General features: G+C 37.3%; 1 pseudogene; it reads right to left on the bottom strand.

Annotated features, from left to right (window-relative positions):
- Positions 1–20320: 20320 nt before the first annotated feature.
- On the bottom strand, positions 20321–22250 carry LOC116474195 (adenosine deaminase-like protein; annotated as a pseudogene).
- Positions 22251–72089: the final 49839 nt, after the last annotated feature.

Genomic DNA, 72089 nt, shown 5'->3' with positions numbered 1-72089 from the left:
AAACCCAAACAAACCCACTTTATTTCTTTGTGGAAAATTAATTGCCCTCCCTAAAAGGCCAACTCTTGGTTCTGACATGAATGTGAAGAAATGTAAGAAAACATTCAGCAAATATTTCTGGAGTACATGCCAGCAATCTTACAGTTCTCAGGGCTGTATTGGAAAAAAGAAGGTAGGAAGAAAGAAGAAAGGAGGGAAAGAAAGGACAAAAAATGAAAAGAAAAGAAAAGAAAGGAAAGAAAGAAGAAAGGAAGGAAAGAGGGAAGGAAAGGAAAGAAAGATGGAGAGAGGGAAGGAAGGAAGAGGGAGGAAAGAAAGAAAGGAAGGAAGGAAGGAAGGAAGGAAGGAAGGAAGGGAGGAAGGAAGGAAGAAGAAAGAAAGAAAAGAAAGAGAAAGAAAGGAAGGAAGAAAGAAAGAAAGAGAGAAAGAAAAGGAAAAATATAGAAATAATGGGCTCTTCGCAATTAGTATGAGGTATCCAAAATACTCAAATGTGCAGAAGCAGAAAATAGAATGGTAGTTGCCAGCTGACAAGAGCAGAGGAAATGAGGAGTGGTTGTTCAATGTAACTTTATGTTAAAGTTATACAAGATGAAGAAGTTCTGGGGATCTGCTGTACAAAATAGTGCCTATAATTGACAATATGGTGTTGTGCACTCAAGAATTTGTTGAGGATAGATCTCATATTACGTGCTTTCACCTCTCCTCCCATCCCATCCCCACACACAAGGAAACTTTTGGTGGTGATGGATATGTTTATTACCTTGGTTGTGTTGATATGATCATATGTATTTGCATATATTCAAACTCATCAAATTACATACATTAAAAACATGCAGTTTTTTGTATGTCAATTATACCTTAATAAAGATGTAAAACATAAAGAATGAGCTGGGTCTGGTGGCTCACCCTGTAATCCCAGCACTTTGGGAGGCCGAGGCAGGTGGATCATGAGGTCAGGAGTTCAAGACCAGTCTGGCCAACATAGTGAAACCCCGTCTCTACTAAAAATACAAAAAATTATATGGGCATGGTGGTGCGTGCCTATAATCCCAGTTACTCGGGAGGCTGAGGCAGGAGAATCACTTGAACCTGCGAGGCAGAAGTTACAGTGAGCCGAGATTGGGCCATTGCACTCCAGCCCAGGAGTCAGTGCGAGACTCCGTCTCAAAAATAAATAAATAAATAAAATAAAATAAATAAATCAAAAGAATAATGGGCTCTTGGACAGTAACTATGAGTTTTGGGAAAACAAATGAGCATAATATCTATTTGGCAGTGACTTAAGTAAATAATATAGATAAGACCATCATAAACTTGATGTGGAATCAAGGAAATTAGATCCATGAAACTGTTTAGAAAAATTTGCTGGTCACTGCCAAAATCATTACTTGAGCAAGTTCTAAACTTCAAAGTTTAAAATAATACTGTAGTTAAATTGTTACAAAGTTATGTCCAAGAAATGTATGCCTCTTAATAGGAATGCTTATACTAATATTTCTGAAGTCACAAATTTGGGGATTCCAAAGGTCTGTACCCCTTATGAATGTTAAGTGTCTACTCTAATTATATATAATTATCACTGTGCTTTCATTAATTTATTATTTAGGTCTACCGCACTGCTCTCATTTCTCCCTCACCTTTATTTATGTTGCTTTTTAATCAGGGTTCAAAGTATTTCGTAAGGTCATGTTGATTAAAACCTAATAAAAAAAGTCTAGGATAAAAGAAACACTATGTAGTCCCTGTTGTCAATAATATGTATATTTTAAATCAGCAAATTACTCTGAAGTCTGCTGCTTCTGGTAACTTTTAAAGAATCTGGAAACCTCGGTAAGGGGAAAGACTTTTGTTCTTCCAGGAAAAACATCGGTGCTATCTTCAGGCCTTTTCTCTTTAATCCACAAGCCCCTAATGCTCCATTCCATTCTCTGCCCCACTGTTTAGGATGAGTACTGTGGAGTTGGCAAAAATAATAATATCTTATATTTTCAGTGAGATATTAACTTTTCGAAGTGCTTTTGTATCTCTTTGAGCTTCTAGGCACCCAAGAAGGGGCTTATTATCGTTATTTTCTTTATGAAGTAATGGAATCCCAGAGAGATCTAAGATTTGCCAGAGAGGTCATATATGTAGCAAGGGGCTGGTAGTTCCCAAGGCCTGCTGCTCCCATCATTTCTTGGATAAGCATTTTCAAGTATCTCAATGAGTTATGGTCAGCCATATTGAAGTTCCATGGCGAGCCTGGATCATCTGTGGTTTTAAGCATTGGCTAAGTGCTCCATGGTGAGGAGGTAATGGGTGAAAGGGGGGCTGTCTTAAGATAACTGACCAAAAGGAAACACTGTGTGGGTATGCATTCATGCATGTACTCATTCCTTTATGCAGTAAACATTTACTGAGCACACACCATGTGTCAGCTCCTTTCTAGGTATCTCAAAAACACACTACCACAATCTTCAGCCTCTTTATGATTTGTAAAAAATAATCTTAGCCTATAATCTGAGTATACAATAGTCAGATGTATGTAGTTTACTTTTAAACTCATAAAGTCCATAAATCTTACAGGGCATATACATCTGGAGATTAACAGTGTGTGTGCCTAGTATAGTGTGGAAACACATTGCTGATCATACCTTGGTTTGTTTCTCATTCATACTCAAATCCAAGAGCAGTAGTGATTGTCCATAATACCATATTTGCTTTCGGAAATGATATTTGCCAGAAGGATGTTGAAGGAAGGAAACAAATTTGGTGATATGTATCAAAGACCTTAATAACATACAAACATTTTCACTTTTTTTAACTTCTGAGAAATAATTCCCAGAATATAATGCTAAACAGAAAATCTTTTTGTATATGATGCTAAATTCTTTATTATTTATTATAGTGAAAAATTTCTTATAACCTAGCTATTAAACAATAGGGAATGGTCATATCATTGTTTTCCAAAGTGTGCTGTGGTGAACACTGTGTTGTATAATGCTCATGGTAAAAATGGTTCCACGTCTAATTACATTTGAGAAAAGAATACACTAAGAAAGCTTCTCTCCTGGAGCTTCACAGTACATAATAGTATAGAGGAGTTGTTATAAAGTAACATCATTAACTTTTTCCAGGTAGGTGTATTCCAACCTTTTGGACTCCAGTTTTGGAAGTAATGTATATTAATATTTTTTGGATTTAGTGCCCGATTACATAAATTATAATCCACTCAGTAATAATATGCAGTCATTGAATTTTATTTTTGAAACATATAATAACATAAGAATGATCCAAATATGTTATGGAGAATGGGTAAAACAGAAAATTTGTATATGTATATATATATATATATTTGAATAATTGCAGTTATGTAAAAATGCGAGGTAAAAAGAGAAGGAACAAAAAGGTGAAAGGCCAACATCAACAGTTGTATGGTCATCATGGGTTATGTTATAAATACATTTTGTTCTCACTTTCTCTATTTTCCAAATTTTTAGTAACATAATTTTATTTTTTATTTTTCTGTCTCAGGAGTAAAAGAAAAAAAATAAAGCTATAATAAATACTTTGGGGCTGGGCACAGTGGCTCATGCTTGTAATCACAGTGCTTTGGGAGGCCAAGGCAGGAGGATCACTTGAGACCAGGAGTTTGAGACCACCATAGGCAACATAGCAAGAGTTTGTCTCTACCAGAAAATAAATAAATAAATAAAATAAAATAAATTATCAGGGTGTGATGTCACACACCTGTTGTTCTAGCTACTCTGGAGACGAGGCAGGAAGATCGCTTTAGCTTGGGAGTTTGAGGCTGCAGTGAATTATGACTGAGCCACTGCACTCCAACCTTAGCTATAGAGCAGACCCTGTCTCTAATACAATTTTGTGATGTCAATACATTTCAATATGTGTGGATAATAAACAAATCAGTAGACTAAAAACTTAAATATCCATATAGGTAGGATACATTGATTTTGCTTATTCCTGATTGAAGATTAGCTGATTTCAACATACGAAATTTAGGAATTATGTATACATAAAGCATAGTTGACAGGCTATAAATTGACCTGAGTAGTGTTTTATTCACTCCCATCTAAGGGGCTATGCTCTTCAGTGTTTACTTAATTTTCTTTTCTTTTTACTCTGCCTCCTTCTCATCTTTATCCATCTCTTCTTCCCACTTCTTTCCAAATCAACAAGCATGTGGTACCAAATGCCCACACTGTGGTATTCGATTAGGATCCACTTGACTGTACTTATCCAGTTCCTTGGAAATGTGCAGCCTTTGTTTTAACTTTCCACATGCTTAGTACTTATAATAGAAAGAGACAGGAACCAAGATGTTTGCTTTTTCTAGTGAGAGAAAATAAAACAAGTAGACAATCCAAAGGAAGCCATAGTGAGATCATCAGTAGATAAACATTTCACAAGAGAAATGATAACCACTATTATGAGAAGCAAATGCAGCTTTTTTTTTCTTGGCCATAGAACTTTAAAACAGTCTCTGAAAACATCCCGTTATCCCTCAGCTAGCAGACACACATCTTCCAATATTTGACAAATACCATCTTGAATCTTTCTTAGTGCAGGTGGTGCTAACTATGTCATGCTGTTACTCTCTTCTCAGTTAAAGTCACATTTCTTTTTCAAATTCCTTCTGCACAGGAGAAGAAAACCTTAGCAGATGGATTAGGGTAAAGGAAATGGTACATAATGAATCACATTTGAAACCCCAGCATGCAGATCTATATGTAAGTATATATAGTCCTCCTCCTTGTCGTCTGCGTTCAGTGAATTTGAGTGTTTCAGAGACTCAAGAGGCCAGACTCTTGCTTTGTGCTGAGAAAGCTTCTCTCTGCAGCTGTGCCTCTCTTCAGAATGACTTCTTTTCCCTGCTGCCATTATGCCAGGAATGCACACGAACCTCCCAGCTCAAGTCTTCTGAGCGCTTATAGATATCAAGGCCAGAATTCTCATCTTCTGGAACCCTAGGGAAAATTTCCAGTGAAGCATTATTCCCCCCTTTTCATAGATATGACAGTGGATGAGTTAAAGTGACTTGGCCAAAGTCACAGAACATGTCAGCCGTTGAAAGCTAAACTCCAAAATAGAAATTGCTCATTCAACTAAATTGAATTACACCAAAGCATATTGCTAAGTTTGTTTTCTCTTAAAGGTTTACAGCACACAATCACTGCTTTTCTCCCCCCAGCAACCTCAAGTAAACAAGCTATAAACGTTCCTTTATAAAATAGCATGGAAGGTCAAATCTTCAGGCATCTCGGCCCCTATGTTCCTAGCTTCCTGTTATCTGGCTAGAATTTTGGAATCCTGGATTTAACACTAGACAAGATTGTCACTACCAAACCTATGTGAGGTCTAACCTCACATTTTAGCGTTCATAGGACAAAGGTGGGAACAGCTGCTTAATAAGTCAATTTGTAGAATCCCACAGCTTTTAAAGTCAGTTAGTGGACTAGAATTTTCATCACCTACTGTTTGCACAATACTTTATTCTTAGTCCAGCTGAGGAGGAAATGTATACATGTACAAGGAAAAACCCATGCTGTAGTGCATTTTTAGTAAGAGAGAATAAAAACAAAGTATCAACAATTGACAAAATTTGTGATTAGCTGTCTTCAGTTCTTTTGTTTTTAGGTTTTACAGTTAAATGAATTCTGTTACCCTCTGTACTTGCTTTTGCTTTTGCATAACAATTTTAACTGCTTGAAGAGTTTTGCTACCTTTCTTTTGTTTTGCATGTTGCAACAAAGCTTCTTGGAAAGTCAGAGAATGATTTGTATCTAACTGCAACACACCAAACAATTTCCATTGTAAGTTTAGATCTAAGGGCCTTTCTCAAGTCAGGTGTGAGGCAGAAACTTGTCAGTTTCATTCCATCAAAAGCTACCAAACAGGCAACAATGTTGATGGCAGTACACACGTGGAAAGTATTTGCTGTGACTTAAAGTTTTGAAGAAACAATCTTCATGACCTTGTAGATAGTCTCGAGAGTAGTACAGTGACTTCCAGGGTCAGCAGTAAAGCTGAAGGTAATTCTTGCTGTGTATGGTACCAATGTTGAACAGAAAGACCGAAATGTGTCAGGAGTTCAGAATTCTGGATCACCATTTAAAGAGCTTTGCATATGGGGCTGGGAATAAAATATTCCATTAGAGAGGTTCCACTCATAGACCATGTGTGCTTTTTATTCTCTCACCTGAACAAAATTTAAATATCAGACAAAGCTGGTAAGATAAACACACATAAACACACACACACACACACACACACACACACACACACACACACAGCAACTTAGTACTTCTTTTGTGAGTATCCTCACAAAGAATGCTATGGAAATCTGAAACAGAAGTGGGTAGGCCCAATATAATTTTATTAGACTTGCAGTCTCTGTCTCTCAGCAACCATGCCACTCATTTCCTTCATCCTATATCAGCAATGCAGTATTTCATTGAAAAATTACCCCAGTTTCCCATAGACGGGTTGTTTTCTCCATGGAAAGCAAATCAGAATGGCATGCAAAGAAGACAGGCTCAGGTAGTCCAATACCTCATTCTTTCAAAGCCCCTTAAGCTTGTGCACTCGGGCTGGTGCATTTTTGCATGTCTGTGTAACTGCCTCCTTTTCACATTTCTGATTCCGTAGCCTTCATGTTGCTTACATGTTGAAACCAAATGGGAACATTTTGAGAAATGCCAGAAAGCAAAGTTAGGGGTAGTGATGCCGAGTCTGAAAGAGTGGTTGAAGAAAAGCAATGAGAAGTTTAATAACTTGTAAATTCTAGTAATCGGATTTTTTAATGAACAGAAATATATTTCCAGAAAGTACTTTTCAGTATGTTCTGGGGGTGGATTTGTTTCAATCGAGGCTTGAACTCTGGATAATGAAATGTTGGTAAATGTATAACTGGTTCTTTGAAAAAAAAATGCATATGCAATTTAAACATACTTGTTATAGCTTACCCAAGACATACAATGAATACACCAACCAAACAGCAGTAAATGCCACTAAGAGTTTTTATGAGTGTATATAGTACATTGGCAGGAAAACCCCACTAAAGGGAGGTATAGAACAGAAGACTTAAGATAATGGATTTGCAAAGTCAGAAAACCCTGCAGTGGAATCCTAGGGCCAAAATCATTTACTGAACTTTTCTGAGACTTAGTGTTCTAGTAGGTAAAATTAAATAGTACTTCCCTTACACACAAGGCAGAGGCAATGCAAGAAATGAAGTCTTGGTTTGTAGCATTTGTTATTTCCATGATACAAATACTCCCATTGTGGCTGATTTCAGTCTACCAACATAACAACACTGAATGCAGAGTTGCGAAATTCCATAATATTTCCCGCATCCAGATACAATAGACACGAATAACCAAGGGTGTAAAAAATTGCATGATGGGGTAGAATATTTAGGAAGTGATGAGTTTTGAGTATTTATCATCTTTTTAAAAATATACTTATTTAATTAAAAGTTTATATATTTTGATTTTAAATAATGGTGGTGTTTAAGAACCAGCTCATAGAATCCCTGAAAAATTGACACTGGATTCCATGGGCCTGGAACAGGATCTGCATTGGTTCTGGTTGAATGCAAGTCTGCTTTTTGCCAAGGAATCTGGTGTCCGTAGGAGCATCGTTGCTGGCTGCTCAGAAATTAGGCTTGTTAGGCCTGGTTCACATATGTTAATGCTTATACAATTAGCTTCTTCAGTTTAAAAACAACAATCCCTGTAATTCTCTCAGGCTGACTTAAAATTCAAGGTCTGCCAAACCCTGCCCAGATGCCAACAGCCAATAATTTATGATGGGATTAGGAATGAGAGAGAAGAAAAGTTACTTGTTAATTATGATTGTGAAGACCACACACACTATGAAAAGAAACACTCTGTACAAATGAAAGGATTCCCGGTTAGCCCCACTTGGTGATACACAAGTCAGTGGGCCTTTCCTCTGCTCTCTGCAGCTCCACCTAGGGGTTTCCTACTTTCCTGTTTCTAACCGAAAGCCCATCAGTGAAATGTCTTATCAAAACCCCCAGCAAACTGCAGAATTCCTGGGAAAACTAGCAGTTGACAAAGGCATTACAGTACCGTGTCATGCAGGCTGTTAAAGAAATCCAGCCCTGGTGATAATGTGTATATTCATTCTGTGTAAATGATTAAGTTCAAAAAACCATACAGTGAATCATGGTAGCAAGGCCAGACTTGCTTTGATTAACTACACTGGTGTAATGAAACCCAACAGAGCAATCACTGAAACATTTAGCTCCAAATGTAAATCTTCCTGAACTCTGAAAAAAAAATCATGTTCGGCAATGAGAGGGAGTGTATAATACAGCCATATTTCACATTAATGAAAGTGGTGGCAGTTGTAAAGAAAAGGGAATGTTAAAAAGTTGTTATGCTGTGTTTGGCAAGAATGAGTCATTTTAAAAGTGTCAATCATGATAATTCAACATATTTTTAATCTAAAGGTCAATAGAAGCAGTTTCTAAGGTGGCACAACAGTGATGCCAAATATGAAAGCAAGCAGTTGTAAGATGATTTCAAGTGTTAATACTGTATCATAATGTGTCTCAGTTCTAAATTGAAGAGCATGGATTGATCGAGGTGAAAGAATTTTTATTAAAAATGTACCGAAATGGCGAGCAACGTGGTAATCCCAATCAAACTGCTCTGTGGAGTTCTTCTATTCAGACGTGGTTTGGTGAAGACAGTGTGGTGTCTCATACAGTACAAGACTACAGGACGGTGCGGTGCTTCTACGGTACAGTAGTTATTTTGGGGAAGACGGTTGGGGAGGGCTTAGGTCTTCATCTGCTAGTGGCAACATCTACAGAATAGAAACTCTTTCCTTACAATAACCTACAAGTCATTTTCTCAAAAGCAAGAGAAACATATGCCAATGAGACATAAAGTCAGTGTTCTGTGATGGAATGGCCAGCCCTTCATGAATACACAGAACTGTTTGCATTTCCTGAATATTTTCACATTTGTCCTTGGACAGCTTTTGAATATACCTCAGATATGCTTGGGTCATGTTGTACAATTAAGTATTGGAAATATTCCGTGAGAGAAAAATAAAATTATGCTCTGCCTTTAAAGTTTATGGGAACATGTGGTCTTCCTTATAGGGAAAGCAATTGCTACCTCGGCAGTATTGGACTTTCATCTCATGGGTTTCATGCATACAGGTTAAATATATGAGAAGTTTTATAAGGCTATAGAAATTGTGTCAGAGAAAACAATCTATAAGAGGTCTGAGCAATATAAAAACCACTGGACGCATTCAGTTTCATGACAAAGCTCTCTCCAAAGTTATTAGATTGCATAATTCAATCTGTGTTATTATGGGGGAACTTGCGTCCAACCACTGCTGTAGATTATAGTAATAATTCTACATAGACACATTCGCATTACACAAAAACTCTCCTAGAACTGGATGCAGATTAGCACGAGCATTTTGTCTTCTGTTAATCCTCATAAACCTAACCAATAGTTTGTTTCTGTTATTTTATCACACACATTAAAACCACTTTTATATTTAAAAATACCTAGCACAAGCATATGATTTATCTATATGTGACTCTTTCTGGTAATGTCTCAAGAGCATATTCTATTTAATTTAAATATATATGGATCTTTAAGTGTGTTTCCAGAAGGCTTTTGGTGATATAGTCAAAGAAAACAGAAGAAATCAAAGATGAAGAAACCACTCTATCACATTCTTTCCTTTCCCATGAAGAGAAAGTGATTGCACAGAGGTTCTTATAAATGCCTTAGGAGACAGACATTTGGACTTTCTGATATTTCTTGCTACTCCTCTTTTCCCTTCACTTCTTTCCTCTCTAAATTCTTAAAACATGCCATGTATCTTCAAAGCGTGGCCCTCACAACCATTATTCCAAGCATCTAAACATGTCTATGGTATAGTTTACCTACCAGTGCATTGTACAGTAATGGTGTGGACACACAATTTATTTTGTTGCATTCTGTTGTTTTTTATTTTTAATTTTTTCTCAATACAAAAGTAACACATGCTCATATTAGAAACACCAGAAAAATCAGACACATAAAGAAGAAAATTAAAATGCTACATAAGTTCACCTCACAGAGAAAACTACTGTTGAAATTTTGCTGTATATTTTTCTGGTGTTTTAAATATATAACATATATACACATGTTAAAAATTACATTTGGGGTCATATTGTGCGGGGTGCCCAGAAAGTCCGTAAACATAGGTGAAAATGATATTATCTATATTAATAATATTATAAGAATTGCTGACATTAGCAAGGATATATTAATATTATTTCATATTATTTATTCATCTTACAGATTGGAGATGTCCTTGATGGCAGTATATGTAATTCACCTATGTTTCCAGACTTCCTGAACACATTGTAGGTAAGCGATATATATATATATATCTATACACACACACACACACACACACATATATATATATATATATATTTTTTTCAGACACGGTATGGCTCTGTCACCCAGGCTGAAGTGCAGTGGTGTGATCTTGGATCACTGTAACCTCCACCTCCTGGGGTCAAGTGATCCTTCCACTTCAGCTTGCTGAGTAGCTGGGACCACAAGTGTGTCCTATTATGTTGGCTTTTTTCTATTTTTTTTTGTAGAGACAGGGTTTCGCCATGTTATCCAGGCTGGTCTTGACCTCCTGGGCTCAAGCAATCTGCCTGCCTCAGCCTCCCAAAGGGTTAGGATTAAGGTGTGAGCCACTGCACCTGGCCGGTGTAAATATATTTCTTGACCTTTTCTTTTTTTGCACCATAGCAGGTTCCAATCCTGACATGACCATTCATTTAAGGTCTTCAAATGGGCAATGGTCACAGATGTAGAAATATTCCCACTTGCTGTGCCAGAAAAGAAACATTTTACAAATATCCTAGCTTGTTTTTCCAAAAGGTCAATTTATAAGCTCTCTGCAGATTTATCAGTTTCAAGCTCAATGACCACAACACTTGGCAAAAGTCCAACAACTGGAGACATTTAAAAGTAGCATATTTTCTGAAATCCCTTACCTTTCCCAAACACACTCCTTGTAGAAAAATTAGAAAGGGTGGAGGGTAAGAAGGTAGGGAAAAAAGTGCTAGCCTCGGCCTTAGCTGTTACGTAGTCCAAATATGGACATGGAGAGACCAATTCTTAGACAGGGCTTCAGTTATATTGACCTTTACAAAACATGTCTCCCCTGTCATGCCAATGAAGTTATTGAAATTGAAATTTATTCTAGGCCTTTATGAAACAGCTGCAGGACAAGGCCAGTCTCCATCATCTTCTGGGGAAAGCCTTCACTTTCATGGAGCTAAACTCCACTGATCAGCCCAATTACAGACTTAGAGGATAAATGCTTCAGAGCCACATCTTTTCTAAAGGTTTTCCTTTCCAGAAACTTCTTTTTTTAAAAAAAGTTATTAATTTCCAAGTGGCTGTGGTTATAGTCATGATCTTTTGTGCAATGTTGCCATTTGACCTGACTCATAAGCGTTACAAATTGGATATTGAGAGAAAGCCTTAGCATCGAATGGATTCAAATGTTTGGTGCTATTCTAATTGTCAGGTGTGCATTTTATATGGCAATTTCATCACTGCTGAAGAGACATACATGTTTCGTTAGAATATGAGCCTGTTCCTGAGAGGTGAAGCCAGCTGGACTTCCTGGGTCGAGTGGGAACCTGGAGAACTCTTCTGTCTTACAAGAGGTTTGTAAAATGCACCAATCAGTGCTGTGTAAAAACGCGGCAATCAGCGCTCTGTAGCTAGCTAGAGGTTTGTAAAATGGACGAATCAGCACCCTGTAAAATGGACCAATCAGCAGGACATGGGTGGGGACAAATAAGGGAATAAACTCTGGACACCTCAGCCAGCAGCAGGAACCGCTCAGGTCCCCTTCCACGTTGTGGGAGCTGTGTTCTTTCGCTCTTCACAATAAATCTTGCTGCTGCTCACTCTTTGGGTCCTTGCCATCTTTAAGAGCTGTAACACTCACCCTGAAGGTCCATGGCTCCATTCTTGAAGTCGGCAAGACCACAAACCCACGGGAAGGAATCAACTCCGGACACATTCCCGTCTTTTGTTCTGGAGCCAAAATCTTAAAACAATGAAAATCGAAGTATCCTGACTATAGGCTGATTATTTGAAATGTGAACAAAATGTAAACATGACCTTGGCCCTTGCAATACTGAAAAAGGAATTTTTAAAAGTGTTTCGAAGTCACACATATAAGAACTCTCTTTTATTTGCATGGTTTTGAAATATATATAATATATTTGAACAATCTCTCAATTTATATCCTTTGATGGGTAAGTCAGTTTTCTCCCACCACATTTTATGAACACATATATTTTTGTGAAAACAGGGAGTATGGATGTCCTTTTGTAAAGGAAAAAAAAATGTGAGCACCTCAGGCAAGACCTTTTCCCAGCCTAGTGATTTGAGAAAGAGCAACAGGAAACTGAGGCAGTAGAGGGCTAGGGTCACATCTGTTTGCTGCCTCTCTATCTTCAGAGCTTTATTGGACAGATTGACAAGTTTGGTTTGTCCTTTAAGAGAAAGGGGAGGCTGGATTAAAATCAAAAGTCCTCTGGTAGAGGAAAGTTACCCTGCATCAGAGGCCAGTAAAAGAGAGAATGAAGAAAAGGAAGCACATTCAGTAAGACTGACCAACAACCTTAAGGTGCTTGAGTCAAATCTAAAGAAATATTGGATTGCACAGGAGTAGTCTCCCCTTGCTACTCATGATAGCCATAGCAACTTTAGGAAGTAAAGGATTTGCATTTTCTCTTCACATCTGTTTGGTGTGAATACACTCAAAACTTCAGTATACTCTCTTTCAGTGAAGCAGGGGAGAATTTTTCCACTTCCTCCAGAAAGTTTGTCTTCCTTTGCCCTTCTTATTCTCAGTACCTAAAATGTCATCCTCTCTTCCTTCATTTATTGTCCAGCCTTTTTTCCTTTTATCAATATTAGTTTCTTTTTTGAACATCCTCCAGCCCACACACTCCTGTCATTATTTTGAGCATGCAGAATTCCCTCATTTGGATTCTCTTTAAAGTTATTTTATATTATTATTATTTTTAAATTTTACTCTAAGTTCTGGGATACATGTGCAGAATGTGTGGGTTTTTTACATACGTATACATGTGCCATCCATGGTGGTTTGCTGCACCTATCAACCTGTCATCTAGGCTTTCAGCCCTGCATGCATTAGGTATTTGTCCTAATGTTCTCCCTCCCCTTATCCCCCCACCCCCCGAAAGGCCCCGGTGTGTGATGATTCCCTCCTCGTGTCCATGTATTCTCATTGTTCAACTCCTATCTAGCATGCAATTTATCAGTTAGCATTGAGATATTCTTCTAGAGATGTTCTCCCCAGGCTACTGAGTGATGCCCTGACAATAGGAACCTGAGAGACTTCTTCCCATCAGCAGAGGGCCGAGAGGAAAGCAGATTCTCAATAAACCCACACACAAACCAATGGTGAAAGGATGGCTCTTAGAGAAGTTATCCATAGTCTGCTTCTGATAGTTTATATTTATTGGTGCAAATGTCCTTCTTCGTCTCTCACAACCTGATAGCTAAGAAAACATAGCTTAATCAATAGCTTTCAAGCCGAAGAATATGGGAACAATCCGACAGAACAGGACCTGCATTGTTTCTTCTGACTCTGAACACGTGTCCTGTGTTCAAAGGAATGGAGAGGGTGTTATAGAGCCCAGTAAATAAAAATCTCTGATACGCTTTAATAATCACAAAGCTTTATTTTAGCCACTTAAGTCCCTTATCAATTTTTAAAAAAATGCATCTTAGCCTTCCTGTTGATTTGATCAATGAGAAAAGAAGGAGGAGAAAAGGAATAAATAGTAACTTAATATGATTCAGGAGGATTATATATACATTATCATATTTAAGCCTCAGGACAATCTGACAAGTAAGTCTCATTATCTCCTATCACAGAGAAATAAACAGGATCATAGAAGTTAAGTAACTCAAAATCACACAGAGAATGAAAGAAGGAATTGGCAGTAGAACACAGGTCTCCTAATGTCTGGGCCAATTTTCCTTCCACTGGACAGTGTTTCCTAAGATTAGAAGATTTGTAATTGTGACTTGGTTATATAACCTTCAAATATAAAAGCTTTGTATCCTCTTCTGACAGATACCTGAAGAAACTGCCTCTGTAGGTTGCAAAGCCACTGAAGTACATCAAACAAAAATGAGTTGGTAGCGAGCACTCTTTGCTTTCAAGAACACATCTATACACCTTCCTTCTTGCTCTGGTGACAGTTTTCATCTCCAGCACATTTCACAGATTTGATCACTTACTTGAATCTGTTGCATAAGAGATCACGCACACAAAAAAGCTCCCTATTATTCCCAAAGACCATAAATTTGTTCTGGTGAAAGCCTGCATAGCAAAGCAGATGGCCTCTCAGCAGACAATGAGGTGAGTGTTAGCTTCAGTTTCCCTGGAGAAGGGAGGTTGCACATAGGGTTATATTTTATGTAGTGGGAGGTAAAGGGGAGAGTAACCCTCTCTCCGTCAGGAGAATGAGTGAGCCCTTGAATCTCACTGGGTGATCTAAATAGAAACTAGGCTCTGAAGTTGACAGTATAAACTGAAACACAAGTATGGTACAACTAGTGCCAGATTTTCTTTTTATAGTTTTAAAATTTTGGACAAAAATATAGATGTAGCAAACAGGCTACACTGAGCCCCAAAGGGCTGGCATCCTCCCAAGGGGGCATGAACATTTCACTGTAGTGAGTCTAAGAGAGACATCTACTGGCTGAGCCCTGGACTTCCAGTGCAGGCTCTGTTGGCCTTGTGATTGACCGACGCTCCCCATCTCTGACAAGCTTGTAAATAAATGAAAATAATAATAATAATAATAATTACATTTGTTCATACAGAATGACTAATTGCACACTTAGCATGTGTGCAAATAAGCAAATATTCACAGAGGTCCGGGTAGATAGGGTGGGTAAAGATCATCCATTCACATGTTTATTTTTAAAAATGTCTTTACTACATCTGACCAAGGAATGGTAAAGGCATTTTAGTTCTCCTATCTAAAGGAAGTCAGGAGTTCAAATTCAACCAAAGAACATCATGAATTACCATTTTTTTGACCACCAGATTAAAAGAATTGTGATATAGATAAAACGTATTAATTCCAGCATGATAAATCCTGTGATAAACTCAGAAGTGCCCCACTGGTAGAATATTTTCATATAAAGCACCAATTTATGGGGCAAATTTAAGGCACTGATGGATCTGTATTGGGGAAGGAACAGTTCCCATGAGCAGAACCCACCAGATAATACTGTCTCCTGGCATCTGTGCTATGTGTCTGCTCCTTTGCTGCCTCCGTCGGGATTAGGTAACTATCTGTAACATTAGGACTGGGCCCCTATTAATCAGCATGAACAAACTTCCTGCTCTTAACTGTGAGGAATCATGAATTGGAGGACTAAATATAGGCAAACAAATCCAATAACGAAACCCTCATAGCCTAGACATAAGCAAATATAAATCCCTCTTGTGTTATTATAATGCCTACCAACCTAATTGAGAACACATTCATTTTAAGCTAAATAAATTACCGCTACAATTATATAACCTTGAGGTCACCTCCTTTAGGAGACGGCCAACACTTGTATTAACTATTCCACGCTTTACTGTAAGTGGCCTCAGCCAATCAATGCCAGATAAATGCTGTTAAAATATGCATTTAATTAACCCAGTCCTTCATTTATTTGCTATTTTAGCCTAGGGATGAAGAAGAAAGTGAAGTTAAATTGTGTGCATTCTCAAACAAGACTTCAGAATGGAGAGCTTTTTCTTTCCAGTCAAGGCACTCTCTTCCTTATTAATCTAGCAAAGAGAGAGCATTCCTCAACTTTAACAGAATAGTACATCCATCTGAAGAATGGGGCTTTGCCTCTGATATTTATAGCCCCACACTCAAGGAACCAACTCCTTCCCTTTTCCTTAGAGAGATGGATTTCCTTAGAGAAATGTCTTTTGCACTGATGGTTCGATCCCTCTCTGGCTGTGAACAATTATTGCAGTACCTTTACAGTCACATGGATCCAGTGGCAATTATATTAGTAACTGATGGATTCATGAATTACTTTATTGTTTCAAGGTACAGAGCTGATTTTGGTTGTGTGTTGAAATATTCTCTTTTCTTTCTTCCAGTGTTATGCAAACAATCCTAGCAGTACCTACCTAGTAGGTTATATGTCTTTCACCAATACTTTTCTTTTGGTTTTGATCCTGCTGTTGTAGGCACATTATTATTCACTGAATATCCATCTGCTCGCTCACATATCCCAGCTGTGTTCGTTGAAACCAGGTGGCACTGGGCTGAGAACAGAAGTGATGTGTGCTACTTCAGGCTGAAGCATTCAAGAGCTGATGCACCTTTTACCTCTCTTTGTTCCACGGTGATCCTGAAAGTTGAAATGGCCAAGGTATAAAATGAAAGCAGCACAGCTTGTGGAGTCCCCGTATAGAGGAGAGCTGCTTTGAGGGGGCATTCTGTCTTACACTGCTTTTTACATGAGCAAGAAAGCTTTGTTTTATTAAACCACTGAGATTTCAAGGTTTATCATAACATAATCTAGCCTGTGTTGACAAATGTAATTGGCTTCCATGGTAATAAACAAATCTATATTCTATAGTACTAAGTAACCACCTAAACTGTAGTAATTTGGATCTAATTTGCACGAATATTAATTCTTTTAAATAAGAAAGGAAAATTATGATATTCCCACAGCCTCCATACCTTCAGAACAAGCCATTTGTTCATTAATTTTTAATGAGAAACATTCATTATTATGAATTCTTCGACAAGACTTTGATTTTCTTTTTGGTAAGTGATGACCATAATTAAGCTCCTCATAATGAACACAGCAATTTTTAAACAGTACAATTTATATAATGTTTCTCCTCTGGGAGACTTAGTTTTCTCAATAAAAAGCAACAGTAGATATATGACTAAGTTTTCACAGTGCATGAGGATTTGTAGTTATTATTACATTCACCTCTGTTTTCATTGATTCATTCATCCATTGACACTTATCTTTTCTGCACTTCTTGCAGAACTGAGTTTTACTCTGTCAAAGAGTGAATTTTAAAAAAGGAAACTAAATATTGTACATTACAGGATGTTGGGTTACTGGCAATATAACATTTCCTCCCCAAAGGGCTTTCCTGTTATTACTGGCTTAATGGCTTCATTTATCTACGTAGTTCAAAATCTTTTAAAGTCTATCATTCTCTTCTATAACACATACATGTAGTCACATATACAACAAAGTCAATCATTAGTCAAAATACTAAAAATATTTTTCAGCAGCATTTGGTATCGGAGAAAAGGATACCGATATAAACTTCTCTCTTATCTAGTTGCACCATTAGGAAGCCTTAATGGGTTGTGTCTCACCCCCGATCACAATAGGAAATATTTGCTGGACAATGGTAGCCCACACAAAACAGCTTTTCTGTAGTTCCCAACCATAATACTTTAGAAACTATTAGCACCTCTGCCTTGCTCATGTCATCTGTAGTAAAGGCAAACAGGAACAGACAAATTTGAAGGTAAAGAGGCCCAAACTGGGCAGGATCCAGTTGACATTAACACATTGTCCCTTTTTCATACTACCAAGTCTCACAGGTCACATGTCAAACAGCGTTCTGAATCCCAGCACATTTTTACAAAGCCATTGTTTTCATTCACTGTTTTCTACAGGTAATGTTGGTCCCTTCTAAGAACTTTTACTGTTTGAATCTTTCACTGCTCTGCATTTTAATATTACAGTCCTTCTCCTACCCACCCTGTCTGTATTCCCGATGCCTCTAAGCCTACTCTATTTTTACTCAATACTTTCCATTCTAAAAAATACTATATACTTACTATATTAATATTGGTAGATATTATCACTACCACACTAGAATATAGGTTCCCAAAGGGCAATGATTTTCTTATACCTTTGGTTAATAATATAAATGCTGGCACATAGACAGCATGCACTAAATATTTTTCAGTGAATAAATGAACAAATAAATGAATGAAAATTTCGCTGGTCCAATAAAACATTCTGATACTTATTTTCCTGATATTCTCTTTTATTCACCCCAAATCTACTTTGCCTCTGGTCATCTTATTACTGAATCTCATTCATTCTTCAGCTGATCCTGGCAGCTTGTCACATGGTTGACTTGCTTCACAATTCTCCAACTTTTCTACTTTATTTCTTGGACCCAGACCACTGTCTTTTTTTTTCTGGCATGATGTTTTTCTGGACAGAAGATCTAGATAATTTCTTATGTGTGTTCCCATGGGCAGTGCTAACCAGAAATGATGAAGTCCTATAGATGGATTTTGGTGACCATTATACATTCAATTTAATTTAAATTATTTAAAGTCTAATTATAAATGGATTTTAGGAGATATTTTGGTAAAAAATACATGCACAGTGTGATTTAGAAAAGAAGAAAATAAAATCATCCATAACTCCACTATGAGAGAAATCTGTAGTTATTATTTTATTTTATTTTATTTTTTTAGGTTCACTGGTTTATTATAAAGGACAGTACAAAGGATAGAGATGAAGAAATGGATAGAGCAAGGCATGTGGGAAGGGACAGGGAGCTTCTATACCCTCTTCAGGTACAGCACCCTCTTCAGGTACAGCACCTCCACATGTTCAGTTACCTGGAAGTGCTCCGAAATCTGTTCTTTTGGAGTTTTATGGAGGCTTCATTATGAAGGTATGATTACCACTGGTCACTGGTGATCAACTTAAACTTCAGCCCTTCTCCCAAGAGTTTGGGGAAGGACTGAAAGTCCCAACTCTAATCACGCTTTTGTCCTTCCAGTGACCAGCCCCTAGGGGCTGCCAGCCAGCAGTTAACGCATTAGATACAAAAAGCCATCACTCTGGAGACACTAAGGATTTTAGGAGCAGTATGCCAGGAAACAGGGTCAAAGACCAAATAAGTACTTTACGATATCACAGAAAGACAGAAAACCTATCAGAAACCCTTAGTAATTTAAATTAGGGGTGTCATCAGCCTTAACTTCTTCTGATACCAGGGAAAAATACACATTCTAAAGAGCAAAGCAATTCAAGCATAACTTGGTATCTAATAATTTTGTTTTTGTTTTTTGTTTGTTTGTTTGTTTACCTTTCAGAACTTAGTTTGTCCCTTGTCTTCAGCGGAAGTGGCCACAGTATGTGTGCTTATGTAAGCCTGCACCAGTGGTCCATTATGTAGGGGTAGGGTTACAAGAGACCCAATGAACTCTACTTAACACAGTGTTACCACTACTAGAGGTATCTTTTAGACCGAGCAGAAAGTGAGTACTAAGGTGGAAATACAGCTTCCACAAAGAAAATGTAATAGAAGCTGTTTAAAACTGAAAGCTGCAGTGATCTGTGATCATGTCACTGCACTCCAGCCTGGGGAACAGAGCGAGAGCCTCTGTTGAAAAAAAAAAAAAAGAAAGCTGCAGCTATTTCTGTCTTTCTCACCTCTTAGCCAGTTATTCTCTCCTCTTCCAAAATTGGAGCAATGACTTCAATCTCTTCCTAGTACTGATGGGACAATCATAAAGAGGGCAAAACCAGATCTCAGCACCCAGCTTTATCTGTCACTAGGGTCATCCCTAGGCATTCACATAAATCTCTGGTATACAATGTGGACTGGTGTCAATGGTCTTGGCATCTTGGAGAATACTTTTTTTTTTTTGAAACAGGGTCTCACTCTGTTGCCCAGGCTGGAGTGCTGTAGCATCACAGCTCACTGCAGCCTCGAACATCCCTGGACTCGGGTCTCCTCCCACCTCAGCCTCCCTGGTGGCTAGGACTATAGGCGTGCACCACTGTGCCTGGCTAATTTCTGGGTTTTTTGTTTTGTTTTGTTTTTGTAGAGACAGGGTTTCTCCATGTTGCCTAGGCTGCTATTGAACTCCTACGATCAAGCAATCTGCCCACTTTGGCCTCCCAAAGTGCTGGGATTATAGGGATGAGCCACCACATCGGGCTGGGGAATACTTTTAAAAACTTAAAGCAAGTGAAGGGAGTCTGATTAAAGTATGCACAATAAAATATAAAGCTGTTTAGAAGGCCTAAAGGTCTCGGCAGTAACCTAATTTCCCCACTTTCCTAACTTTATACTAGTAATTACAAAATATTTCCTGATGAGAAACTTTGATTTCCCTGAAATTTTATGATCACTAATAGGGAAGGACTGCTGAGTCACAATAGTCACTGGTGGAATGCGGATTTAATTAGCAAGAATAGTCAAGTCCCACCCAGTAAGCACCTGAGAGCTTGTGAGTCAGTTGAAGACACATATTTACTGAGTACCTGCCATGTGTAAGGTGCTGGTGATAGAGCCCAAGGAACTTGGCTGCTATGCTTCAAAGGAGTGGTGGACTGTTTTACTAAGTGGGATATGGCAGGAGCTTGATTGCAACACATACTCAGAAGTAGTTCACCTCATTATAGCTTAAAAATGTAATACTCTGGGCTTCAGGTGATTCCACTTCTTCCTCAGTTCAGATCTGGTGCTGTCAGAAGCAAAGATGTAGTTGATGGATTCATAAGACAGATCCCACACCTGAGACTGGGTCAAATTAAATGTTTCAGCTGCCAGCTGGTACTCTTGAGAAAGGTGTGTTGCAAAAACACCCTTATCATCAGTACAGATCACAGAAGGATGGGCAATGCTGTACCAGAATCCGAAATGGTGCTGGTCATAAGATGGAACTGTCTGACTTCTGACGTTTGAGGTCAAACAGAGTTCCAGTGGTATCCGATGTTGCCTCACAAAGTCCACCAGATCCAGGGATCCTCCCTTACAGAAATGCTCCATGCCCGATTCTGTCAGGAAGCAGATCCAGGAGTATTTGTGTTTCTTTTTTTTTGGTTTGGAATAGTAGGGTCTCCACTGAGGTCAAGGCCAAGAACTGTACCCTCAGTAGAAAGGAAGAACTCCTCGGCAAGTTTTACAGTCTCCTTGGCTACTAAAGGGCCACCTCTTCTGTCAACTGCTATCAAATACCTAACATCAATGTCTAAGTTTTCTTGTTTGGACTGTTTTATACCTTTAAGTATCGATTCCACATAAGTCTTTTTAGTCATTCTGGTAGCATTTTCTCTTCTGGGTGTGCTCCTTAGTTCCAGGTACTTGACGCCGTCATCTGCGAATTCTTTTATGACATCTTTTGTGACCATTAGTATATCTTCAGGGCTACTAGTAAGCTGATGAATAGTTTGAAACATCTGGAAACATCACTTTTGGCAATTCAAAATAGAAGTCTGTCTTGCAAGGCTGTTGCTCTTCTGCCTCTACCATTTTAGCAGGAAAAAAAAATGGTTCTTCTCCACTCTTATTCTTGGTATGAGCAATATGATGTATTTCAGTCAGTAAACTGTAGGGTACTGAATTTCCTTCAGATTGCTTTACTTCCACACATTTCGGTAAGATTAGCTGTATGTGTAGATCTGGGTTCAGCTTCACCCTTTTTTTTTTTTCTTTTGAGGCAGGATCTTACTTTGTTGCCCAGGCTGGAGTGCAGTGTCACGATCACAGCTTGCTGCAGTCTCAAGCTTCCAGACTCAAGCGATCCTCCCACTTCAGCCTACAGTGAGTTATCTTCTCATTTTTCTGTTCCTTCAACCTCTCCCTCTCCACTGGCTGGTTTCCCTCACGGGACCAACACGCATGTGCAGTATTTGCTTCCACCTCTCAGAGATTTCTCAACTACGAGGACTTAGGCAAGGTTTCCCTTTTGACTGGAAGGCTTCTAGAAACGTGACAACCCGCCTTCCCTAACACTCATGCCACAGCGGTAGCGGACCGTATTTTGGGGCAAACGGAACTCAGGACATTCAAAACAAAGGTCAGCCGCAAGCGAACTTAGCACTGGCTACACCCTCCTCAATTCTGGTTGGCGAGATGCGCTCTTCCCGGAAGTGACGCACAAGTGCCGGCGGAAGGGGAAGTCCAGGAGCATGGGTGGCTTTTCCCCCTACCGTAATCCGTGAGGTGTGTGCTGTGCTAACCAAGGGGCGGCTCACAACCGTAATAGACTGCCATTCCTGAGTCTCTTCTGGCCATGGGCCCCCGGAGCCGCGAGCGTCGGGCAGGCGCGGTACAGAGCACCAACGACAGCAGCGCCCTCAGCAAGCGTTCCCTGGCCGCGCGCGGGTACGTGCAGGACCCTTTTGCCGCGTTGCTGGTTCCGGGCGCGGCGCGCCGCGCACCGGTCATTCCTGCAGTTATTATTTTAAATAGCATTATTTATTATTCCTCTTTGAACTGACTTCTTAAGTTAAAACCAATCAAATTAATTCATAAAAACAGATTTCAAGCAAAGCTTATAAATGAATACAAGGAAAGAGATGAAAATAGGATGCTCAGAATTAGAAAAAAGAGAGCATTTTATAAATGAAGGGGGCACTTCATTTATAAAATGAGTTCTCTGACCTCAAGTCACTTTTTTTTTTTTTTTTTTTTTTTTTTTTTTTTTTTTTTTTTTTTCTTTTTGAGACGGAGTCTCGCTCTGTCGCCGAGGCTGGAGTGCAGTGGCGAGATCTTGGCTCACTGCAAGCTCCGCCTCCTGGGTTCACGCCATTCTCCTGCCTCAGCCTCCCGAGTAGCTGGGACTACAGGCCCCACCACCACCCCCGGCTAATTGTTGGTATTTTTAGTAGAGACGGGGTTTCACCGTGTTAGCCAGGATGGTCTCTATCTCCTGATCTCGTGATCCGCCCGCCTCGGTTTCCCAAAGTGCTGAGATTATAGGGGTGAGCCACTGTGCCCGGCCCTCAAGTCACTATTAAACAAGTTGAACTTACAGAATACAGAGCTCATGTCTATGAAAGGAGCTTTGTGTAGAAACAATTTCAGGGAAAGTTACGATCTCAAAGAAGGAGAATATCGCCCAAATCAATTGCACTGTTCAGTGGTGCTACGATGACCAACTCTCCCAGTTTGCCCACGACTGAGGGGTTCCTTGGGTTGCTGGTCTTTCAGTGCTAAAACAGAGATAGTCCCAAGCAAACTGGTACAAGTTGGTCACATGAGCAGTATCTCAAACTGCTTGGGCATCGTGGGGGGGTGGGGGGCGGGGGGAAAACTCAAAACCCTACACATCCTTGTTTTTTGCATGTAAGGCTTGTCTTAAATAATTATTTAGTATTTGGCCAATATAAGTGTCGTTAGGAAATTCTTTATGATAGAAATTTTAAAATAAAATAAACTCTGACACAGTGATGGCAAAAGAGGGACCATTCCTTAAAACTAAATCAAAAGCTAAAGTGGGCCCAAGCTGATGTTAAGAGTACAGAAGCACCTTCATTTCATTCAATTGCAGGAGATCAGTCCTTATCAATGTCTTTGCATCTGCCAGGCAGAGTCAGCAATAAGAGAAGAATGTAATTCAAGTGATTTGGATTAACTGACAGGCAGGAAAAACCCCCTTTCTTCCAGATCCTGACAGGAACAGAATGGTTTGCTGTGGCATCCAAAGCAGGCCTCAGACTGAGTCAATCTTGAGGCAATTAAAAAAAATAAGGGTTGGACATTTTCTATCGAAATTATATAAGGCAGCTATCTGTCTCTGCGTGGTTTGTCTAAGAGGAAGGCAGTGGAAGGAGGAAATTCTGAGTATTCAGGATGTTTCCTTCTTTGTTTATGTTTACTAATGTTCATCAAGAAAGTGATTTTCAGAATATTTTATGCATGAAACCAAATTAAGAGCAACTAAGGAAAACACAAAGCTAAAAAAAAATAAAATCTCCCAGCTTTTGAGAGAAAAAGATAAAAGTAAAAATTGGAATTTAAATTGAGAAGAGATTTTTCCAGAAGTCAAATTTTTTGGGTTAGAAGAAAAGAAGGTTAAGTTATGATAGCACTGTCATGAATGAAAGCTTCATGAGAAGAATGAAGTATTTGAGGCACTCTAAAAAGTAACTTTTTGTTCCATATTACCAAGGTACTTTTAAGGAAATGCATGCTTGCCTGTTGGGTTAAGGAAGTGGCAAACAAGTCTGCCTTCCACAGAAGATTTTACTACTGCAAAAATGTTCTTGAGCTATTACAATTATACTAGTAACTCACAATCATTCGAATACTAACAGAAACTTAAACACAATAAAATGCTAAAATCAAACAGATTACTCACTTTCCCCCTCACATAATTATAACTCATTTGAATATCACTTTTGAATTTAGTCTCCCAATCATTCTGTGATTTAAGTGTTTATATTATTCCTGTTTTACATGCAATAAAACTGAGGTCCAGGATATTTGTAGTTTACTCAAGCTTTCACTGCTGTGAAGTTCAAGGGCTACAGTTGCACTTAGGTCTTTTGGGTTTAGATGTTAACTATTAATATAAAACAAGCTCTCAGTTTAATCTCATAATATTTTGACTATTAAGGAGACAGCACCAATTTCAAGATTATCTCTGGCTGGGTGTGGCAGCTCACGCCTGTAATCCCACTTTGGAAGGCTCAGGCAGGTGGGTCACCTGAGGTCAGGAGTTTGAGACCAGCCTGACCAATATGGTGAAAGCTCGTCTCTACTAAAAATACAAAAATTAGCTGGGCATGGTGGCATGTACTTATAATCCCAGCTACTCAGGAGGCTGAGACAGGAGAATTGCTTGAATCCGGAGGTGGAAATTGCAGTGAGTCAAGATCATGCCACTGCATTCCATCATGGGTGACAAAGCAAGACTCTGTCTCAAAAAAAAAAAAAAAAAGTATTATCTCTGCATTACATTAGTAGGCATAGAAGTTTCTGGTCACTCACTTCAGCAACTGCAGTGGCCAGAGACTTATTACTTCCTTCATGTTGACATAGTCATGAAACCTCAGGGGTTATAGCTGAAAAATCAATGCCAGATGGCTGTAAAGACTCCTGAAGACTCTGCTACTGTCAAGTCACCCCAACAGAAATGTCCTTAATGCTGATGAAGATGGAGTTAACACACGCAGACCATCTGTTCCAGCCACATGGCTTTTAACAAGGAAAACCTCTTAGGGTATAATGAATGAAGACTAGCTACAGGCAAAGGAACATCTAGGATACATTCTTATTTGTCTGTTGGTCATTAGCTAATTGTGGATGGAGATAATTAAGACAGGTCTCGAAAAGTTGTCCCACAGTTCAGCTACTAGCTACTATTACTGAACATGTAGGAACATGTTGAATGACGTGAAATTAATGTTGTTGGCAAAATTGCTAAATTACTTCAAGAAAGTCCAAATAAGCTTCACCATAATTTTTTTTACCAGAATTTATTACTCTACTTTTTCTCAAGATATTTGAGGTCACTTTTAGCAAAAGACAAAGGTGTGTAAAGTTAGATTAGAAAGTCAAAAGATAAACATGATCAAAATTGATCACTACCTATAGAACATGTATTGCAACCAACTGGTACGTAAGTGTGATTGTAATAGGGGAAATTTTAAATCAAATTAGGGGCATTTCAAGCATTTCAATGTGTTACGTAATCAAGAAACTGATTAATAATATTACACCAGAAAGTCCAAAATCACTTCCTTTGGCTTTGATAGTGATGCATAAAACCAATACGTGACCTCTTCCCATGGGTTTCATCATGACATTGTAATCATACTTGGGATCCTGGAAACCTGGTTTCCAAGAAAAAGTGTAAAGTAATGAAAATTTTTACCTGAAGATGCTTGCTTGGAAACACCCCTCACTGAGAGATGATTGTGAGGGGCACCATTGATGTTCACTTGCTGATGCATTTTGGCAAGGTCAGGAATGCTAAGGCTAGAGGGTTCTTGTACTTTCCTTTAAAATAGAATAAGAGCTCTTCAGTATATGGCTTCAAAAAAAGGATCAATTCTTTAACAAGCTTTACAACCATCATGTAAACAAGGAATCTATTCAAGTTTAGGTTGGAGGCCATTTAATCATTTAGCACTGGTATTTCTAAGTAGATTTTCATTCCCTGCTGTTGTCCAACTTTTTAAATAGTAAGATGGGTTGGGGCATCAATAATCTGGTATAAAACCAGCAGGTATTCCATAGAAGTTATTTGTGGAGACTCAAACATTTCAAATTACCACAATATCAATGCTAGGACCTTTTAGAGCAGAAGTTCCCAAACTTTTTCAGTTCATGGTGACCCCGGAGCAAAATATATACCTAACAATTGTTTATTAAATGCTTAACGTCCAAACAAGTCAATGTATATTTATGTTCTAACAACTTTAGTAGCCATGTGAAAAAATAATACATACATACAGAAAAAAATACTATTGTTATTTTATTATTAAATAACCACAGCTATTTACTAATAGGATATGTGTACCTGTTGCATACTGCATAACTTCTCAAACCTTGGACTCAAACTAGGCAATGCTACCCTCATTTCTTGGTCTACATTAAATTTTGCATAGTACTTGATTTATATTACAACAACCTCTGAATGCCCAGCTACACAAAAATATGGTGTCATCTAATAAATGTAGTGTTAGTTAATGTTGAAACTACCAACTCCCTGGAGCTAGTAGTTTGTGTGGCATCCACGTTTCCTGCAACCAAGTACTGCAGTGTCCCCTCAATGATTTGAAATATTCCATGGTGCCTTCCTCTGAGTTCACTGTAGCACACTCAGGTAGCTTTTGATTGATAGGTGGGGAGCTGCAGTTATAAAAAGTTGTAACGATACCTTTGAGCAACAACAATAATAATATTACTGAGATGTTGCACTCAAGAGACTGACCAAATTAAAAGCAAAAGCTACTTTGAACATATTCTTTTTTTTTTTTTTTTTTTTTTTTTCTTGAGACGGAGTCTTGCTCTGTCGCCCAGGCTGGAGTGCAGTGGCCCGATCTCGGCTCACTGCAAGCTCCGCCTCCCGGGTTCACGCCGTTCTCCTGCCTCAGCCTCTCCGAGTAGCTGGGACTACAGGCGCCCGCCACCACGCCCGGCTAATTTTTTGTATTTTTAGTAGAGACGAGGTTTCACCGCGGTCTCGATCTCCTGACCTCGTGATCCGCCCGCCTCGGCCTCCCAAAGTGCTGGGATTACAAGCGTGAGCCACCGCGCCCGGCCTGAACATATTCTTATAAGTCACAACTCATCTGGAATAGAAAGAGAATGTGATCATTGTGGTCAACGTTGGTTGTGAACATTGGGAATTTTTGTTGTTCCTTCTCAATGAAAGAGAAGGAAGTATGAAAGAGTTACGTTTGTCAGTGGTTAGGCAAGCCTGGCTTTCTGGAAGGCTGGGTGCAGAATGCAGTAGAGATAGATTAGAAGTTTTAGGATTAGAAGGCATCATCTAAATGTTCTGAATAATAAAGAGGAAGCTCTAATAGTGAATGCTTTCCCCATTATCGATTTCTTTGTATTTTGCCTCAATCTCTTTATAAAGGTATTCTGCATAAGTAATTATGGTTAATCACACATCTTAAGAAAACTGTCCTTTTAGACATGCAATTCACACGAATCCCACCGTAGCCCTTCTCACAATTTTGCAGCTTTCTGAACAAATGATTCAGTAGCCATGCATATTAGCGTTAAAGACCAAAACGAGAAAAAATGAATTGCTGAAATCTAGACATTCAGAGAAGTCGTATGCTAATGATACCTCATTTCTATATTTCATTCTGTTCACATTTGCTAAAGAACTTTGGAACAAGCAATCAATGGATGAAAATAAGACCTCAGCAATGATTAACACATAAGTTATTTTTTCATTTTTTAAAAAACATTCATAATAATATGTTTTTCAAGAGAATTTACTGGTTCACTGAGATATGTAAGAAGTCAGTGTATTGTGACGTGAAGGAATTTACCTTTTTGCACTGGTTGAACTGCAAATTAACTACGTGGTCTTAGGTCAAAGCCACTTTGCCTCCCTGCGCCTCACTCCTGCATGCACGATGGTGGCTAGATGTCTCTAATGCCCTTGAGTTGCAACACTGAATACTCTATGAACCTTTTTGCTCGAGTGGATTTTTGCTGTCTTCTGAACAGCATAAGTATTCTTGACCCAATCAGTCAAATAGTCGAATTAAGGAAAGAAGATACTACTGCTGAAGATTTTTTTTATTTAAAAAATTTTTAAATTGTAATAAAAAACACATAACGTGAAATTGGCCATTTTAACCATTTCAAAGCATATGGTTCAGTAGTGTTAAGTATATTCACATTGTTATGCAACCAATCTTCAGAACTTTTCCATCTTGCAAAACTGAAACTTTATATCCATTAAACAGTAACTCCCCATTCCCCTGTCTCCTCACTCCCTGGCAACCACCTTTCTGCTTCCTTTTTCTATTAATTTGACTAGTCTTGATACTTCATACAAGTGGAATCATATAGTATTTGTCATTTTGTAATTGGCTTATTTTACTTAGCATAATGTCTTCAAGGTTGATGTAAGTTGTAGCATGTGTCACAATTTCCATTTTTTTAAGGCTGAATAATATTTTTGCAGGTACACACCACATTTAGTTTATCCATTTATCCATTGGTGGACATGTGGGCTGCTTCTGACTCTTGACTATTGTGAATAGTGTTGCTATGAACATGGGTGAGTTTTAAAGGAGAGGAATGCATATTTATTTTTCTCAGACCCCAAGGACATCACAGTACTGTCAATAATCTTCTGATTTCATCTAGAGAGTTTCCAGAAGTAAGGGAGGTAGGTCACCAGGGTGCTTAAAATCCATTCTGGGAGACCCATAGGAAGATTATTTGAAATATTATTTCCAGATGTGTCTTAGGGCTAAAATGTGTTTCCTTCTGTTTTATTACCAGTCATTACAGGAAACAACAGGCAAAGAGAAAAACAAAGTTTTGTCTTCCAAAATGTCTTCGCTATCAGGACAGTTTTATTGAGAACCTGAATCTCCATAGGCATCTTTTATTTCTAATTAGTTACAGCTCTAAACCTTTGTGAGAAAAGTCTCATGGGGATTTAAAAATTTTAGCCCCATGTATTAGTATAGCTGTTCCACTTCAAAAGTGTTATACAAAAGAATATTAATGTCCTTGAAAAATTTGTATGTCTAAGTCAAGCCAGATCATTTCTTAAGCAGTAGGCTCAGAACTTTTCAAGGAAAAGTTGTTTTTTGTCTTTTTTTTTTTTTTAATGAAAGAACATCAGTCTTTAAACCAGATTAAAACTCCTACTTTTAGTTCAATCACTAATTAAAGTAGCATGTATATCTTTGACTTCAGATGCAGCAAAGTATTGCCTGATAACTGAAACCACTTCTGTACTTGCAATATTTGCATTTTGTTTGTTTGTTTTGTACATTCTGCTACTTAAGTACTTTCTTTTCTAAGTAGGCTATATAAAGCTCATGTTGAGTGCAGCTAGAAAATCTTTTAATGAAGAAAGGCTTTCAACATTACTGACAATATTTTTATCTTATCTACATATAAAATTTTGGGGTAAATGTCATCAGGGGAATCCATTCTAAATTAGATGCTCAGTTTGAAATAGAAAAAACAAATTCTATTTAAATAGGAAAATAAGTTGCTCACAATCCGTAATTTCCGTCTTTCTGTATCTGTGACGAATACAGGTGTAGAGGTCTCGTGCATGCATTTCTCTAGGTAGAACTCCATATTGAAGGCCTTTAGTTACCATTGTCCATAAAAATGCAATATAAGCCATATATGTCATTTTAATTTTTCTAGTAGCCACATTAAAGAATAAAACAGTGAAATTAATTTTAATAATTTATTAATCCAATATATAAAAATCTTATTTCAAGATATAATATAAAATTATTAATAAGCTATTTTACCTTTCTTAGTATTAAGTTTTCAAAATACTGTGTAAGTGTTTCACTTAATAATCCATCTCAGTTTGGACCAGCCATATTTCAAGTCTCAATAGCCGCATGTGGCTAGTGGCTACCATATTGGACGGCACATGCAGATTTAAATGACTACTTTCATTTCACCTCTTCTGCCTTATATACATTTATATTTATATGTACAATTTATGTTATCATTTATATTTATACATGCATTTCTAGATGTTTTAAACTTTTAAAAAGCCCGATATTCAGACACCCCTGAGTATCTATCATACCAAAGTTTCCTTATTTCACAAAGCAATCCATCACAAGTTTTCTTTGCACAGTGAGAGCTTCTGGTTTATTTCAAATAATTTAGTTTATAGAAATATAATATTCCAATGATTCTTAAGGAGTAACACACGAACTACGTAAACCAAAAAAACACCTGTATATCCTTACAATAAAGGAATCTAATTGGAATGGCAACCTAGTCCTCCTGGGTAATAAAGAAGAGGTGAAGATTGAGTCAGGATAACTTCCCATCTGGAATATCTATTTATTGCAGTTCTGTCTTCACCGTGAGAGGATAATTGCTTTCCTGTTACTCAGCTATTTACATGGCACTTATTTTATTTAGGTCAGTGTAGAGAGTTTCTATGTCCAAAGTATAAAGGATGTAAACATCCTCCTTTTGATTTCAGGATTAAATACACATGCACACAGGTTAAATGTGAACAACAATATAAACGTTTACTTTTTATCTCTTTGTAGAGAGTATAACAGAATGTTAAAATCTGAATCTCATATATTTTCAATTTCAGCTCCCTCAATGTGACAGAGGAGGAAAGACTAAGAATCACTGAATGACTTACAGATCATCAAACATCTAGCCTACTCAGTAAGTAGCCTCCATTGTTTCTTTTTAATAGAAATAGTATTTCCTCTTCCCTGCTTTGTTCTTTTTCCCATGCCTTGTCTTTCTCTTGCTTCCGGGTGTAGCTTCCACTGGACAGTAATCATATCAACCTGAATAGTTTTAAGCTTGGTGAATCCTCAGCTTAAGTCTCGTGGCAACTCCTCATTTGGCTTGTCATAATTGGCAAGTTTTGATGTCTTCCAAGGCATCTTAAAAACATTCTACTTTTTCTACTCCTATTACTACTGGATATACTCTGGGAATATTAAATAACCAACAAGCATAAATAGTGGGACTTTGTTGGTCAGGTGGGGAGGGGAATGCAAAGGAAAGGAGTTCACCAAAGAGACAAACAAAATGCTTGTAACATTGAAGAAAGCAGAGTCTGGTGCCAGTGGGCCATTGTAACCACGAGTTTGTATCAATGAGTGCTGACACAATAGTCTGAAAAGTTGAGAAGGGCCAGTTTGTGAATGGTCTTGACTGCTGGGTTTGCTATTGAGTTTGCTCTCTGTATAGGCAGTGGCAAACCAACTACTGATCTGTGTGTGTAGGTGTGCACATGTGTGCATGAACAAGAGTGTGTTTTAAGCAGGATGGTGACATGTTTAGGCAGTGATCTAGATAAATAATTGTGTTAACAGACTTAATATAGCAGAAGGGTTTGAATTAGGAAGGCCAGATGAGAAATGGTTGCAGCAGGGCATAGGAGAGCTAATTTGGACACTAATTGGTTATAATAGTATCTAACATGGATTGAGAGTTGTATGCATTTTCTCATTTAAATCTTACCATAGTCATACAAGGAAAGTTTTGTTATTAGTCCCATTTTACAATTGACTTTGGAGTTCAGGGAAGTTAAAGTAACTTCTTCAAGGATAAGCAACCGATTCATATCATTGGTGTTCAAATATTCTGTTAAAATCATGTATCAAATGAGCGAAAAAGTTTTGAGTATCCTTCTCAAATACAGGCATTCTAATTTATAAATTTTTATATCCATTACTGTCTATCCACATACTAAATATTAATAAAGCTTATTATTTTAGTGCAGCCCAATGGGTGATTTGGTGTAGCCACTGGGTTAAACGCACCCTGCTCTGGAGACTACTGGTCTATGTAATTGAATTGGAATATCTTTAGACATTGGATAAATCTTAAAGTTGACAATAAACCCTATACAGATCTTCCGCTACGTACAATGGGGTTATGTTTCAATAAACCCATTGTAAGTTGGAGATATCATTAAGTAAAAAATGCATTTAATATGCCTAACATACTGAACATCACAGCTTAGCCTAGCCTACCTTAATTATGCTCAGGGCTGGGTGCAGTGGCTTACACCTGTAATCCTAGCACTTTGGGAAGCCGAGGCGGGTGGATCACCTAAGGTCAGGAGTTTGCGACCAGCCTGGCCAATGTGGTGAAACCCTGTCTCTACTAAAAATACAAAAAATTAGCCGGGTGTGGTGGCAGGTTCCTGTAATCCCAGCTACTCGAGAGGCTGAGGCAGGAGAATCCCTTGAACCTGGGAGGTGGAGGTTGCAGTGGGCTGAGATTGTGCCATTCATTGCACTACTCCAGCCTGGGCAACAAGAGCAAAACTCCATCTCAAAACAAACAAACAAACAAACAAAACACCATGCTCAGGACACTTACGTTTACCTACAATTGGGCAAAATCATCCAACACAAAGCCTACTTTATGATAAAATGTTGAATATCTCATGTAATTTATTGAAAACTGTACTGAAAGTGAAAAACAGAATGGTTGTATGGGTATTCACAAAGTACAATTTACTGAATGTGCATCACTTTTGTACTATGTTAAGTTGCAAACTCCTGAGTTGAATCATCGTAAGTTGGGGACCATATGTATCTCTGAGACCTGGCTGCTTTGTAAATTGATTTTAACTTTTTGGCCCCTGAAGGCATCTGAGTTTGAAACTCCATATTAAACTTCACTGTCAGGCTAAGCAAGACTCTTACTACTTGCATACCTTCATATGATCCCTATTTGTATTTGTTTTGTTTGTTTTTTGAGTTGCTTTTATATATCAGTGATGTAGAAATGTTTTTAAGTGGTTGAGCTTAGAGGTTCTCCTAGTGATCCTTTGGTTCATCCCACTGACACTACAAATGAAAATGAGGAGAGGAGTATAACAAAAAAGCGATTCAAGTTGAAGGTAGAGCTTGTTAGAGATTCATAATTAGAACTCAGATTTCCAAAGCTCATTGTTTTAAAACCTTTCAAGATACACAGGCTACCTTGATGTTGGCTTAATAGGCAAATATTTTGAGCATCCAGACAGCATTTTATATGCTTGTTAATGTGATATGTGATTGGCTCTAGAATTATTTAGTAAATTTTACATTATTATGATAATTATTTAGGATAGTGCTTTTAAACTCTGGTTCCTTAGAATCATTTGTGAAGCATTTTCAAAAATACTAAAGTCCAGGCCCTCACTTGCAGAGGTTCTTTTTGTATCATTCTGGGATGTGGAATCAGGAATTCATACTTTACAAAAGCTACTCAGATGATTATAAAGTACAGCCAGGGTTCTGATCTTCGATTAAGACCTATCCTGATATAATACCTGCCTTGGAGCAACGAGGAGACACATATGACTATAAATATCAGGCCTAAAATTGTTGTGAAATTATCTTTGAGCCATATCATGTAGATAAAAGAGATAAGATACAGAGAATTTGAGAACTCAGAAGACTGACTTAATACATACATATCTAATCTTGGACTTGTAACCAAAGAAAACACATTTAGTTTGGAAATGACCATAGAATATGTAAAAATTGCTATATTCTAGGCTTTCAAAACAACAAAAATGTAAACCACTTAGTAACAAATCCAAGAAAAACTGTGTGGAACCATCAATGAAGACAACCAAAAAATGTGTCTGATGAATATTAAAGATGAGTCTACTAAAAGGAACATGTTATGTTCCTGAAGAGAAATGTTCAATATTTCCCAAGTTAACAACTGTTCCCAGTTAATTTTAAGACCGTAATTTCAATTAAAATAAAAAATTGTCAAATTTTAAAGTTTATGTAGAGAAATGTGTAGGCAGGAACATAAAAAAATAGATATACAAGAAAAGAATTGCACTGCAGTTGTTAAAAAAGTACTGCATAGTTAATTAAAACAGTGGGTATTGGTGCAAGAATGGACATGCTTTGGAGAGCGGAATAGATATTAGACACAACATTTATATATAAGAATATCGTGTCTTTAAAAGTCACTATTTCATATCAGAAAAAAATAAAGGATTATTTAATATCAATTCTTAGGAAATTGGTTAACAATTTGAAAAAATTTTATATATCTATACGATATATACAATTCGAAAAAATATATCTATTATATGTATATCTACATTGCATGTTATGCCAAAATAAGTTGCAGACATATTACAGAGTTAATGCAGAAAATGGAATTACTAGACAATTAGAAAATTCTGTATTGACAATCTTATATTAGTAAATATAAGATTTATAAGTAAATATGAGTAAATATGTAGACATTTCTGAAATACAAAGGAAAGCAGAAAGTAATTTTGACTACATAAAATATAAAAACTTCTGTATACCCAAAACACACCATAAATGAAATTAAGAAACAGTAGGCACACTATGACGAACCTTTGCAACCAGATATCAGAAGATATATAGTTTTATGAATCAGTGAATCAAAGACAAGTATCTTATCAGGAAAATGGGTAATGAACAATAAATCTGCAATTCTCAAATAAGAGATACAAATAGGTGGGCAAAAACTCCAGAATATACGAAGAATATGTACCTCAGTGGTAATCAATTTAGTAAACAAAAATGTAAAGCAAACAGCTAGACCTTATGTCTACAAAATGTTCAAATGTTTAAAATACATAAAATGTTTATTGTTGGGAGGGTGGAGATAAGTGTTAGGGCATTATTATAATACCCTGTGATTGAGAGGATTAATTGGTACATCCTCTTGAAGGGCAAGAGGATTGTACCATTAGTCCACACTCCACCTGCACTCACATTAGTGAGTGATTTAAAAAATTAAGCAGCTGATTTTAAAAGTTAAGCAACATGATTTAAAAAATTAAGACTCTTCTTTGATTCAGAAATAATACTTCTAGGAGTCTATCTTAAAGAAGATAGATTCCTATCAGAGATGAGGAAAATTATGCATATTTTGGGTGGTACATATACCTCCATGGAATACTATGCAGCCATAAAAAGAATGAGATCATGTTCTGTGCAGGAGCATGGACGGAGCTGGAGGTCATTATCCTTAGCAAACCAAGGCAGGAACAGAAAAACAAATATCACATGTTCTTACTTAAAAGTGGGAGCTAAATGATGAGAACTCATGGACACATAGAGGGGAACAACACACACTGGGGCCTGTTGGAGGATGGAAGGTGGGTGGAGGGAGAGGATCAGGAAAAATAACTAATAGGTACTAGGCTTAATACCTGGGTGATGAAATAACCTGTACAACAAACTCCCATGACACAAGTTTACCTATATAAGAAACCTGCATATGTACCCCTAAACTTAAAAGTTAAAATTAAAAAATTATATATTTTTTTATAAGTTTTGTTCATCACAATACTATTTCTAATACCAAACATAGGGAAAACCTAATGCCCTCCAAATTAAGGAACAGTTACATAAATATTAGTAAGCCATGCTAAAAAAGTAATTTTCAGAAATGTAAAATTAAGAATCTCGTGCAAATACATGACTGCGTATTAAAGATTTTATTCTACTTATTAATTAATGAGGAAATCTATAAGATGATAAGACTGGCTCAAAGAGCATTTGAGGAGTATTTATTAACAATTTAATAAATGAATATTAGTATAATAATGTTGGTTCAGTTATAAAACCAGCTTATATCCTAAAGGGCAATAAACCCTAAACTTTGGAGTTATGTTCCCCTTGGAAAGAAAATATTTACATCTCAGGAAAAATTCCACAGGTTAACATTTAACTTTACTAATTCTGGAATCTTTATTAAATAGTAAAAGGTAAGTTGAATACATTTTATCTTTATAGATAATCTTATGGGGGGCTTTTGCCTGATTTAACATAGAAAGGGCTCAGCTTTTTGCCATATTTATGTTTTGTGTATTTTTTCTTAACAAGCCACATGTGGAATGCAAGCAATCATTAAAATTTGTAGCACAGATAAATAGGTATATGTGGAAAAATGTTCACAATATTTTGTTAAATGGGAAAAAAGCAGATCAATAAAGGATTACATACTTTGATCTTAGCTGTAAAAACAATGGGTAAAATTTGTAAAATATGCACATAAAAACATAAATCATATTTATCAGAATATTAATAGTGCACCTTCTGGTTTTAGCTCTGATATGTAAAGAGCTTGTAAGTTATCCCTCCCATTCTTACAAGAAGAAATAGTGGAACAAACTGACCAATTGAGAACTGAAGTTGCCAGGCAAACTGCTACTCTGAAATCTAGAGAGAAAGACAAATGTTTGAGAGTCACAGCTGATACTTGCTTACCTGGAACAGAATCATCTGGAGCCGTAAACTGGTAAAACATCTAATTGATAATTTCAACAAACTACTGCAGGTGGAGTGTGGACTAATGTGAGAATGAGAAACTCCTGGGGGCCACCATCTTGGATGACCCCATACATTGGCGAGTTTTACTTTCAGGAAATCCAGCAGGTTCTCATGGTGAAGATCCAAGAATGATTTGCCTTGTGTCTCTGGTAAGAGAAGGAAAGACTATCCTTGTGAAATACACTCAGAGGATTCTTCATAACAAAAGTTTACTATCCAGGAAAAAAGTCTTTACCAGAGCTTTATTCTAGCTGGGAGAAGGAATTTCTTCCCTCTCTAGTCCTTTCTAGACATCCTGTCTCTTCAAAAATCAGGCAAAACAAAACAACAACATAAAACGATACCACCGTAGAAACACTTCAGGTCATAGAACAGAGAAAGAGGCACAGTGAAAGAACTAGATTTAAATATAAAACTATAGAACACAAACTTTCTTCTCACTTGATCACAATACCACCAGGCCTTCAGTATAACAACCGTGGATTACGGTGGAAAGAGCTGCGAGACATAGACTCTCTCTGAGGACGAGTATTTAGGGAAGCCCAAAGTCAAGGTGGGAGATGAAAACAGGGACACAAGAGGAATTTAAAGACTGTGACATCTGCAGTTATAATTAATATCAAAGACAGCCTAATTCCTAGTCAGATTAAAATGAATCATCACACTAATGGCTTATTTACCTCCATTCCTATTATGTGATACTACATATCTGGCTTTCAACAAAATATCACAAGGCATGCCAAAAAGCAAGCAAAAACACAGCCTGAAGAGGCAAAGGAAGCATCAGAACCACACTTAGATATGACAGGAGTTAAAGTTATCACACGTGTAACTTAAAATAACTGTGACTAATGTGTTAAGGTCTCTATTGGAAAAAGTAGTTAATAAAAAGCATTCACATTAGAAAGCAATAAGTAAAACTATATTTGCAAATGATATGATCTTGTATATCCTAAGGAATCCACTAAAAGACAATTATAACTAATAAACAAATTCAACAAGGTTGTAGAATACAGAATCTAAAAAAACAGAGCAAAGGTCTAGAAGGCAATAGTAATTAAGACTGTGTATATTGACGTAAGAATAAACATATACATCAATAAAATAAAGAATCCAGAAAAAAACCAATGTATCTATGGTTAACTAAATTTCAGCAAGGATGCCAAGATCATTTCATGAAGGAAGTCATGCTGTGAAAACTAATGAACTATATTTAAAACACTGAACTAGCACACTTATATTGCACCATATTAAAAAATCTCAAAATTAGGCACAAATGGTTTTCCTGGTAAATTCTACCAAGTATTTAGGGAAAAAATAATACCAGTTTTATAAAAATTCTACCAGAAAGTTGAAGAGGAGGGAACACTTACAAACTTAATTTATTAGGCACCAATACCCTGATACCAAAACCAGATGAATAAAATACAAAAAATGATAGACTCTTCTTGAACTCAGACACAAAAATTCTTAACAAATCTAATCCGAGAATATATAAAAAGAATTATATACCCTGACAAGTTGAACTTATTGCAGGTATGCAAAGCTGATTTAACATTTGAAAAACTAACTCGTGTAATCTACCACATCAGCAGATTAAAGAAGAATCTTATGATCACATCAGTTGACACATAAAAAGCATTTGACAATATCCACATACATTTGTGATAAAAACTCTGAGCAAACTAGGAATAGAAAGGAACTTCCTCAACTTGGTAATGAACATCTATTAAACACTGTATAGGTAACATAGTACTTAGTGATGAAAAACAGAATACTTTCCCTCTAAGATCAGGAACAAGGCAAGGAAGTCCCTATCCACCACTCCTATTCAACATTGTACTGAAAGTACTAGCTAGTGCAATAAGACAAGAAAGGGAAATAAACATACAGATTGGGAAGGAAGAAATAAAAAGTCTTTTTGTTTGTAGATGACTTGATTATTTATTTAGAAAATCCCAAAGAATTGACAAAAACAAAACAAAAAACTTTCCTGGAACTAATAAACAAATATAGCAAGGTCTCAGGATACAAGGTTAATATGAAAGTCAGTTGTTTTTCTTTATATCGGTAATAATCAATTGGAATTTGAAACTAAAAACAAATGTCATTTACAATTACCGAAAATATAAAATATTTAGGTACAAATAAAATACAGAATCTATATGCAGAAAACTTAAACTTATGATGAAAGAAATCAAAAAGATCTAAGCAAACGAAGAAATATTCTGTCTTCATAGACTGGAAGACTAAATATTGTTAAGATGTCAATTTTTTTCAACTTGTTACATAGTTCACTCAATCCCAATAAAAATCCCATTAATCTTTTTTGTAGCTATTGACAAACTGATTCTACAATTTATATAAAACAAAAAAATCTAAGTTAACCAAAGTAGGACTATAGAAGAGAAAAGTTGGGGTAGGGGGAGGTGCCTCATCAAAGAAGATATATAAATGGCAAATAATATTTAAAGATGCTCAACATCATTTATCATAAGGAAATTTCAAATTAAAACAATTACTATTATATAAATATAAGAATGACTAAAATAAAAATCTGACAGTATCAACTGCTGGCAAAAATATGGAACAACGTAAACTCTCATTCATTGCTAGTGGGAATATAAAATAGTATGGTCATTTTGGAAGACGGATCGACAATTTCTTACAAAGCTAAACATAGTTTTACAATGGAATAAGGTGTTCCTAGGTATTTACCCAACTGATTAAAAAACTTAGATCCACACAAAAATCTGTATGTGAATGTTTATAGTGGCTTTATTCATGTTTGCCAAAAACTGGAAGAAATCAAGATGAATGAATAAGTGAATTCATTAGGTTAATGAATAAACAAATTGTGGTGCACTGTGACAGTGAAATAACTTTCAATAAGAAGAAATGAACTATCAAGCCCTGGAAAGACATAGAAGAATTTTACATACATACTGTTCATTGAAGGAACAGCATGAAAAAGCTATATACTGTCCTTGTCCAATTATGTAATAGTCTAGAAAAGGCAGAACTATAAAAGTAGTAAATTATAGGTGACCAGAGCCTTGACAGGAGAGAGGGAGAGTTCAATGGGTGAAGTATAGGGAATTTTTTAGGGTGGTACACAATTATTTTTATGATACCGTGATGGTGAATACATCATATTATGTATTCATCAAATACATAATGCATTCATCAAAATCCATAAAACATAAAGAATAAACCTTAATGAATGCAAGTTTAAAAAACTCTTATAGAAAATTGGGATATTCCAGGATGAAATGCAGAATGTGACAAAACAATCTAGCTGCATTACAAACCTATGACACAACCTTACTGAATTTGGTGTGTGTGTGTGTGTGTGGAGGCGGAAGTGCTTTGTGCATTGTATAAGACTAAATTCAAAAGAAGCTGTACATAAGTATTGCACTCTATTTGATAAAGATTTTTTCTCAAGAAGGTATGAGTTAACAATTGTGATACAACTATATGTGTACACTGCAGAGGAACTATTAAGTAAATGGAGAGTGTAAGCCTGTTTTCTCATTGTTGGAGTGGAAGGTTACAGAGAATTAAGGGGATGAGGCTAGAATGATTTATATGGTAATGGATTAGAGTTAGAGACATCATTATAAACTCATGTTTAGCTGAATATAGACATAGTTATTACATAAGGAGATACCTAGAGATGTGTGTGTATACATCATCTGGCACACACACACATATATTTCCTTGCTCTGTCAGCTGACAGGGTCTCAAAGAAAGACAATCCTTTAGCAACAAATGCATTAGCACCATGATATTGGTTTCTAATATTCTCCAATCAAAGGAACCAAGATAACTGGGAGAAATGGCTCACTCCATAACTGGGCTGGAAATATTCAAGATGAGCCTGGAACCAAGAAAATAAGTTAGCAAAAACAACAACAAAACAACCACAACAAAACCTACAAATCAAAAACCCATTCACAGTGATGGGGATGTTTAAAGGATCATAGGAGCCAATTGAAAGCACTCTCAATGTCCAGAGGTGGAACAATTTGTTCAAGAAAATAAACTAGTATAAGATTATTACCTAAAGTATAAAATAAATATCCATGAGTCCATTTATATTGAGATGGATATAAATAAATTATTGAATAAATTTAAAAAGTTGAATAGACAAATTTTCCATGCAGAATAATTTCAAGTATTGTATGTAGAGACTCTGCCCTCAAGAAAGTATAGCATAACTTCCCATTCTTTGTGTGTGGTCTGTGCATGGTGACTTCCTTCCAAAAAGAACAGAATGGAAGTGGGGGAAAAGGGTAGTGTTTGTCAGTCTTCACTAATAAGTGAAGACCTTAACCTTATTGTGCTGATATAGGGTGAGTCATGTTGAAGACATATGTCCTTGATGCAGTGTGATGAAAATGGCATTTTACCTCTGTGGTTCTCCTCCCCTAAATAAATAATTCTAGTGTAATGGTAAAAAAACATCAGACAAATCTCATCTGAGGGACACTGCACGAAATATGTGAGCAGACTCCTCAAACCTCTCAAGGTCATCAAAACCAAGGAAACTAACTGGCTGGGCACAGTGGCTCACGCTTGTAATCTCAGCACTTTGGGAGGCCGAAGCAGGCGGATCACCTGAGGACAGGAGTTCAAGACCAGCCTGGCCAACATGGTGAAACCCCATCTTTACTAAAAATACAGAAAATAGCTGGGTGTGGTGATTTGCGGCTGTAATCCCAGCTACTCTGGAGGGTCAGGCAGAAGAATCTCTTGAACCCTGGAGGTGGAGGTTGCAGTGAGCTGAGATCGTGCCACTGCACTCCAGCCTGGGCGATAGAACGAGACTCCATCTCAAAAACTCTAAAAACCAAGAAGAAAAAAACAAGGGAAGTAAGAAACTGTCACAGCTAAAGAAGAGCCCAAGGAGACAAGACAACTAAATGTAATGTGATATCTTAGATGGACTCCTAGAACAGACAAAGAGCATTCGGTAGAAACAAAAGAAGTATGAATAACGTATGGACTTTAGTTAATAATAATGTATCAATATGAGTTCAATAATTGTAATAAATATATGTATTATACTAATGTAAGACAATAACAAGGGAAACTGAGTGCAGGCTATTTTTCTGTAAATCTAAGACTATTTTAAAATAAAAAGTTTATTTATAAATATTGGTGATATTCTCGGTTAATTAAAGTTTTTCTTCCTGCAATTTTAAATGCTCCAAATGATAATAAACCCATATTAATTTCAAAATCAGCAAAAATGTTTTCTAATACGAACAAATACATATTTTTAAAAAAATAAAACTATTGGCTGGGCGCGGTGGCTCACGCTTGTAATCCCAGCACTTTGGGAGGCCGAGGCGGGCGGATCACGAGGTCAGGAGATCGAGACCACGGTGAAACCCCGTCTCTACTAAAAATACAAAAAAAAAAATTAGCCAGGTGTGCTGGCGGGCGCCTGTAGTCCCAGCTACTTGGAGAGGCTGAGGCAGGAGAATGGCGTGAACCCGGGAGGCGGAGCTTGCAGTGAGCCGAGATTGCGCCACTGCACTCCAGCCTGGGCGACAGAGCGAGACTCCGTCTCAGAAAAAAAAAAATAAATAAAAATAAATAAGTAAGATAAAATAAAACTATTTTCAGATTGTTTCAAATATACTTATTTTCTTCCAGCAAGATAAGAATACTATTCTTTTTCTTTTTGGAGATGGAGTCTTGCTCTGTCACCCAGGCTGAAGTGCAATGGTGCAATCTCAGCTCACTGTAACCTCCGTCTTCCAGGTTCAGGAAATTCTCCTGCCACAGCCTTCTGAGTAGCTGGGATTACAGGCAACCACCACTACACCTGGCTGATTTTTGTATTTTTGGTAGAGACGGGGGTTTCACCATGTTGGCGAGGCTAGTCTCGAACTCCTGACCTCAAGTGATCCACCCGCCTCGGCCTCCCAAAGTGCTGGGATTACAGGCATTCGCTATGCTCAGTCTTAATGAAATCAACTATATGGCCATAATATGCATGAAGAGATGAGTCAATAAAACACAAAAGAACTCAAGAAGTGCAACATGGCTAATTAGTAGATGCTTATACAGCTGGCTTTTGTTTAAAGAAAGGCATCTAATTGTTTAAGTGTTTATGTATACACCAATTGATTTGGTCAAGTTGAGCTGTTTGGTGAATTATGTCAAAAGTCACAAAGAAAGACCCCTACTGTTTCATCATGAGCTAACTTTCTGCTCTTCAGATGAGCCGATCCTATAGCCAACACTAAAAAGATTATTTTAGTATGAAATCTATTTTCATTACAACCAAAACTCCCCATAACCTACCTGAGAAGCCGAGTCCTTTTGCCCCAGTGCAGTACTAACCTCTTTGTCTCCTTTTTCTGAGGGCAGAAAATGTGTGCAAAACACTGTGGCCCTGTTTCACTTATGTAAGTAGGCCAAACTAAACTTCAGTCACAGTTGTCTTTATTTTATGAAGATTTAAAGTCAGAGTTGCCCTCATGCCCTTCATCAGCGTCTACAAGAAAGATTGCAGCCAACAGCAGGAGGCTGGAGCACGGCAAGGCCACCCAAATTCTGCCTGCTGCTTAGAGTGGTGAGAGCACACTTAAGAAGTCCTTCAAGATTTACTTCACACCCAGGAAGATAATGGGAAATGCCTCCGGGTTCAGGATGGTGCTTTGTGTGTGGATATGTGAAGTAGCCTGCAGCTTCTCTGCCCCAGAAATGACCCTCGCAGCATCCTTTGATTTGTAGAAACAAAATGCAAACAGGAAGGCTGCTCTCAGACAGGCTATAGGCAGATGTTTATGATGCTTGCATAATTGCTCACACCTGTTTGGGAAAGAAATTTTTAAACATTCCGTAGGTGTTCTGGGACTCCACTGTTGCCTTTGCACCCCCAAACTTGGCATTTGAAAATAATGGTTGTTAATGATCCTAGAATTTTTTTCGTTTTCATGGGGGTTTTGGTAAAACTAGAATTAGTTCACATGACTCCCCTATCTCCAAGTGATGAAGAAAGGAAACTGACCAAATGCCTTTATCTTTTTAAGTTACGTTGCTATAACCTGAGAATGCAAAGTAGTTTCCTGATAAAACAGTATAAGGTAAAATGCTAGATTCAGATCACTCCTTACACAAAGTTCTTCCTATGCGCTCCAGTTTGTTAGCCCGCTGCAATACTCTTTTCTTTGATTGCAATGCGATGCGTCTCACTTTGAGTTGTATGCCTGTTAATTTTTCTCCCCCATTCAGCTTTGGAATTAACTTGTTAAATTAATCTCATCTTCATTTATTTTACAGTATCATCATGTTTAAATGCTGATTTTATGAACATCTGTTTCAATCACAGTTGCAAACCCATTAGTTTTATGAGCTGTACATATTTTAGAGAGATTTACTGCTGACCTTTGTTGGTGAATTGAATGTTTTTGTTGTTAGTAACATTTCTGTAATTGATGCCATTGTTACTGCCACCGGGATAGTGGTTTCAAATGAGATACGTTTTGGGAAATCCTTTTGCTTAAACACATTAAATCAGACAGACATCACTTTAAAATTGTGTAGCTTTGGAAAAAAGTTTAGTGTGTTAAATCTTGCAGCATGAGAGCTGGGTAAACTGCCACTCAATTTTCCTTTACTTTGAAATAGTTTAAAAGTTTCATATTTGCTAGAAATGACATTTTTCCTTCCACAGTATTTGCCATTTAATAAAACAATTGGGGAGGCTACACTACTTAGGTAACTGCTACTCGACTATTGATAAACCCATCAATCAAAGGTGTATTGTGCATTCAGCTTTCCACCCCCATAGAAAAAAATGCTGTTTTTCACAGTCAGATAGTAGAGTAAAACACCACCTAAGTGTTCAACCTCCAGTCTCCAGGGAGACATTTTGAATTCCCTCTGTGTGTTAGGGATCTAGTAAAAAGTGAAAGAAATTTTGTTTCTCATAGCAAGCTGTTGAAAGTGGCAGGCTGTTTGAAATATCTTCACTTTAATGAGTATGTAGGCTGACTCTTGCCTTCATCCTGGAGAAGGTAATCAGAGTTGGAGTACCTTGGAGGAACGGGGTGAAAAAGCCATACTCATAAAGATGACAAATTTATTCTCTAATCTGTCTTAGAGACAACTTTTAAGAACTTTGGTATGATCATTTCAGTTCTGTACACAGTGGTGTGTTCTCAATTATGATGCAGAAAGAATTTGGTTTATTGTAAAAATTATCTATAGTTATGTGTCAATTTGTCTATATTCTGAATCAGAAGAAAATATCTAGTCTCTTCTGATGAAAAATGCATTTTATTTATTTTTATTTGGGTGCTTCCTTAACCTTTAGATAACAAGAGTCCTTGATTAGCATAAAATAGACTGCTAATTTTCATTTCAAAATGTTGCATTATGAAATAATGCTATTAAATTCCAAAAGTACATAGTAGTTATAATGTGAAATCATACAAATATATATTTAAGTTGAATTTTCTCTTTCCAATAAAATATTGGTTTTTTACTCTTCATGATCCAAAGCATAGTTACAACATTCTTATCTTTTCAAGCACAGAAAACAATTATAAATCACAATTGTATGTAACAATGTCTGTGATATGTGTCTTTTAGCATCTGTATTATCTGATTAAAAAAACTACATTGCTTTTGCCTTTTTATTATGTTGACCAAAGTTCTGTCTTTTTTTCCCTCACTTCCTGGTTACAAAAATAATGCTATTGTAGAAATCTTGGTTAGGCATAGAAAAGTATCAGAAATAAATCAAAATTAACTGCTATACAGTGTAAGTACTGCCAACATTTAAAAATATTTCCTTTTGAATATGGTTTTGTGTTATGATTTTATCATTAGACATTCTATCATCTTTCTGTCATTATGAAGTCTACAAAAGACAAGCTGTGATGCTTATACATTCCATCAAAGAGGTTTATAACAGATTTAACTATTTATTTAGTTTTGCACAGATAGATTGATTCTGATTTTTTAAGTATCAAAAATAATATTGTGATGAATACATTTGCATATAAATCTCTTTGCACATAGCTAAATTTTTATTCAGGATAAATTCTTGAAAGAATTTATAGGGTAACGGTAATTTTGCTGAAGAAAACATACATTTGAAGATTTAAATTTTGCTTTAGGAAAGATGGACTGATTTACAACCCTATAGCAGAGAATGAGACTATTCATTTTACATTCTCATTTATGGTGGCTATTGGATTTGGTTTTTAAATACCTTGATGGATGAAAAATACTTAACTTTTGTTTTAATTTTACCTTGCATTTAAAAAATTGTTGAGATTTAACTTTTCTCATTATTACTTATTATTACCATGCATTTTTGTGAATTTGCTGTTTATTTCTTTGTTCCATTTTTCTATGGGTTATATGTTTATTATTAAATGTAAGAGCTCTTTATATATTTAAAAATACTAACCTATCATTTTATATTTATGTGGCAAACATTTTTTATTTGTCACTGGCCTTTTGCTATGTACAGAAATGTTTAATTTTGTGTTACCATATTTATTTCTTCTTTTGCTAATATGCTTAGACAGCCGTTTGGCAACCAGAGATGATCTAATTATTTTATGATTTTCCTTCTTTTCATATAAGTCTTTAATATATCTGGAATTTACTTTGGTGTATGGTAAGAAACAAAAGTTTATTTAATTTTTTTTCCCAACCAGTGAACTAATTTTTTCAGCTTAATTTGTTCACTACCCTTGCCTCATGATTCCATCTTTCCCATAACATGATTCTTACACGTGCCAGGGTTTGTTTGGGGACCTTCCATGCTGTTTTATTGACTAGTTTTACTTATTTTTTCTTGCATTTTAATAGCCACAATAATATAACGTAATAGTTTGGGCAAGTTGAATGACTTTTCCCCTCTCATCCTCGGAGATACAGCTCTTGACGTAGCTGATGCACAGTAGTATTGTCTAGCATGAAAAACAGATTCTTCTATGAAAAATTTTATTTCATTATTTAGAAGATGTACTTATTTTAAATTTTACCTCTGAAATGAAAACGTGTCCTGTAATTAATGTTAGCAGATGGCAGTCACTATAAGAGTTATTAGGACATGTTCTAATATTAGTATATTAGTACATGCAGTAATAGTTACAGCTTTTCCTATTTTGTTACATCAGTTACATTTAATGCATTGCTGACATTATGAATGCTGAATTTGTGCACTTAAGATGTCCTCACAATTACGATTGTTCATTGAAAAGTTGTATGTAAAAACTAAAAAGACAGACATATTTGTCATTGGACAAGGGACTTCAATTTTATATTTTCTAGCCAAAGAAATACCTATATGCATTACCCGACCTACACAAGGAAGATGCCTACAAGTAGATGAAACTGTGTTATATGTTGTCACTAAGATACAGGAAAAGGATCGCCTATTATGCACTATGCAATGCAACTGAAGACAGGAGAAATCACCAAATCCCTTGGAACAGATCAAAGAAATTTCAAAGCAATGAGTAACATATGTGAACTGGCTCATGAATTGTGCAGGATACCACACATTAAATTACCAGAAACTTCTTACTGACTTTGGACAGAAGCCAGTTAGCATCTAGCATCATGTGATTCAATTGAGTAAAAAAAGGGTTGCCATCAAAATTTGCAAAGGGGGTTCAGGCACAGTGGCTCATACCTGTAATCCCAGCACTTTGGGAGGCCAAGGCAGGTAGATCATCTGAGGTCAGGAGTTCGAGAACAGCCTGGCCAACATGGTGAAACCTCGTCTCTACTAAAAATACAAAAATTAGCTGGGATAATTCCTGAGCCTCCAATCCTCTTCATGGTATGAGGAATGATGCAGTGACAAAATCTGTCTAAATCTGAAAACAGTTCTTACAGTAAGTATTTTTTAAATGAAAAGAAAGAATTACATTAAAACGTAATTGCTACCATTGGTACTACATAAAATAATGGTAATCAATACGTAATATCATAGATTGGATAAAAAACAGCAGTTTTCCTGATTCTCTTCTTTGGAAAATTAGTGTACCCGTGGGTAAATCCACCTCCTCTGTCTCATAGAACTCTATGAACAGATTTTGGTCCTAACAACAAGTTTTCCTAAAGTTCTTGAAGGACATAATAGCACTGAAACTTCCATGTAGAGAACCTTGATCTCAGTTTATAAGCCTTAGAACTCAAATGTGGTTATTCCCACTCATATCTAGGGCTCAGCTTCCCAAGTTTCTCTCACTTACAGTAATTTTTTTAGACAAGTCACTTGGGGGCAATTATGAGTGTCCATCCATGCATGACTGCAATCTATATTTTCTAACAAAATCTTCAATATCTTAGTTCCCAACACTCCACTCTTTTAAAAAGGTTTCTGATTATTCTTATTCTTTTTATTTTTATAATGTGAGCTCTAATTTTGGATTCAGGTGGTACACATGAAGGTTTGTTACATAGTATATTGCTTGATGGTGAGGTTTGGCATACAAATGATCTCGTCACTCATAGAGTGAGCATAGTACCCAATAGGTGGATTTTCAACTCTTACCCCTCCTTCATTAGTCCCAAGTGTCTATTGTTCCTTTCTTTATGTCCATAACTACCCAATGTTTAGCTGTCACTTATAAGTGAGAACATGGGGTATTTGGTTTTTCTGTTCCTGTGTTAATTTGCTTAGGATAATGGCTCCCAGCTGCATCTATGTCACTGCAAAGCACATTGCATTCTTTCTTATGGCTGTGTAGTGTTCCATGGTATATATGTACCACATTTTCTTTTTTTTTTTTTTTTTTTTTTTTTTTTGAGATGGAGTCTCGCTCTGTCACCCAGGCTGGAGTGCAGTGGCGCGATCTTGGCTCACTGCAAGCTCCGCCTCCCGGGTTCACGCCATTCTCCTGCCTCAGCCTCTCCGAGTAGCTGGGACTACAGGCGCCCGCCACCACGCCCGGCTAATTTTTTGTATTTTTGGTAGAGACGGGGTTTCACCGTGGTCTCGATCTCCTGACCTCGTGATCCGCCCGCCTCGGCCTCCCAAAGTGCTGGGATTACAAGCGTGAGCCACCGCGCCCGGCCACATTTTCTTTATCCAGCCCACCAGTGATGTGCACCTAGGTTGATTCCATGTCTTTGCTATTGTGAATAGTGCTGCAATAAATAAGCAAGTGCATGTGTTTTTCTGGTAGAATGATTTATCTTCTTTTGGGTATATACCCAGGAATGGAACTACTGGGCCCAATGGTAATTCTGTTTTTAGTTCTTTAAGGAATCTCCAAACTGCTTTCTATAGTGGCTGAACTAATTTACATTTTCACCAACTGTGTATACGTGTTCCCTTTTCTCCATAGCCTCACTAGCATCTGTTGTTTTTTAAATTTTTTAATAGTAGCCATTTTGACTGGTGTGAGATGGTATCTCATGGAGGTTTTGATTTGCATTTCTCTGATGATTAGTGATGTGGAGCATTTTCTCATATGTTTATTGGCTGCCAGTATGTCTTCTTTTGAGAAATGTCTGTTTATGTCTTTTGTCAACTTTTTAATGAGGTTATTTGTTTTTTTGCTTTTTCAATTAAGTTCCTTATAGAATCTGGATGTTAGACCTTTGTTGGATGCATAGTTTGTGAATATTTTCTCCCAGTCTGTAAGTTGTCTGTTTACTCTGTTGATATATAGATATATATATATATATATTTTTTTTTTTTTTTTTTTCTGTGCAGAAGCTCTTTAATTAGGTCCCACTTTCAAGTTTTGTTTTTGTTGCAATTGCTTTTGAAGACTTAATCATAAATTCTTTGCCAAGGCCCATGTCCAGAATGGCATTTTTTACATTTTCTTCTAGGATTCTTACAGTTTGAAGTCTTACATTTAAATCTTTAATCTGTCTTGAGTTAATTTGTGTACATAGTGAAAGGTAGGGGTCCAATTTAATTCTGCATATAGCTATGCAGCTTTCCAGCACCATTTACTGACTAGGGAGTCCTTTCCCCATTGCTTATTTTTGTCAGCTTTGTTGAAGATCAGGTGGTTGTAAGTGTGTGAATTCATTTCTGGGTTTTCTATTTTGTTTCATTGGTCTATGTGTCTGTTTTTGTGCCAGTGTCATGCTGTTTTGGTTACTGTAGCCTTCCTTATGGTATAGTTTAAAGTCAGGTAATGTGATGCCTCTGGCTTTATTCTTTTTGCTTAGGATTGCCTTGGCTATTTGGGCCCTTTTTTGGTTCCATATAAATTTTAGAATAGTTTATTCCAATTCTGTGAAACATGATTTTGGTAGTTTGATAGGAATAGTGTTGAATCTGTAGATTGATTTGGGCAGTATGGTCATTTTAATGATATTGATTTTTCTAATCCATAGGCATGGAATGGTTTTTCATTTGTTTGTGTCATCTCTAATTTCTTTGAGCAGTGTTTTGTAGTTCTCCTTGTAGAAATCTTTCACCTCCTTGGTTAGATGCACTTCTAGGTATTTAATTTTATTTGTGGCTATTGTAAATGGGATTGCATTTTAATTTGGTTCTCAGCTTGAATATTATTGATGTATAGAAATTCTACTAATTTTTGTACAACAATTTTGTATCCTGATAATTCACTGAAGTCACAAAAATGTCAACAAAATACTAATAAACCAAATCCAGCAGTATATCAAAAAGTTAATTCCTCATGGTCAAATAGGCCTCGTTCCTGGGACATAAAGTTGGTTCAAAATATGCAAATCAATAAATGTGATTCACCACCTAAACACATTAAAAGCATAAAACATATGATCATGTCAATAGATGTGAAAAAAGCCTTTGACAAAATCCTAAAAACTCTCAACAAACTAGGCATCAAAGGAACATACCTCAAAATAATAGCCATCTATGCCACACCCACAGCCAACATCATACTGAATGGGCAAAAATGGAAAGCATTCCCTTGAGAACTGGAACAAGACAATGATACACACTCTCACCACTTCTATTCAACATAGTACTTAAAGTTTTTGCCAGGGCAATCAGGCAAGAGACAGAAATAAAAGGCATTCAAATAGGAAAAGAATAAGTCAAACTATCTCCCTTTATAGACGATATGATTCCATACCTAGAAAACCCTAAAGACTCCACCAAAAGGCCCCTGGAACTGATAAACACTCTATCCTTATATGAAGCCTCAGAATGACCAGAGGGGAAGTGATGTCTTTCACTTTTTTATCCTGAGAAGTGTTTGAATTTGAATGTCTTCATTCATATACTTAAAGTAGATTCCAAATGCAAATTGTCTCTTTCTTGTTCCAGCTTTTTTCAATCTCTCTTGCCAATGTTCTCAATTTTTAGACAATTCTCCTCTGCCTAGTTACTGTATGTTCATGTATTCTGCTTTTAATTCTATCTTTGATTAAATTCTAGATGTGATGTATAAGGCACAGTATCAGACATTACTTAAGGGAGGGTAGAAAGATCCTTGAGTCTTTGTGGGCTTGGTATTTAAAAATACATACATAAATTTTTTGACTATTCTCTCAGTTTAATGTAGATCCTGATGTTTCTCTCTCTGAGTTTGCCTAGACTTAGTGATTTGCTTCTAGCAAATAGTATATGGAGGAAGTAACGTGTAGCTCTAAGACTAGGTAATGAAAGCCATTGCATTCTCTGCCCTGCCCTCTTTCCCTGTATCACTCTTTCTGGGGAAAGCCAGCTGCTATTTTGTGAGCACACTCATGCAGCCCTAAGGAGACCCAAGAAACTAAGGCTTCCTGCCAATAGCCAGAGAGGAACTGAGGCCTCCTGCCAAAGCCGTGGGAGTGATCATCTTGGAAGCCCATTCTCCAGTTCCAGTTAATCCTTCAGATGACTGGAACTTCATCTGACATCTTGACTGCAACTCCAAGAAGATCCCTAAGCCAGAAATACCCAGTTAAGCCTCCCTCAAATTCCTGATCCATAGAAACTATGACATAATAAATGTTTATTGTTTTAAACTTCTAAGTTTTGGGGTAATTTGCAATCGAGAATTAAACAAAAACAGATGACTATAGCTAAGGTAGATGACATATCCAAAACATTTGCCGTTGGTAGCTGCTGTAGTCCCAGTGGGCAGGCCTCTGGGATGAGGTCAGCTCTAGCCTACCTTATTCAAACTAGTTTGTCCATTGTATTTCCCACATCTCAATCTCGTCTTTATCACTTGGTGTGGGGTTAGTAGCCTCGTGTTTCCCAGTTGCCATCTGGAATAGAGAAGATTATCTGCTCTAGTCCAAAATCATGCTGCAAGCACTGTGCTATGTATGATTTGAGGGAGCTATTATCCGTATTGAAAGATAAAGATTTCAAGATATAGAGTACAGGAAGCTTAGGCTGTAGAGTAGCTATAATCTAAGGCCATTACACAGCATTGTCAGAGCTATAATTTATTTTTGAAATTTGTAATTTGCATAGTGTCTACTTTCAGTAAGAATCAAATTGATAAATACACATTTTTGGTGGTAACTAATCCCGTAAGTATAAAAATAAATTCAGAGAATGAGAAAGAGGAAGAAAAAATGAACTAATAACTATTAGGGACCCACTATATTCTAGGCATTGGGCAGATAATACTAATATAACAAAAAGATTGATATAGTTACTGTAATTGCTCTACCTCCTTTGCACCTGACTTTGTTGCTGGTAATTTGACTTTTTTGCTGGTAATTTGCCCTTAATTTGCCCCTTCAGTTGCCTGCACAATCAAATTTCTCTTGACCGTGGACCTTAGCTACTTCTTGCCTATATTTTTCACACCTTCTCTTGGGTTTCCTGATTAAACAGTGATTAAATACAGTGCGAAAAGGAAGAAACAGATTGCTGGTAGAAATGAAAAATAAATATTAAAGCTCATTAATTCTCAAATATTCTTATCATACTCTTGCACATGATCTATCTGATTTGGGATTACCACTTCCTGTCACTCAAGTGGCTGTAGTTCTTCCTTCTTCACCTGCAGTTACAATGTTCTGCCACTAGTTGTACCTGGATAGGGGTTTATGGTCTCAACAGCCAGATTTTAGGCACAGGTAATACAGATAAATGAGTAATTTTGCACATCTGATGATTGTTAATTCAAAAGAAAATGACCATAAAAGGTATAATAAAATTGTTAATATCAGAAAGCAATTTACTGAAAGAAATATAAACACCCAGATCTAGTCTAAGTTGCTGGGAATTCTAACCCTGGTTTATCCTTGAGCTTGACCTAACTATTTTTTTCAACTTGATTTTGTACAGTTGGATTCAAAGTCTTCTTAGTATATGCACATGGCAAGAATTTTGGGCTTTGGTGTCTTTCAAATGAAAGCTTTGCCTGCCTTCTGTAAATCGAAGACAAAGTCCTTTTCCTTTTTAACTTTACTCCTTGACAAACTGCTACTTTAAAAGGACAGACCTTATATGCTATTTGTGGGAGAAGATAAAATAAATTACAAAGTATTTTAAACATCTCTGACCATCAACAATCTTGGAAAACGGAGAGGTTTTTTTGTTTTTGTTGTTGCTTGTTTTGTTTTGTTGCTTGCTGTATGAGTTCCTAGGCATTGTTTTGCTGCACAGAATCTTGGTAAAGGAGGAACAGGGAAAGTGAAACAAGTCAGAAAGGTTAAAATGAGCCACATATTAAAGAAGCTGCACCAGAGACAGGTGAGGGAGGATACAAGAGATGATATACCAGGCTGGAAGAGACTTTTGGGGAGTTGAAACTATAGGGACTTGGGGAGCAGTTGCCACATCTGGAAGAGGTTGACGAGACTGGAAAGATAATATTTCCAAAGATTTTCTGGATATATTCCTTCTTTGGTGTTTTTATTAAAGCCTTCAGTAAAAATTTACGTTGTTTTTAAACTAGTTTGGAGACTCTACTGATGCTTCTTTAACATAAAGTTATGCCACAAGAACCCATGAGTTGCCTGGACTTTATACAGATAATACATTTTTTAACTGTTTTTGGGGGTGAGGGAATAATTGAATTGATGCCAAATTGCTCCTCATCTTTAAATATCTTGTATGCATGTGTGATGCTGCTTTTAGCACCAAGCTGTAGAAAATACAGTAAGCTCTTCAAATTAGTCTTGTGAGATTGAAATTCACAAAGTAGCCAGTGAAATACAATATGCAGATGTAAGGGGGTGGCAAAGCCCACCCTTCCCGTATGGCTCCATTTGACCTTTCCTTTCTATTGTCTTCTGTGAACCCTTTTCCATGCCCATCTGTCTCCAGTGGTCTAGCCCATGGCATTGTTACTTGATTATGTTATTCTGTTTTCCTCCATTTATGGCATTTCTGGAAACCTCTGAACTCTGCCGGACTTTAGTTTTGGAAATTGTCTCTGAGTTCCAGCTCCCTCATAGCTAATCCCTCATAGCTGATCCCTTACAGATGATCCTATCAGCCAGTTTCTCTATCTTGGCTCCATCATTAGGTGGTAGGCTCCATGGGCTCCCTTGGAATACAACTGTTTTCTATTTTAAGCAGGCTTTTGAAATTGCTTATGGTAAAAAGCAACAAAAGTATTTATTTTTGCTGGAAAGGCAATCCAGTAAGATCTGCTCTTTCTTAGAAGAACATTTTAACTGGAAGCAACAAATAAAGATAACTTTATAAGGATTACCATAGCAATGCATAGTATTGTCCCTCAGTCATTTATTTTTAAAGACAAAATATCAATGAACAAATAATTTGATATATATTTGCATATTAAGAGCTAATATTTATCATTTCTCAGAAGGCTTAGTTAACTCTTGGCTTAGGACCAAACCTCCCATCTCAACACATAAATTTGGCACCTGCACAATGAATATGGCCAAGTGGATTAGGTTATCATGAAAGAACCAGGAAAGCGTTTTATTTTGTTAACATAAGGTTTCTACTGAGCTAAGACAAATACCAACTTCTTAGTAAAAAGTACTATTCAATGATAAGAATGTAATTGTGAAAGCCGAATCTCTCATTAGAAGGCAAATGAAATAGTGGTTAAGTTTTCTTAAAAATTTATCACCACAAATTGGGAAGGAAAGTGGGCACATCTATTTCATAATTGTTCTAATAGAGTCTCAAAGTGTTTGAGAAACACATTATAATGTACAATTAAACGTGTCATGGGAATTGTGCCAGTTATATAACTGAGATAATTGTGTCAGGACATTTTGTGTGTGGAGTGGGGTTGGGGGTGAATGTTAATGGTATGAGACATATCCCTGATATCTTTCTTGATTGCGTACACAAAAGAGATGTATGTTTGAACCTTGCCTCTAACTTCTTCATTGTGAGTATCTCACTATCTGGCTTTTAAAGATTTTAAGTTGGAGCAGTTAAAAATATAAATGAGCGTCTGATGAATGTGCATGCAAGTCATTGAATTCATTAAGACACACAAAATTCCACTTGAAACAAAATTTCATTGAAATTGACCATCTTTATTTGCATCCCCAACTCACTATAATAGGAGCTATCAAATGGTTCATTGCTAACAGGAGTATTTTAAATATTTCATACTTTTAGATGAAATACAGATAGAGTGTGAGAGAGAGAGAGAAAATGATTGTGTGAGTAGGGGGTGAAGAATGTCAGAAAGAGAGGAAAATGAAGTCAACTCTTAATTACCTGGGCTAATGGAGTATAGATACAACAATATGGCATACAATCAGCCAATCAACCTGAGAGTTTTTCCCATCACCACGAACATTTCTTACTCTCACAGGAAACTCAGGTCAGGAGAGAGGTGGGCCTAGGATGCAATCAGGAGAAAGATTTGTAGGATAGCAGTCAGTAATCAGATTTTTTTTTATTAGACCCCTTTAAATATTGCTCAATACATTTTCTTCATTTAGTAGAAAAGAAAAATACAATGGTTTCCTTCAACCTTACTTCAACCAACCATAAAACATTTAAATTTCTGTTCCGTCCCTACCCATGTATAATAGGAAAGAATGGGGCTAGCTGAGATGCCTGTTCTGTTTCATCCAATAACAATATAGTTGCCACTACTGTCAGATTCCTTTAGTAAGTCATTCATAGGCACATAAACGTGCCTATGGAATTTGAGCCTAAAAACATAATTCTACCCACATAATTCTAAGTAACTCAGTGAGAAAGAAAAGGGGGAAGAAATTACAGAAACCAATATGATGGCTTGGGAGTCCTCTGGTAGATTCAGCTTTGAAACAAACTGTAGACAAGAGCGGATAACCAAAAAAGAAATACAAGAGAGCAGCATGAGCCTATAGGAAAGGCATCACGAAGGCTGAAGCCAGAGACAGTCAAGAAGTACTTCATTTTATTTGGAGAAAGAAAATGAACTCATGTAGTGAACATTTATAAGTTATCTGTGTAGCTTTCTTGCCAATAGTATCCTGGTTTTCTTTTTTGGAATTCACTCTCATATATGTTTCATGTGGGACTGATACCATTTTCAGTTCCTGAGATGGCCCTTGAATCAATTCAATCAACTTATTCCTTTCTTCTAATCACCATGTTTTACTTCAAGGATGGATATCTGACCCAGTTAGGGCCAATGTAAAAGTACAGATCCCAGGATCTATGTGGGAGCTATCAGACACTCTTTCTCTTAGATGAGTTGATGTAGAGACAATGTGATGTCTGGAACTATTCTAGCTATTTTTTCTACCATAGTGGGAGAGTTCTGAAATTGAATGGAAGACCCTAAAAGACAGATGGGAAAGAGAAAACAGAAAATGCATCCAGTGAGTCATTAGGCTATTCCTCTCCTGAGGCTGGAATTACCTGTGGAATTTTTTTATATGAGGTGATAAATATTCTTTATTATTAAAGACTGTTTGAATCGAGTTGAATTTTGCTGTCATTTGCAACCAAAATATGCCTAACTTATAAGAAAATAGGAAAGATAGTGAAAAATAAGCCGGGAACTGTATTTTGTGAGTAAATTTTATTTTCAGAGTCCCATTTTAATCCTCACAGCATCTCCAAGAGTACAAAGCATAGCAGTACATTTCAGCCGACCTAAAACCTTAACCTCAGAGAGGATGTCTATTTGGGAAAGTGACCCTGCAAACAGAACTCCCATCAACTCATTTGGCAGGAATGTGTTTGGGGTGTCACCAGGAACTTGTACCTAGTCAATAAAAAGGATTAGAGAAGCTGTAAGAATAAAAAAAGAAAAAAACAGTGGTAATGGCAAAGGAACTTTTTTAAGAACTTGGAAAAGTATCTTCACAATGATCAGTAGATATCTTGGTGGTAGAGCATCTTTATGGAGTTTTGAAGATCAGGGAAGCTTGACTCTCCAAAGGGAACTGTTGCTTTTTCTTCTGATCTGTGAAGCCTTTTTTGAGAAAGATTTTTTGAGGAGTAGTTGTATTTATTCTTCAACAACACTGAATGAAATTGTATGTTTTGTCTGTTGGTATCTTTTTCTTAATCACAATATTGTTCTGATTAAATAGCGCACTGTTGAATATTGTTAAATTCTACTTTATGGTAAGGAAACTGTATGTCAAAGAGGCTGAATAACTTGCCAAAGATCACACAGTGTGTTAATGGTAGTTCCAGGGCCTGAAATTTTGACTCTGTATCTTCAAAGCCATGTGTTTTTCATAACATAATTTTGCTTCTATCTTCTCAGGGAGAATAATTTTCAAACTGAGGAGGATAGATAAAGCATTTCTAAGAGGAAATTAAGGCACTAAATAGAAGAGTAGACCAAGGAAGCACCTGGATATGCTGAATTTCAGACTTCCAGGCCCCATTGAATTGTATATTATATGGGCCAGACAAACTTGTAGATGACATGAACATTTGAGAACTTGTGGAAGAGATAGTAAACATTGTTTTCCAAAGGGGGAAGGGGAAGATTCTGGAATTATAGACTGATGATTTATAATCTCTGGCCCAGACTGCTCCTCTGAATTTCAGAGCTATATATCCTATGTCTATGACATTATAATTAAGGCTCATTTGGAGGCAATTAAGCAAATGTTTTATAAAAGAGGTAAGTTTTTAGTAGCTAGTATCTGTGCCATGCCACATTTTTTATTAAAAGGAATGGTAGATGTCAGCTAAGTGGCTAACTAGAGGTTCCTGGTGCTCAAGTCTTCCACAAAAAAAAAAAAAAAAAAAAAAAAAAAAATACACAAAACAACAAACAATCAAAATTCAACTGTAATGTTTGAAAGAAAGTGCTGGAGTACAGCAAGGGAGTGGCAAAATCCTCGTGGAGCACAGAAGCCCAGGATCACAGCATAGAGGGAAGTGGGGCATCCTGCCTCTGCCGCCCTGTCTCTCCCACTGAGATCAGCTCTCAGCCAAGAGGGACTTCCTTCCCCCTTGCAAGAAAAAGGTAACAGAAGATGCCACCCACAAGCCCTCATTGCCATTGCAGAAACTTGCAATTCTTACTACAGGAAAATCCCACAGTCCTCACAAGCCCAGAGTCCAGTTTGGGGAGTGGGGAGCTGCCTGGAATTCATATGGTTACATTACTCCAGAGTAGGAGCACACATTGTGCATTAACCCTTCCCCTTGCAACCTTGCAACCCCTCCACCCCCAACCAGGACACACGCAGCTGCAGCAGTACACCATCTTGAAAGTGGAGCCACTGCTATCATGCATTTGGCTTTAGGGGTCAGTAACCATGAGACCTCTCCAACCTTGAGGCTCTATGCAGTCATTCCAATGCAGTCATTCCTGGTCATTCTGGGCTTATTCCAAGGAAGTCACATGGGTGACTGCAATACCATGACCCCCACTTCTTGGAGCCTGGGCCTGGAAATGATGTGACTCCGGTCCTGCACAGCACAGAAGGTAATTTCAGGCTAGCTGAACTGCCATGCGTCCATGCCTCTGGCTAGAAACAATCCAGTAAATCTACCCCTGGCGATTTAGCCAGGTGTCCCCAGTCATGGAAACAACCTGGATGGCTTGCCCCTAGTAAGTCAATCCCCAGTCTACTTACTCACCATGCACCCATACCCTTGGCCTGAGAGACAGTCTGGAGGCCCTGCCCTTGGACCAGTTTCCAAGCTGGCTGACCCCTTACTTGCATGCTGTGAGAACCAGCCTGGTGAGCCCACCCCTGGCAAAGCTGCGCCACCACCACTGAAAACTCCTGTAGCCTAGGCTACTTAGGAATTTGCAGACATAATTAAAGTGGATTATAGCTGAATAAACTGCAAAGAGGCTATACTAATGAATCCACTCAGCTACCCAGCTGACACCCTAGGACTCATCTACATTTCCCACAAAGTCACTTCCTACAAAACTATTGAATAAAATTGGAAGAGGCAAACATTCCACCAGATGTGCAGCTATCAATGTAGGAACAGAAGAAACATTAAAAAGCAAGGAAATATGATGCCTTGAAAAAAACCACAATAATTCTCCAGTAACAGACCCCAAAGAAAAGGAATTTATTAAATGCCAGAAGGGTAATTCAAAATAATGATTTCAAGGAAACTCAGTGAGATACAAGAGAATATAAATAAACAATTCAACAAAATCAGAAAAACAATTCAGTATCTGAATAATTAATTCAATAGAGATAGATATCACAAAAAAGAACCTTACAGAAATCTTGGACATAAAGAGTTCAATAAATGAAATAAAAAATGCAACTCAGAGTTTAACTAACAGATTAGGTCAAACAGAAAAAAGAATTTCTAACCTTGAAGACAGGTCTTTTGAAATAACCCAGATAGATACAACTAAAAAATAGATAAAAAAATAAAAAGAAGGAAGAGAGCCTACAGAACTTATGGGACATTATTAAGCAAACAATTTTTTTGCATTGTAGAAACTCCAGAAGGAGAAGAGATGGAAAAAAGCATAGAAAACCTATTTAATAAAATGATAGCTAAACACTTTCCAAGTCTTAGAGATAAGAACATCCAGATCCAGGAAGCTCAAAAGTCCCCAAATAGATTCAACCCAAAAAGGTGCTCTACAAGGCACATTGTATTCAAACTGTGAGAAATGAAAGACAGAATTCTAAAAGCAGCAAGAGATAGTGTCAAGTCACATTATAAGGGAATCTCCATTAGACTAACAGCATATTCCTTAGCAGAAACCTTACAGGCCAGGAAAGAATGAGATAATATATTCAAAGTACTGAAAAAAAAAGTTGCCAGTCTAGAACAGTATACCCAGCAAAGCTATCCTTTAGAAATGAAGGTGAAATAGATTCTTTCCCAGACAAGAAAAAAACTGAGGAAATTAACCACCATTAGTCAGGTCTTACAAGTAATGCTTAAAGAAGTCCTATATCTGGAAGCAAGAGGACAATAATTATCATCATAAAAACATGCAAAAGTGTAACACTCACTGGCAGAGCAGATAACAAAGGAGGAGAAAATATCAAATCTTTTTATTTCAGAAAACCACCAAACCACAAAGCAAACAAGATAGGAAGAAAGGATCAAAGAATATACAAAACAACCAGAAAACAATGATCAAAATGCCAAAAGTAAGTACTCCCTTATTAATAATAACCTTGAATATAAATGAATTAAATTTCCCAATTTAAAGACATAGACTGGCTGAATTGATAAAAAAAATACAAGCCCCAACTATATCCTGCCTACAAGAAACCTACTTCACCTGTAAAGACACACATAGACTAATAGTAAAGGGATAGAAAAAATATTTTATGCAAATTAAAACCTAAAGTAAGCAGGAGTAGCTATACTTAGGTCAGATAAAAAAGACTTTAAGACAAAAACTATTAAAAAAGACAAAGGCGGCTGGGCATGGTGGCTCATGCCTGTAATCCCAGCACGTTGGGAGGCTGAGGCGGGCAGATCACAAGGTCAGGAGATCAAAACTATCCTGGCTAACACGGGGAAACCCTGTCTCTACTAAAAATACAAAAAATTAGCCAGGTGTGGTGGTGGGCGCCTGTAATCCCAGCTACTCGGGAGGCTGAGGCAGGAGAATGACATGAACGCAGGAGGCAGAGCTTGCAGTGGGCTGTGATTGCACCACTGCACTCCAGCCTGGGTGACAGAGCGAGACTCCATCTCAAAAAAAAAAAAAAAAAAAAAAAAAAAAAGACAAAGGCTATTGTAGAATGTTAAAGGGATCAATTCAGAAAGAGGATATAACAATTATATATGCACTCAACACTGGAGCTCTCGGATATATAAAGCAAATATTATTAGATATAAAGAGAGAGCTAGACTCCAGTACAATGGTTGGTGCCTTCAATATCCCATTCTCATCATTAGACAGATCATCTGGAGAGAAAATCAACAAAGGAATGTTAGATTTAAACTGCACTATAGACCAAATGGTCCTAACAGACGTTTACAGAACATTTCATCCAGCTGCAGAATGCACAATCTTTTCATCAGAGCATGGAAAATTCCCCAGGATTGGCTCTATGTTAGGATGTATTAGGACACAAAACAAGTCTCAACAAATTAAATACAACTGAAATTGTATCAAGCATCTTCTGGTCATAATGAAATAAAACTAGGAATCAAAAACAAGGAATTTTGGAAGCAGTACAAATAAATGGAAATTAAATAAAATTCTCCTGAATGATCATTAGGTCAATAAAGAAATTAAGAAAAAAATTTTTTATTATACTTTAAGTTTTAGGGTACATGTGCACAACGTGCAGGTTTGTTACATATGTACACGTGCCATGTTGGTGTGCTGCACCCATTAAATCATCATTTACATTAGGTGTATCTCCTAATGCTATCCCTCCCCCCTCACCCCACCTCACAGCAGGCCCCAGTGTGTGATGTTCCCCTTCCTGTGTCCTCTGTTCTGTTCCATTGGTCTATATATCTGTTTTAGTACCAGTACCATGTGGTTTTGGTTACTGTATCTTTGTAGTATAGTTTGAAGTCAGGTAGTGTGATGCTTCCAGCTTTGTTCTTTTTGCTTAGAATTGTCTTGGCTATAAGGGCTCTTTTTTGGTTCCATATGGTAGTATTTTCTAATTCTCTGAAGAAAGTCAATGGTAGCTTGATGGTGGTAGCATTGAATCTAAAAATTAGTTTGGGCAGTATGGCCATTTTAACAATATTGATTCTTCCTATCCATGAGTATGGAATGTTTTTCCATTTGCTTGTGTCCTTTCTTATTTCCTTGAGCAGTGGTTTGTAGTTCTCCTTGAAAAGGTCCTTCACATCCCTTGTAAGCTGTGTTCGTTAAGTATTTTATTCTCTTTGTAGCAATTGTGAATGAGAGTTCACATGATTTCGCTGTCTGTTTGTCTATTATAGGTGCATAGGAATGCTTGTGATTTTTGCACATTGATTTTGTATCCTGAGACTTTGCTGAAGTTGCTTATAAGCTTCATGAGATTTTGGGCTGAGACGATGGGGGTTTTCTAAATATACAATCATGTCATCTGCAAATAGAGACAATTAGTCTTCCTCTCTTCCTATTTGAATACCCTTTATTTCTTTCTCTTACTTGATTTCCCTGGCCAGAACTTCCAATACTATGTTGAATAGGGGTGGTGAGAGAGGGCATCCTTGTCTTGTGCTGGTTTTCTTTCTTTTTTTTTTTTTTCCACTTCCACTTAATGAATAGTAAATATATTTTCTCTTTTTTAGAATTTTCTCAATATTTTCTTTTGTTTGTCTGTTTTTTCTCTTTCTTTATTTTATTTTATTTTTTTATATATGCTTTTATTTTTCCGTGATTACAAACACAACTGAATATCAAATGCACAAAGTAAGAATTATATGGGGAAAAAAAATCAGATACGTTCATATATATATCACCTTTTCAAGGCTATTTCCATCCAGAATAACCTTGGTTTGCCAGGGCCAATAGAAAGAAGTCACAAAATCGCCTTTAGTCAGATTTGTGTGTTTGCTTTCTTCTATAATTCCAATACCTCCAGCATCAACGACTTGGGATAGCTGCCAAGGTGTTATATAATCAGTGCCAGTGTCTTCATTCATTCTACAACGAAGGCTGTCACTTCACACTTGGAAGGTTGCACAGCGGCCAGGCAGAGGCACTCCTCACTTCCCAGACGGGGCGGCCGGGCAGAGGCGCTCCTCACATCCCAGATGGGGCGGCCGGGCAGATGCACTCCTCACATCCCAGATGATAGGTGGCTGGGCAGAGGCGCTCCTCACTTCCCAGACGGGGTGGCTGGGCAGAGACGCTCCTCACTTCCTAGATGGGGCGGCCGGGCAGAGGCGCTCCTCACTTCCCAGACGATGAGCGGCCGGACAGAGGCACTCCTCACTTCCCAGATGGGGCAGCCAGGCAGAGGTGCTCCTCACTTCCCAGACGGGGCAGCTGGGCAGAGATGCTCCTCACTTCCCACACGGGGTGGCAGCCGGGCAGAGGCGCTCCTCACTTCCCAGACGGGGCAGCCGGGCAGAGGCGCTTCTCACTTCCCACACGGGGCGGCTGGGCAGAGGCACTCCTCACATCCCAGATGATGGGCGGCCAGCCAGAGGCGCTCCTCACTTCCCAGATGGGGCGGCCGGGCAGAGGTGCTCTTCACATCCCAGAGGATGGGTGGCCAGGCAGAGACGCTCCTGACTTCCTAGATGGGGTGGCGTCCAGGCAGAGGCTGTAATCTTAGCACTTTGGGAGGCCAAAGCAGGCAGCTGGGAGGTGGAGGTTGTAGCGAGCCGAGATCACTCCACAGCACTCCAGCCTGGGCAACATTGAGCATTGAGTGAGCGAGACTCCGTCTGTAATCCCAGCACTTCGGGAGGCCGAGGCGGGCAGATCACTCGAGGTCAGGAGTTGGAGACCAGCCTAGCCAACATGGCAAAACCCCGTCTCCACTAAAAATACAAAAACCAGCCAGGCGTGATAGTGTGCGCCTGCAATCCCAGGTATTTGGCAGGCCGAGGCAGGAGAATCACGGGAGCCCTGAGGCAGGGAGGTTGCAGTGAGCCGAGATGATGCCGCTGCACTCCATCCTGGGCAACAGAGGGAGACAGTCTCAACAAAAAAAGAAAGGAAGGAAGGGAGGGAGGGAGGGAGGAAGAAAGGAAGGCTTGTGCTGGTTTTCAAAGAGAATGCTTCCAGCTTTTGCCCATTCAGTATGATATTGGCTGTAATAATGCCACACATCTAGAACCATCTGATATTTGACAAACCTGGCAGAAACAAATAATAGAGAAAGGATTCCCTATTTAATAAATGGTGTTGGGAAAACTGGCTGGCCATATGCAGAAAACTGAAACTGGACCCCTTCCTTACACCTTATATAAAAATTAACTCAAGATGGATTAAAGACTTAAATGTAAGACCTAAAACCATAAAAACCCTAGAAGAAAACCTAGGCAATACCACTCAGGACATAGGCATGGGCAAAGACTTCATGACTAAAACACCAAAAGCAACGGCAACAAAAGCCAAAATTGACAAATGGGATCTAATTTAACTAAAGAGCTTCTGCACAGCAAAAGAAACTATCATCAGAGTGAACAGGCAACCTACAGAATGGGAAAAAAATTTTTGCAATCTATCCATCTGGCAAAGGGCTAATATCCAGAATCTACAAAGAACTTAAACCAATTTACAAGAAAAAAACAAACAACCCCATCAAAAACTGGGCAAAGGATATAAGCAGATACCCCTCAAAAAAAGACATTTATGCGGCCAACAAACATATGAAAAAAAGCTCATCATCACTGATCATTCGAGAAGTGCAAATCAAAACCACAATGAGATACCATCTCATGTCAATTAGAATGCCAATCATTAAAAAGTCAGAAAACAACAGATGCTGGAGAGAATGTGGAGAAATAGGAATGCTTTTACACTGTTGGTGGGAGTGTAAATTAGTTCAACCATTGTGGAAGACAGTGTGGCAATTCCTCAAGGATCTAGAATCAGAAATACCATTTGACCCAGCAATCCCATTACTGGGTATATACCTAAAGGATTATAAATCATTCTACTATAAAGACACATGCACACTTATGTTTATTTCCACACTGTTCACAATAGCAAAGACTTGGAACCAACCCAAATGCCCATCAGTGATAGACTGGATCAAGGAAACGTGGCACATATACACCATGGAATACTATGCAACCATAAAAAAGGATGAGTTCATGTCCTTCGCAGGGACATGGATGAACCTGGAAACCATCATTCTCAGCAAACTAACACAGGAACAGGAAACTAAACACTGCATGTTCTCACTCATAGTGCGAGTTGAACAATGAGAACACATGGACACAGGGAGGGGAACATCACATACCAGGGCCTGTGGGTGGGTTGGGGGGCTAGGGGAGGGATAGCATTAGGAGAAATGCCTAATGTAGATGACAGGTTGATGGGTGCAGCAAACCACCATGGCAAGTCTATACCTATGTAACAAAACTGCACGTTCTGCACATGTATCCCAGAACTTAAAGCATAATAAAAAAAAAGAAAAAAAGTAATTTTTTTAAAAACAAATCTTAAAAGAAATGAAAATGGAAACATGCCAAAAGCTATGGGATACAAGAAAAGGAGTGCTAAGAGAGAATTTCATAACAACAAATGGCTACATAAAAATTATAAATATTTCAAATAGACAACCTACAGATATACCTCAAGAAACTAGAAAAGCAAGAACAAAGCAAATCCAAAATTAGTAGGAGGATATAAAGATTAGAGCAGAAATAAATGAAATTGAGACTAAAAAACAACACAAAAGATTAACAAAACAAAAAATAACAAAAATAACCCCACAAATAAAATCAGAAATGAGAAAGGTTACCAAAGAAATCCAAAGGATCATTAAAGACTATTGTGAACAATTATACACCAACAAATTGGGAAACCAGAAAAAAATGGATAAATTTCTAGACACAAAAAACCTACCAAGACTGAACCCAGAAGAAATAGAAAGTCTGAACAGACTAATAATGAGTCACCAGATTAAATCAGTAATTAAAAAGTCTCCCAAAAGCAATAACAAAAATCCCAGGACCAGATCACTTCACTACTGAATTCTATAAAATGTTTAAGGAAGAACAAATACCAATTATTCTTAAATTATTCCAAAAAATTCAAGAGGAAGAAATTCTTCCAGTCTTATTTTGTGAGGCCAATATTAACCTGATACCAAAACTGGACAAGGACAGTACAAAAGCAGAAAAATACATACCATTATCCTTGATGAACATAGAGGCAAATATTTTCAACAAAATATGAACACATCAAATTCAACAGCACACCAAAAAATATACACCATGTTTAAATAGGATTTATCTCAGGAATGCCAAAATAGTTCAACATATACAAATCAATAAATGTGAAACGTCACATCAACACAATGAAGGACATAAACGATGTGATTATCTCAGTAGATGTAGGGTAAACATTTGATAAAATTCAACATCTCTTCATGATCAAAACTCTCCACAAATGGAGTATTGAAGGAACATACCTCAACACAATCAAGGACATATATGACAAACTCATAGCTAACATCATATTGAAGAACTGAAACAAGACAAGGATACCCACTGTTATCACTCTTATTCAACTTCCTCTTGGAAGCCCTACCCAGAGAAACTAGATAAGAGAAGGAAATGAAGAGCATCAAAATTGGAAAGGAAAAAGTTAAATTTTCCTAGCTTGAATATTACATGATCTTATATACAGAAAACCTTAAAAATGCCATCCCAAAACTCTCAGAATTGATAAAAAAAATTCAGTAAAGTTGCAGCATACAAAGTCAATCTACAAAAGTCAGTAGTGTTCTTACACAGCAACAATGATCTGAGAAAGAATTCCAGCAAGCAATCCCATATACAACAGCTAAAAAAAACTGAGAAATGAATTTAACCAACCATGAATTTAATAGTTTTCTCTTAAGTAAAACTATACAAGATTGATATAAGAAATTAAAGGAGACACACACAAAAACATCGAAAGACATCCTGTGTTAATGGGTTGGAAGAATTAATATTGTTGAAATGACCATACTAGTGAAAGTGATCAACAGATTCAGTGCAATCTATATCAAAATGACATTCTTCACATGAAACAAAAAATGCAATACTGAATTTGTGTAGAACCACAAATTCCTTGAGTAGTTAAGGCAATCTTTAACAAAATGAACTAAGTTGGAAGCATCGTACTACTTGACTTCAAACTATACTATAACAGTAACCAAAACAGCATGGCACTGCCATAAAAACAATCACATAGACCAATGAAACAAAATGAAGAAACCAGAAATAAATTCACTTATTCATAGCGAATTGATTTTTGACAAAGATGCCAAGAACATTCATTGGGGAAAGGACTGTCTTTGCAATAAATGGTGCTGGGAAAACTGGATATCCATATGCAGAAGAATAAAAGTAGGTCCCTATTTCTTAGCATATACAAAAATCAACTCAAAATGTATTCAAGACTTAAATGTAAGATCCAAAACAATCAAACTCCTAGAAGAAAACATTGGGGAAACCCTCCCAACATTGATATGGGCAAAGATTTTATGCATAAGACCTCAAAAGCACAGGCAACAAAACAAAAAAATAGACAAATGAGATTATATCAAACACAAAAAGCTTCAGCACATCAAAGAAAACAATCAACAGAAGGAAGAGACAACCTGCAGAATGGGAAGAAATATTTGCGAACTACTTAATGACAAGGTATTAATCCAATTAAAAATGGGCAAATAACCTGGATAGACATTTCTCAAAAGAAGACATACAAATGGGCAAAATGTATATGAAAAATGCTCAATGTCACTAATTATCAGGGAAATGCAAACCAAAAAACACAATGAGATAACATCTCAGCCCAGTTAGAATAGCATTGAACAAATGATGAAAAACAAAAACAGAAAGCAAATGTTGGTGAAGATGTACAGAAAGGGGAACTCTTACACCATGAGTGGGAATGTAATTAGTATAGCCAATACAGAAAACAATATGGTTGTTCCTCAAACAAATAAAAATAGAACTACCATATGATCCAGCAATCCTGCTACAGGATATATATATACAAAGGAAATGAAATCAGTATGTTGAAGAGACATCTGGAGTCCTATGTTATTGTAGCACTGTTGACAATAGCCAAGCTATGGAATCAATCTAAGTGTTCATTGACAGATGAATGAATGAAAAAAAATGTGGTGTATATACACAATGCAATACTATTCAGCCATAAAAAAGAATAAAATCCTGTCATTTGTAACAACATGGATTATCCTGGATGACACAATGCTAAGTGAAATAAGCCAGGCTTAGAAAGATAAATATCACATGTTTTTACTGACATGTAGTAGCTAAACAAGTTGATCTCATAGAAGTAGAGAGTAGAAGAGTGGTCACAGAGGCTGGGAGGTGTAGGAGGGAGGAGAGAATAAGGAGAGTTTGGTTAGCAGATACCAAATACAATTAGATAGGAGGACTAAGTTCTAATGTTCTATAGTACTGTTGGGTTACTACAGCTAACAATTTATTGTATATTTTTGATAGCTAGAAGAGAGAATTTTGAATGTTCTCAACACAAAGAGATAATAAATGTTTGAGGTGATGGATATGCTAATTATCATGACTTTGTCATTACCTCTTGCACACATGCATCAAGATATCACACATGTATGATTATTATGTGCCACTTAAAATAATTTAAAAATAAATTGTATTAGTCAGGGTTCTCCAGAAAGAGAAAAAGAGATAAATATTTATTACAAGGAGTTGGCTCACATGATTATGGAGGCTGACAAGTCCCAAAAATTGCAGTCAGCAAACCAGAGACCCAGGAGAGCCAGTGGTGTAGTCTCAGCCCAGAAGTTGGCAGTTTGAGCCTAAGGAAGAGCTGATGTTTCAGTTTGAGTCTAAAAGCAGGAAAAACTGACTACTCAGCTCAAAGACAGCTAGCCAGAATAAATATCTTTTGACTCAGCCTTCTTGCTTTATTTGGGCTTTCAACTGATTGGATGAGGCCCATCCAGATTAGGGAGGGCAATATGCTTTACTTTGTATACCAATTCAAATGTTGATCTCATCCAGAAAAACTCTCATTGACAAATCCAGATATTTGATTAAATATCTGGATGCCTCATAGGCATTCAAGTTGACACAGAGTTAACCACCATAAAAATATTCATCACATTTGAGGATGCAACAATGATGGAAGAAATAGCTTTACATTGTGGTACCAGTACCATGCTGTTTTGGTTACTGTAGCCTTGTAGTATAGTTTGAAGTCAGGTAGCGTGATGCCTCCAGCTTTGTTCTTTTGGCTTAGGATTGACTTGGCGATGCAGGCTCTTTTTTGGTTCCATATGAACTTTAAAGTAGTTTTTTCCAATTCTGTGAAGAAAGTCATTGGTAGACATAGATCAATGGAACAGAACAGAGCCCTCAGAAATGATGCCGCATATCTACAACTATCTGATCTTTGACAAACCTGACAAAAACAAGAAATGGGGAAAGGATTCCCTATTTAATAAATGGTGCTGGGAAAACTGGCTAGCCATATGTAGAAAGCTGAAACTGGATCCCTTCCTTACACCTTATAAAAAAATTAATTCAAGATGGATTAAAGACTTACATGTTAGACCTAAAACCATTAAAATCCTACAAGAAAACCTAGGCAATACCATTCAGGACATAGGCGTGGGCAAGGACTTCATGTCTAAAACACCAAAAGCAATGGCAACAAAAGCCAAAATTGACAAATGGGATCTAATTAAACTAAAGAGCTTCTGCACAGCAAAAGAAACTACCATCAGAGTGAACAGGCAACCTACAGAATGGGAGAAAATTTTTGCAACCTACTCATCTGACAAAGGGCTAATATCCAGAATCTACAATGAACTCAAACAAATTTACAAGAAAAAGACAAACAGCCCTATCAAAAAGTGGGTGAAGGACATGAACAGACACTTCTCAAAAGAAGACATTTATGCAGCCAAAAAACACATGAAGAAATGCTCATCATCACTGGCCATCAGAGAAATGCAAATCAAAACCACAGTGAGATACCATCTCACACCAGTTAGAATGGCCATCATTAAAAAGTCAGGAAACAACAGGTGCTGGAGAGGATGTGGAGAAATAGGAACACTTTTACACTGTTGGTGGGACTGTAAACTAGTTCAACCATTGTGGAAGTCAGTGTGGCGATTCCTCAGGGATCTAGAACTAGAAATACCATTTGACCCAGCCATCCCATTACTGGGTATATACCCAAAGGACTATAAATCATGCTGCTATAAAGACCCATGCACACGTATGTTTATTGCGGCACTATTCACAATAGCAAAGACATGGAACCAACCCAAATGTCCAACAACGATAGACTGGGTTAAGAAAATGTGGCACATATACACCATGGAATACTATGCAGCCATAAAAATGATGAGTTCATGTCCTTTGTAGGGACATGGATGAAACTGGAAACCATCATTCTCAGTAAACTATCGCAAGGACAAAAAACCAAACACCGCATGTTCTCACTCATAGGTGGGAATTGAACAGTGAGAACTCATGGACACAAGAAGGGGAACATCACACTCCGGGGACTGTTGTGGGATGGGGGGAGGGGGGAGGGACAGCATTAGGAGATATACCTAATGCTAAATGACGAGTTAATGGGTGCAGCAAAACAACATGGCACATGGATACACATGTAACAAACCTGCACATTGTGCACATGTACCCTAAAACCTGAAGTATAATAATAAAAAAATAAAATAAAATAAAAAAAAGAAATAGCTTTACGTTTTACATTATTGCAATGTAATAATCAGTGTTCAATGTAATTTTGAGAAAAGTCTGGGTAAAAGTTGCTGAGGAAGTGGATTTACAGAATGACTGTTTCCTAGTACTGAATGAAATAAATTAAAAAGAAGAAACAAATATACAAAATCCAAACAAATGAATATTAAAGCAGTAAAAAAGGCATAAGCAGCAACAAAACAAGAGGACAAATTTCCTGTTATAAAATTTAAAAGTGATGGCCAAGGAAGGAAACCAATCATTCTATTGCAACACAGGGTAGGTCCTAGCCCTACTCTTAAAAGCAAAAGTGAGGGAAAGAAAGAGTTGATAATATTCTGAAAAACTTTACTAAAGCCTTTAAATAAGAAGAGAAACAAACCGAGGAATGATTGGAATAGAGAAGAGGAAAATTTTCCCTATAGCAGATGTATCCAAATATAACCACCAGGTCTTGGCATAAGCAACAGGGGTGCTAGAGCATCATGAAATTCACAAAACTGGAGAATTAGGGCAAGGAGATTATGGAAGTGGAATATGCCCTTAGATGAGTGAAGATGGCCCTAATGTAGGTATCCTAATGAGATTTCCAGCCAGCTCTTCCACCTCCTATGCTCACCATACACGATATAGAAAGCTAAAGAGAAAACAACATCAAATTCAGAGATGATATCAGGTGTCTGACAGAGTTGAAGGATGTTAAGGATGATTCGCCCTCTCTATATCAGAGCCATGAAACAGACCTGCTAATGTTAAATATGTGGTATACTGCAGCTATAAAAGTTAAAAGGAAGGAACACAGCATACACAATCCAATTAAAAATATAAATTGGGAAAAATATTATCTAGGGAATAGAACATTCTCCGTGGATATTTAATACTGGAGATGTATTTAATTAGAATATGAGTTTAATAAAACAAAAGCTAACAAAAGCAATAAAAACAGCCTAATAGGATGAAAATGCGGTTGCAGAGCTAAGAAAACAAGTTGAGATAAAACCAACATGGCTACTTATGGAAATGGAAAAGGAATAAATTCTAAGAAGTAAGAAACAGAACAGGCACAACTGAAAACAAAAAGATGTCAAGGAGAGAGGATTTGAGACAATCCTAGAGAATTCAAAGGTGAAAGGCTACAGATACACTATTCAAGAGTCAATATTCCTATTGAGGGCAAAGATCATCCAACATAATCTTTTTTTTTTTTTGAGATGGAGTCTCGCTCTGTCGCCCAGGCTAGAGTGCAGTGGCGCTATCTCGGCTCACTGCAAGCTCCGCCTCCCGGGTTCACACCATTCTCCTGCCTCAGCCTCTCCGAGTAGCTGGGCCTACAGGCGCCCACCACCACGCCCAGCTAATTTTTTGTATTTTTAGTAGAGACGGGGTTTCACCGTGGTCTCGATCTCCTGACCTCGTGATCCGTCCGCCTCGGCCTCCCAAAGTGCTGGGATTACAAGCGTGAGCCACCACCCCCGGCCACAACATAATCTTAATTGTTATCTTTTACATAGAGAACCAAAGAGATAACTAAAATTTTTCAGAGAGATAGTTTAAGAAAATGAAGAAACATTTGGATGTGCACTTTGAATGCCTTCCTGTATATCGTGAAATGTTTTATACTGAATGATCAATGTTGAAGCATATTCTCGTAAAGCTACTGAAATTTAAGGCTAAAAATTTAGGCACTTATAACAAAAATCAAATACAAACGGGGAAAATCAGTTTGTCTTCAATTTTCTACATAGCGGTATTCAGTACCAAAAATGCTGATCTCTGAGTGAAGGCGTGGGAGACCTGAGAATGTTATACTCAGCTAAGCTGCAGGTCTAGCAAGAAAGCCACAGGAAGAAATTTTCAAGCATAGAAGAACTTGGGAACATAATATCCATGAGTTTTTCTTAGAAAAAATTTTACAATGATGTTGTCTATCCCAACAGTCCCCAGCCTTTTTGATACCAAGAATTAGTTTCATGCAAGACAATTTTTCCATCAGGGGATTGAGGGATGGTTTTTGGGATGAAACGATTCCACCTCAGATCATCAGGCATTAG

The sequence above is a fragment of the Hylobates moloch genome, unplaced genomic scaffold (genome assembly GCF_009828535.3).
Source record: "Hylobates moloch isolate HMO894 unplaced genomic scaffold, HMol_V3 SCAFFOLD_10, whole genome shotgun sequence".
Lineage (NCBI taxonomy): Eukaryota > Metazoa > Chordata > Mammalia > Primates > Hylobatidae > Hylobates > Hylobates moloch.
Note: the sequence above shows the minus strand (reverse complement) of the source record. Positions and strands in the feature narration are given on the sequence as shown.